The sequence below is a fragment of the Rhinopithecus bieti genome, unplaced genomic scaffold (assembly GCF_001698545.2).
Source record: "Rhinopithecus bieti isolate Rb0 unplaced genomic scaffold, ASM169854v2 scaffold_75975, whole genome shotgun sequence".
NCBI classification, from domain to species: Eukaryota; Metazoa; Chordata; class Mammalia; order Primates; family Cercopithecidae; genus Rhinopithecus; species Rhinopithecus bieti.
This window is the reverse complement of record NW_016828707.1, coordinates 667,551-739,639: the sequence shown is the minus strand read 5'-3', so window position 1 is coordinate 739,639 and position 72,089 is coordinate 667,551. Positions and strand designations below refer to the sequence as shown.

At 46.7% G+C, this 72,089-nt stretch overlaps 1 long non-coding RNA gene and 1 pseudogene across 1 annotated transcript; one reads left to right on the top strand and one right to left on the bottom strand.

The window, feature by feature from the left end:
• Positions 1 to 37,816: 37,816 nt before the first annotated feature.
• On the top strand, positions 37,817 to 63,548 carry LOC108523803 (uncharacterized). The gene is made up of 3 exons (XR_001883896.1): positions 37,817 to 38,123; positions 40,305 to 40,516; positions 61,186 to 63,548. It is a non-coding gene; the product is annotated as an uncharacterized LOC108523803 (long non-coding RNA).
• Positions 63,549 to 70,371: 6,823 nt separating this feature from the next.
• Positions 70,372 to 72,089, bottom strand: part of LOC108523801 (zinc finger protein 532-like) — a 6,063-nt pseudogene continuing 4,345 nt past the window's right edge.

Genomic DNA, 72,089 nt, shown 5'->3' with positions numbered 1-72,089 from the left:
TAAAAGAAGCTGTTTCATATTTTTTTAATGGTAGGCTTCGGGCCAGCATTATCATCTCTACCTTACCAATGTGGAAAAGGCAGATAAGGAAATGCCAAGATGTTAAATGAGTTGTCCAAGATTTTGTAGCCAATGGCGGTAGAGCCAGGATCAGCATCTGGGCCTTGTAAACGCTCTGACTGTGAAGGTGTTACCCATATTGGACTGTGTCAGGGCCTCCATCTCTCCAGAGCAGCTGTTTGCCCCTAGCTGAACCCTGAAGGGGTATCTGCAGAACCAGAGGCAGATGGACCATCAGACTTGGAAGGGACTTTAGAGCTGCCTCTTGTTTTTAATGATACTTAGAAAGATGAGTGACCTTCCTCATGTCCTATATCTAGTTCATGGCAGACTGATCCCAAATATTTGGAACACAGTCAGAACTTTCTGCTTTCCCATATGAACCAGATGGCGTCAACTCAGAGTTCCTCATAAACTTCATTCAAATACAAAAAAGGCAGAACAGAGAAAATTATTACTTTTCCCATCTGGAAGAAGCATGGCAATTAGAATTTCTGGGCCTTCATCCATTTATCATAAAGAGATGATGGGGGAACAATATGATAAATAATAGATATTATCAAACTTTCATTTTAGTATCATGGTTGACTTCTGCTGGAAGTTAATAGCTTGGCATTGCTAAGCACACTCCCTAGAAGCCGTTTTGTTCTTGGCTGATCAATCCAAAAAGGTTCTAAAAGTTTGGAGTGTAGTCTCATCTTAAGTTAGCTAAGATAGGCTGAGGATTAAGGCACAAATCCAACTTTACTTTTCTATTAAAAAATAACACTTTTATTAAAACATTATTACAGATTATAAGGGGCATATTAACTTTGCCACTAACCGGCTATGTGACCTTTGGAGAAGTGACTCACCTTGGTGTTCTCATTGTGTATGTAAAACACCCACCACCCAGGGTGAGCAGAGAATTCAATCAGGTGAGAAAATTTATGCAAAGTGCTTTTAGCAGGCCCAAAACTGATCTGTCTATGATTGCTTCTGGTTACTAGAAGCTAATCTGGGATTCTTGGCTCCTAGGAGGTGGGTCATTCATCTCAGAGCAGATCATCTTTGTCCAGGAAAGAATCCTTTGGGGGTCTCTCTTGGTTTGTCAGTGCAGTATAAGGCAAATGGACCTTCATTTTTAGACAATGGAGTGGAACTTACCATCTTGCATACAAAACCCAGGGACCCAGTCTACTGTCAGGAAAGATGGCGGTCACCTGATTATGATCTGCAGGCAGAGAAAGCATCAGAGACTGAAGGAGAACTTGTGTGACAGTCAGGAGAGTCAGATCGAAGTCTCAATACAGGGATGGAGGGTTCTCCAGATACACAGTACCAATAGGGTGTGTGTGTGTGTGTGTGTGTGTGTGTGTGTGCACATGCAGAGAGAGAGAAATAGCGAGCAAGTGAGAGAGATTTATTTTAAAGCACTAACTCACACAATCACAATTATGGAGGCTGGCAAATCCAAAATTTGCTGGGTGGGCCTGCAGGCTGGAGACCCAGGAAAGAGCCAATGTTGCAGTTTGAATTTGAAGACCATCTACTGTCACAATTCCCTCTTGCTTGGTGGGGAGGTTAATTTCGTGTTTTATTCAGGCCTTCAACTGATTGGATGAAGACCACTCATATTACAGACAGCAATGTGCTTTACTCAAAGTCCACCAACTTAGATGTCAACATCATCCCCAAACACCTTCATAGAAACATTCAGAAAAATGTTTGACCAAATATCTGGGTACTATGGCCCAGCCAAGCTGTTGTATAAAATGAACCATCACAGAGTGTTCACAGGGAAGTTGCTGGTTTGGGCAGAATTTGAGATCTACTCAGAAAATTATTTTGGACCCAGTCACCCTCACAAGTGGTGTGTTTGAGGGAATAATAGCTAAGCAAAAGATATGGGAATGTGAACTGCAAGACTTGTATTGTTGGTGCCTAGAGTGAGGCAGCATAGTAGCCTCCATAAGTAGGTGCGGCCCAGCAGCAGGAACAAGTATGTTAGGCAAGCTTCACAGAGCTTGTCTTCAACAGTGACACCTGTGGCCACGCAAGGCAGTGACAGCAGTAAATAGATCAGACTCCACTTCTCCAAGTGAACCTCAGAGGCAGGAATGACCCCTTCTAGACTAAGCAAGCCTCTAAGTATTTCAAACAATTATGATACAGGTGCAGGGTGAGTTCAGGTGTGTGTAAAGGTGACCTCAGGGAGAAAAGAGCTTCTGCTAGTTGGACACAAAAGCCTTTGGTGATTGACTGGCAAAGTTCAGGGGTGTCCACTGTGCACTGAGTTAGTAAAACAAAGAATACAGGTTGCCACAAAAAAATTAATAAGGGACGACTTCTTCCCCTCACTTTCCAGCATACACAAAAATAGCAGAAGCTTTAGCAGAGTCCCCCATGCTGTAGGTGACAGAGCTTGAGCAGTGGTTTCTTCTTGTTTATCTTCTGGCTTTTCCCAGGAAGCAGCTTAGGTTTGAAGCAGCATTTCACTTTCCATCTCTAAACAAGCACCCATATGTTTACAACTCTGGGAGTTCTCACTCCTCTTTCTGGAGTCAAGGGTGTTCCCTGGGGGGTGAAGGAGGGGGTGTGTGCTTTGGAAGGTCAGGAAGGTGACATTTATCAAGTGTCTGCCATGTGTCAGGACAAGGCTGGCTGGATGTTTAACCTCTATTATATCTTGATATGGTTTCGATGTGTGCCCCACCCAAATCTCATGTCCAATTGTAATCCCCAGTGTTGAAGGTGAGCCCTGGTGGGAGGTGGCCGGATCATGGAGGTAGATTCTTCATGAATGCCTTAGCACCATCCCCTTGGTACTGTTCTCAAGATAGTGAGTGAGTTATCACAAGATCTGGTTATTTAAACGCATGTAGAACATCTTCCCTCTCTCTTCCTCCTGTTCCAGCCACATGAAGACACCTGCTCCTGGTTTGCCTTCCACCATGAGTAAAAGCTCCCTGAGGCCTCCCCAGAAGCAGAATCACCATGCTTCCTGGACAGCCTGCAGAACCATGAGACAGTTAAACCTCTTTTCTTTATAAATTACCCAGTCTCAGGTACTTTTTATAGCAATATGAGAACAGACTAATACATATCTACATATCCTCAAACCACCTGAAGAAGTGGGTCCTGATGCCCTATTTTATATGGGGAAACTGAGGCACAGAGAATTTCAGTAACACATCCATGGTCACCAACCCCACAAGCGTCCATCAGAACTGGGAAAGGAGATGATTCTCTGCACCGAAGCCAACCTGGAAATGTATGAATTCTGTGGATACTTTCTCAGGAAGCATAGGACTGCTCCCATCCCCAGAAAGAACTCCTTGGCATGCAGACAAGAGTCTTTCCACCACAACAATTTGCTTTCAGGATTTCTTCTCTGACGCCAGTGGAAGAATATGGGTAGGATTGTTTTTCATGGCTCAGTGGCCCAGCAATCTACAATTGCAAGATGGTAGGAAAGACTCCTCTTACTTTGTGGTAACCTAGAGCAAATCCTGGGCAAATCTCTCTGAGGACTGGGCTCAGTGGCAGGGAATGGGCTTTTCCCACCTCCCCCTCCTGTACTGTAGACCCTGCAGGTGTAACCTATAACAGATTTCATCACAGAGAATCATGTAAATATAGCAAAACCACTTATGATCCTGTGTTGGAAAGTGAATAACTTACAGTTTGGGAAAGGTTCCTCCTATTAAAATTACCAAGCTGCTTCCTACCCATAATTTTTTTTTAATTTTAAATAATTTTATCTCCAAATAAGAAAATCTTGCAGGCATGAGGCAATACTTGCCTAGGATTTGAGGTTAGATGTTCTTGATGAAAAGTCTGATGTACTCTGTGCAAGACTGGGCAAGTCAGTGAATTTCTCTCAGCCTCAGTTTCCTCATCTCTGAAAGGGACTGTAACGTCTGTGCCTGGTTGCTGTGAGAGCCAATTGCATTTGGGGAGGTGAAAAGTCCATAAATTGTCAAGAGCTGAACTCACGTGAAGTATTACTATTATTCGTAGTTGTAATACATAGATCTTACGATATCATAAGGGAAGTTTTGCCTTTCTGGGGACTGGCTGAGTAGATCACAAAATTCATGGCAAAAGGCCATACGAATTCCTCCATAAAGGGTTCAGAATCAGCACCGGAGGGCACTGGTGAGAACTGAGCTCTTTTTCCCCCTGCGGCTGGGAGCTGGCATGGGTGGGGGCTGGGATGGTTGAGGCTCCTGCCCCCAGTCGCCTGGGGCAGCTTTGCAAATTGGGTGTGATGTCATGTCTTGCCACAGAAGTGGGAGTACTGAGGTCAGGCGCAGGGTCTCTGGAGTCCACCTCCCTGGATTCAAAGCCTGACCCTGCTATTTTCTAGTGTAGAGGTTTTGAGCAGTTGATTTTTACCTCCTGGCTCCTTATCAACAAAATGAGGATATAATGGTAATAATAGAATGCCTCATAGGGTCCCCATGAGGATGAAGAGCTTCAATAAGCACAGTGGGTGGTGTCCATTGTGGCACAGGGGCAGTGTGGAGAGTGCTGGATTTCACGCAGCCCTTTCTCTAAGTGTCCATATCCAGCATGGCTCCTGGCTGCTGCCAGTCACTCCGCAGCTCCTGTCCACTCCCCATCCACAGCTCAGGCCCTTACCTCTGTGACAATCTGGGAAGCCACAGGGCAGAATCCACCCTTCCCCGATCCCCCTGCCTGGGAAGCATCACCCAGTGTACGCAGGCTTGTGTAGCGCTCTTACTTGGGTCAGGGCAATCCCTTGGGATCACAGAGGATTACGTCCTGTTAGGGGTGATACTCAAGACCGGGTTCCACTTGGGTTTTCCCTTGTGTTGCTCAGGGCTTGAGCCTTCTGGGAGGGGACCCCCGCCCCACCCCTGCCTCATTGCCCTGTCTGAGCCCCATCCAGTTCCCTCTCCAAGCCTCTCAATGTGAAACTTTACCCCTCTTTCTGGGAATGGATTCAGGGCGCAGCAAGGGAGTCATCCATGGGTATCCTGAGCTCTGGAGTTGGGAGATGTGTAGCAGCCCTAACCTGGGTGGGCGCTGGTGCTCTTTTCTGCTTAGCCTCTCCTGAGTTCCCTGAGCTCAGCATTGGCGAACATGCCCTACTGTAACCTGAGCTCTCACCTCAATCCCCACCCCACTCCCAGCACCAGTGGCAGGCTGGCAGCCCCTCTTCCTGTGATCCATCTTTCAGAAATGTGTGCCGCTTGGCTTTGGTGATTCCATGGTCTATTTCCATCTTGAGAAAAGATGATTTTCCCTGTCGGTAAGGCTAGGACCCTGCCCTTGGAAACAATGGGGTCTATTATGCCCATGAGGAGCAACTGAGTTAGCAATTGAGTCAGGGACTGTTCTGAGCATGTTACAAAGACCAGAATCTCCCTCTGCTGGTGCTGGCTTGTGGGGAGGTGCAGGCAAATCATGAAATGTGACTCCCATCTTCATGCTTCTTCCTTCTCCTAGGGGCTTGCCTTGGAGAATGGCACCACCGTCTCTGATCAGTTACTCAAGCCTTGAACCCATTGCCACATTTGGGTCTTTCCCCTCCCTCGGAGCCCATATCCTACTGCTCAGTGGTGTCTCGTGTCATCCTTATTTAGTTACTTGACAAGCATTGGCTGAGTCCCTGCTGTGTGCCCTGCACTGCACTGAACATTAAGAGTACAACACAGCCTCTGTGCTCAGGGTTTTGCAATCCCGAAGGATCAAGATGCAAAGATCGTTGAGTCCATCAGCCTTACGCCCTGTATCTCCTGCTATGGGAGCAGAGTGGGAAGTTCACCGAGGCTCACAGAGGCTGTGCACAATCACGTGGCACCAGCAGCAGAGCCCCGTGCCCAGGCACCTGGAAATTGCATCCATCCCTGGACTGTGGTGGGTCCATGGGGCTCAGGGCGGGGATGGGGCTCCTTCCCGGGCTTCACACGGGTGGGCTCAGCCACCCCCGTGGGCTGTTTCAGCTCCAGCATTCTCTGGGCCAAGATTAAACGTTAATTTATAATGGGGTCTGCTGAAGGTATCTTTGGTTGCAGCCGCGAGGCAGATTACTCTGGAATCTCAGTGGAATGAATCAGAGGCCTGCTTTTGGCAGTAAGCATCTGAGGCTTAACCAGGGAAAGATGACAATTTATGCTGCGTCGAAGAAGACGATAACTTTCTTGTTTTACTCCCAGAAGAACAGCATGGGGTAAGGGTCTGAAGATAGAAAACCAAAGCTGTGTCAGCTGGAAAGCTTTTGTTTTTATTTATGAGACTGATTTGTATATGTTAAGGCCAATTGGTAGAAATTGGTCCATTTGCAAATTGGCAGACTGAGAAAAATCTTGATTTAGGACTGAAAGCAACCAAGCTAAGACAATAAAAAAGAATCACTTTCATTAAGTTAAAAAAGCAAACCCTATTCAAACTTTTTTTCCCTTAAATTCTTAACTTCTGTCATTGCAAATGAGTTTGAGATAGTTTACAGAGACACAATATAACAGGATAAAGACAAATAGATTAAGAAATCAAGATGAAGGGAAAATAAAGAAAGGATAATAGAATAAAGCCAGAGAAAAGATAATCAACAGAACTATATATGATACTCTTGGGAGCATTAAAATAATATTTAAAATCTTTTAAATTGAGGTATAATGTGCATATATTAAGTACAAAAGTCTTAAGTGTTTAGCTAGCTCAATGAAGTTTGTGGGCCCAAAATTACCTGAGAGAGGTCTCAATCAACTTAGAAAGTTTATTTTGCCAAGGTTAACAGCCTCAGGAGGTCCTGATGAAAAGTGTCCATGACAGTCGGGGTGTGGCTTGCTTTTATACATTTTAGGGAGACGTAATACATCAATCAATACAGGTAAGATTTACATTGGTTTGATCTGGAAGGAGGGTACAATTTCAAGTGGGATGGGGGGCACTTTCTGGTCATAGGTAGATTTAAAATGTTTCTATTTGGTAATTGGTTGAAAGAGTTATTATCAATAGAAAGGAATGTGTGGGTTACAGTAAGGGGTTGTGAAGGCCAAGGCTTTATCATCCAGCTGAAGCCTCCAAGTAGCAGGCTTCGGAGAGAAAAGATTATAAATGTTTCTTACCAGACTAAGGTCTGTGTTGATGATAATGCTGGAGGGTAGATGAGGCATGTTCGATCCTCTCTTCCATCATGTCCTGAACTCGTTTTTCAGGTTGACTCTGGAATGCCGTTGACCAAGAGGAGGGGTCCGGTCCATTCAGATGGTTGGGGGGAGGCCTTAGAATTTTATTTTTGGTTTACAGGTTTTACATGTGTTGCCACCAGGTGACCACCACCGATAAAGATATAACACCCTTGTAGATTCCGTTAGGCTTCCCCTTCTCATCAGCGCCTCTGAAGAGGTGGCCACTGTTCAAACTTTTCTCACCATATATTAGTTCTGCCTGTTCTTAAGCTTTCATGTAAATCGGATTACACGGTAAATACTCCTTTGTATCTGTCTCCCTTCACTGCTACATCTGTGAGTTTCACTCATGTTGATGTAGGCAGCTGTACTCTCCTCTCCTTCACTGCTGCAGAATACTCTTTATATCTCATGTGATGGACTTATCCATTCTACTGGTGAGGGAAATTTGGGCCATTTCTACTTTTGGCTTTATACATGAAGGTGCTGTGAACATTCTTGGGCATGTGATATGGTTTGGATCTATGTCCCCACCCAAATCTCATGTTCAATTGTAATGCCCCGTGTTAGAGGTGGGGCCTGGTAGAAGGTGATTAGATCACAGGGGCAGAGTTCTCATGAATGGTTTAGCATCATCCCCGCTTGGTATTGTATAGTCCGTAAGTTCTCACTGGGATCTGGTTGTAAAAGTGTGTGGCACCTCCCCTCACCTAATCCCCCGCTTTTCTCCTGCTCTGGTAATGTAAAGTGCTGGCTTCCTTTTCACCTTCCACCATGATTGTAAGTTTCCTGAGGTCTCCCCAGAAGCAGATGCTACCATGTTTCCTGTACAGACTGCAGAACTATGAGCCAATTAAATATCTTTTATTTATAAATTACCCAGTTTCAGATATTTCTTTACAGCATTGTGAGAACAGGCTAATACAGTATGACTCTTGGGGGGACATAAACACTCATTTCTGCTGGGTATATATACCTAGAAGTTGGGTTGCTGAGTCATATTGTATGTATATGTTTAGCTTTAGTAGAAAATGCCAAGCATCTTTCCTAAGTACAAGCATACCTCACTTTAGTGTGCTTTGTGATACAGTAGTTGTACCATTTTAGACTTCTATCAACAGCACACAAGAGTTCCTGTTGCTTCATATTCTTGTCAACACTTGATACTGTCAGTCTTTAATTTCAGCCATTCCCATGGGGGCATGGTTGTTCTAGAAGACTTTTTCCCCCTTTTCAGCAATCATTTCCCCTTCTTTGGATGAAAGCATTGATTTCCAATAGAAGCCATCATTCGCTAGCCCTGAGGAGGATCACATGATCCAGGTCTAAGACAGGGCATCACTTTGCCCTGACATAGTAATTGGTGTGGTGTGAGCCACATAGGTAGATGCCTGAGCTGGTCCAATAAGAGTGAATCTCTGGCCTTTTGCCAGAATTTAGGTGGCTATTCTGTAGCTGTGAGGGGAGAATTGGTCTAAGAACAGAGTTAACATGAGAGAGTGAGCCAAGAAGACAGGAGCAAAGGCAGCTCGCCAAGACTGTTGGACTCCTGACTGTGGTTGTGTCCAGAACTACATCTATCCCTAAAGGCTATATTTTCTCTTTTATGCTTCAGCCAGGTTGAATCAGGTTTTCAATTATTTGTCACCCAAAGAATCCTATTCAATGTCCATCAAGTCCTAAAAGCCCACTTCAGCATTATTCTGAATACAAGAGGCTTCCTTACTTGTGAATCTTTTCTCCACTTTCAGAACCTCTGCAGGGGCTATGCTCTCCCCAGAGAATGCTCTTGCTCTCGCAAGCCTGGATCCTTCCCATTCTTTAGGGAAGAAATGTCCCCTCCTCCAGTATTCTCTAGCAGAGTTCCCTCCTCTTATTTCTGCAAGGTACTTGTGCTGTTCTTTCACAATTTCTCATTTGTTTATTAGTTATTGATGGAATTTTGCCATCTCTCTGTGATTTCCATGAGGTCAGACACAATCTCTATTTTGTTCTCACTGGAAACCTTGTGCCTTGCAGAGTGCCTGGCCCATCAAGGCATGCAATAAATGTTTGTTGAATGAATGAATGAATAATGAATGAATATAACTGTGTCTTAACCTTGGTCTGGGCTCACATCCACCTGGCCTGGAATGACCCAGGTGTCAGGTCAGTTTCCCTGGGCCCATCCCACACATCTGAGTTTGGATTCTCCCAGAAGCAAAACCTGAGACAGACTTGAGAGGAGGGGGGAAGTGAGATAGGGAAGGGGAGCCAGGCAACCAATAATGTGTTAGAAACCAGGTGTGGCTCATGCCTGCAGGGAGCTCTGAGAATAAATGTAGTCAGGCAACCCAAACTTTTTTCACCCAAAGGAGAGGGAGCTGTGGTATTTATACCCCAACTCCCCCATGTCAGTGACTGAGGGCTATTTACTGGGAGGTATGGATTCCTGACACTTCTAGCTTTGCCTGTGGTGGCCAGAGAAAGCCATCAGGCCGGAAAATACAGGGGCAGGCATTGGGAAATGGGGCAGTATGCTTTGCAAGGTGTGGGTGAGGGGATAAAGGTGTGGCCCCCATAGCATCTGAACTACAGCCTTATTGAGGTTCTTCCCATTACCTGCTGTCCTGGGGAAGCTACTCTGAAGGGCAAGGCACCTGCTCTGTACCTAGTCTGAACCTACCACCTCCTTTGTTGCTGTGCGGCTTTACCCAATTCACTTTACCAGGATGGTCAAATCCCTCACCTATGAAATGCAGACAGCAGGCCACACCTGCAGTGTTGCTGGCAGGACTGCAGGCATGGATGGCTTCTCAGCAGCTGGCAAAGGTTCTGGCCATAGCAGTTGTTCACAGCTCAGTTTCCTACCTCTCTGCCCAAGGGCTGTTCTTTCTAGCAGGCTTGCACTGTACTTCTCCTCAAGGACAAGGTGCAAAATAGAAGCTCAGTGTGACAAGTCTGAAGTGAGGGTTGTTTAAAATGCTGGTGGCTCCTGAACATCCCACCTCTAAGCTCTTGTAATTGTGCTTACTGGAGGACATACCTTTCCCACTGATGTGCACTGGGGGCCCATGGCCGGGGATGGCCACTAGCCAAAAGAGGATTAGACCATTTCTGAAAAGTCTTAAGCAAACAAATAAATAACTATCCCCACCACCCCCCTGCCACGCTGGTGGAGAATGCTTTCTCAGTTTAATTTCAAACAGCTCCTCTTTGTGGGCCGAGCAGCCGCAGGCCACATTTTTTGAGGCACAGGACCTTGAATAGACTTCCCTTTGGATCCCAGCAGAAGACTTTGCCTGGGGGACTTTTCCCATTGCCAGGAAGGATAAAATTGCCATGACTTGACCCAGAGCTCAAGCCCTTAACAGTTCTCAAAACCCTTTCTGGTCCAGCTTCTCTTTTGATTTTTGAAATCAGCCCTCCTGTGAGCAAGCCAGAGTGGCCTCATTATATCAACTTTGACAAAGATCGAGGGAAGCCCAGAGAGGGAGAGCTACCCATCTAGCATCACACAGCAAGAGCCAGAGTAGGGACCTTGCCTGTTGGCTCCTGCTGGGGACACTTTCCCCAGCATGGCCCTCTGCACCCCAATATCAAATCCCCCAAGTTCCGGAAGGGAAGCGACGCCAGGCCCTTCCTGCCTTTTAAAGAGACTTCTCTTCTTCTCTCCACCCCCTTCTTCTTTAGTAAGTAGAACCATTAGTTTTTATTGATGGGACTAATGCTTTTCATTTAGGGCCAATTACAATAGGAAGGGAGACGCTTAAGGGTAACTGGGTGATGAAAGGCCCCCATTAGGGAACAAGCTCAGGAGCTGCTGTTTCCCATTTGTAATGCTGGTTCCACATGCGAGTCATATTTAAGCCATAAACGGTGGCGCCCAGGGAGCACTCGTGGATTGCCTTGAGAAACCCAATACTTTTATCAAATCTCCAGATGGCCGTGTCTTTGAGAAACCATTTATTTAATTTATTTTTTCCCCTTAGAGATGCTTAGATTCTCAGAAGCTGGCTCCACCTAACCCCATGGACCTTCCAGTAGCATCTATGCTCCTGCTTGAAATAATTGTCCTCTGGATTTTACTGGCACCCCAGTGGCTGCTTGTAAACTCTTGCTCATTTTTTTTTTCCTTTGCTTTTTGCAATTTTGCTCCGTAGGGGAGAAAATAAAGATGTGCTCAATGCTTTCCTGGTGTTGGGTGCTGGGTTCCACCCTTCACTTACCTTAGATCATTTGGTCTGTGTAGGACCCCACCAGTTGCACCCATTTCACAGATGAGAAAACAGAGGCTCCCAGTAGCCCCTTTGCTTGCCTAAACCAGGAAGTGGCAGAGGAGGGATGCCAACCCAGGGTAGTCTGCCTCCTTTCAGGGCTGCAAATAATTTGCAACCTACACTGAAAATGTCTAATAGCCTGATATATTGTCTATTTACAAAGTATTTTTCCCCCTTTAAACCAGAGACTTGGCAGGGCCCCGTGATTACGTAGTGGTTCCCCAGATGATTATGATGCGGTGTCTGGACTTCGTGGAAAGTTTTGGCATTAGTGGCCGCCTTTTGTTTTTTCTTTTCTTAAGGTTTGTGAAAGTAAACTGGCGCTTGCCCTGAGGGGCCTGGGCAAGTGGGGGCTGGAGCTGCGGCGGCAGGGTTAAGGCAGGCTGCAGGCCCGGGGCGGGGAGGGCGAACATAAACAGAGAAATGAGAGTGTAAACAGCAAATCAGCCTGGGACAGACACTCAAGGGATGGGCAGGAAGGGAATTCTATCTGGGGTTGGTGGAAAATGAAGAAGGAAGTTGGAATCTGCTTTGAATCCTTTGAATCCTGCGGGCAGACTGACTTCAGAAGGGTGGGAAAGTCCAGAGTGCGTGGGGAAGTCTCCTGTTCCTGCTTGAGATGTCATTCCCAGGGTTGGAGAGTACCCAAGCCCAGCCCAGGACCTACAAGGACAAATGCCCTTCTCCACTGACAAACTCCAACTGGGGGCAAGGTGCAGATGAACAATGGAATCAGTGCATTCAGTATGTTCTGCAGCAGATAACGGCAGCCCCACAATAGTGTTCCCATTTCATTTTGCACTGCAAGGCTTTGTAGTACCAGTACTGGTTTCATTTTAGGGATGAGAAAGTTGAGTTCCAGGAGGCTGTCATTAGCTAAAATCTCCTAAATTGTAAGTGGGAGGCTGGGATTCAAACCCCTTTTCAGATTCCAAAATTGGAGATTTTCAGCTCTCATCATGGCACAGAGCCACCCCTCTGGTAGAAGGCAGAGAATGGGGGGAAAGGCACCAAGGAGGGAGGGGACCACACAGCTTGAGGTCAGGAAAGGCTTCCAGGAAGAGGTGATGCTGGAACTGAGCATTGGCAGGTGGAAGGGGCAAGTATTCTAGGCAGACAAATGGACTGGACCAAGGTCTGGAGGCTTCACCCCACTCAGAATGCATGGGGAGCTGACCAGAGTTTGGAGAGGTTGAGGCAATGGAGGCTTTGGTGGTGGAGTGAGGAAGGGAACCCCAAGCAGCCCTGCCTGTCACCAAGCCTGGGTGACATGTGTTTTGTAAGTGAAGTCTGATGGGACAGTGGAGCATGCACATGGGCAGAGGAGCTCCATGCTATGTGTGTGCCCAGTGTTCCTGTGACCCTGTTTGCACAAAGCATCTTTGAGGCCCCAGATGCATGGGATGCATAGGAATTCAGTAGGACTCAAATCAAGTCCAAGGAAAGCAGGTTACATGTGTGGCTGTGGAGGTGAGGGGCGGGGGCAGTAAGAAGAAACTATACTTTCTGTTCCAACCAGGACGTGCTTCAAATGCAGAAAGAAGACAGTGACATTCTAAGCAATGGGAACAACCCATTCTATCCTTGCCTTTTCCTGCTGCTTCCTTGGTACAAGACAACCACCTATGCCGACAATGATGACAAAGAAAGACAAAGAAGGATAGGGAAATCACAGGCTTTTTTTCCACTCGGTACTTCCTTAGTCCTCTGTAAGCTGAAGGTAGAAAGTGGTGGCAGAATGCATGCATATCAAAACGTGAACTAAAAACAGCTGAATTTGCTTCGTGCAGTGTTTCCAGTTCTGGAAAGAAAGACATGCACATTCAGATATGAGATACGCCGTATGAATGTGTGATTTTTGCGATTTCACCTACAAGTTAAATACTCTTATATGTGCATTAAAACTGGCATCGGCCGGGCGCGGTGGCTCAAGCCTGTAATCCCAGCACTTTGGGAGGCCGAGACGGGCGGATCACGAGGTCAGGAGATCGAGACCATCCTGGCTAACATGGTGAAACCCCGTCTCTACTAAAAAAAATACAAAAAACTAGCCGGGCGAGGTGGCGGGCGCCTGTAGTCCCAGCTACTCGGGAGGCTGAGGCAGGAGAATGGCTTGAATCCGGGAGGCGGAGCTTGCAGTGAGCTGAGATCCGGCCACTGCACTCCAGCCCGGGCGACAGAGCGAGACTCCGTCTCAAAAAAAAAAACAAAAAAAAAACCAAAAAAACTGGCATCACACACTATGAAATTGAACCATGAAATTCATGCTAATAATATGAAATTTTAATTTAAAAAACTTACAATGACATTAAATAACAAATTAAAATACACCACAGCAAGTCCAGAGAGACTGCAGAAGAATGAGAAACACTTTACATTTCTGTACATTTGTTTTTTTGTTCTGTTTTCACAACAAGGGGCCCTGAGCTCAGCTCCTGGGGGGCTGTTTGCTTTTTAGGCAATGGCTTTGTCTTCTGGGACAGCAATCTTCACAAGTCCTGACACCTCTCCAGGCCTCAGTCTCCCCACTGTTAAAATGAAAGGAGCAGGAAAATAGATCAGAATTGTGGACAGAGACTAGACTTGGTTAGACAGAATGGGGGTTGGGACCCTGCTCTACCAGCTCATAGCTGTGCATTTGGACGTATGGTTTAATCCCTCAGAACCTTGATTTCTTCATCTGAAAAGTAAGGCCACCCATGCTCACTTTGCAGTGCGACTGTGCACATCGACAGGGTGTGTGCTGACTCTGGGGACAATCTTAAACAAGTTGCCTGACCTCAGCTTCAATGTCTTCATCCAGAAAATAAGGAAAATCATACTCCATAGAGTTGTCATCAGACATTTAGCACCATAGATGGCAAAATACTAAATATTAAGTAAATGATTGGGTGCTATTATTTTAAATTAACTAAAATTATTTGAGACAGAGTATCACTCCCTCACCCAGGCTGGAGTGCTGTGATGCCATGCAGCTCATCACAGCCTTGACTCCCTGGGCTCAAGCAATCTGCAGGCTTCAGCCTCCTGAGTGGCTGGGACTACAGGCCTGTGCCACCATGCTGGCTTTTTTTTTTTTTAAGTAGGGAGAGGGTTTTGTCATGTTGCCCAGGCTGGTCTCAAACTCCTGGGCTCAAGTATTTTGCCCAGTTGGGCCTTCCAAAGTGCTGGGATTATAGGTATGAGCCACCACACAGGGCTTTAAATTAATTTTTAAGATACATAGTAGGTGTACACCCATGGTGACCACCTTCAGTTTTATGTGCCAGATCCCTGCCCACACAACTTCTTGGTGCAGTGCCTATCTGCTCCTAGAAGTTTCCTACCCTCCCATCACGTGGTTTCCAGAGGCAGCCATTTTCCCAGGTGACTCCTCCCCTCTGGCCACTGTTGATTAGTCTGTGGGTGTCCCGTGACCAACCTCCAGAAATGTGAAAAATAAATATCTATTGTTTAAACCATGCAACCTATGGTATTTTGTTACAGCAGCCCAAATTGAGACACCTACCCCTACTATCCACATATAGTCAACTGATTTTCAACAAATGTGTAAAGATAATTCAGTTGCACCAAATGGTGCTGGAAAAACTAGACCTCCAGATGCAAAAATATGAGCCTTAATCTATACTTTGTGTTATATAGAAAATGCAAAATGGATTATAGACATAAACATAAAACTGAAAATGTTAAAACTTCTAGAAGAAGACATCATGGAAAATCTTGGTGGCTTTGCTTTATGCAAAGATTTCTCAGATACAACACCAAAAGCAAAGTGCATAAAGAACAAATTGATGAATTGTACTTTATTAAAATTAACAACTCCTGTTCTTCAAAAGACACTGTTAAGAGATTGAAAAGGCAGAGATTAAGAGAAAGTATTTTTAATCACATATTAGTAAAGGTTTTGTATTCAGAATATATTTTAAAACTCTTTAAAAATGAGAAAATAACTTAAACATTGGGGAAAATATTTGAACAGACACTGCACCAAGGAAAATATTCAGATGGAAAATAAGTGTATTAGAAGATGCTCCCTGCTATTAATCATTAAAGAAATGCAAATTAAAACTGCAATAAGATACCACTATATACCAACTGGAATGGCTAAAATTAAAGAGACAGACCATCCCAAGTGTGGGTGAGGATGAAAAGCAACTGGTGGGTTCTCATACACTGGTGGTAGGAATGTGAAAGGGTACAACAACTCTGGAAAACAGTTGTTTAAAAAGTTAAATGTACACCTACCATATCACCCACTCATTCTACTCCTGTGTATCCCCAAGAGGAATCTGGGCACACAAAGACTTGTACAGGAATGTCCATAGCAGTTTTTTTTTTTTTTTTTTTTTTTTTTTGAGACGGAGTCTCGCTCTGTCGCCCAGGCTGGAGTGCAGTGGCCGGATCTCAGCTCACTGCAAGCTCCACCTCCCGGGTTTACACCATTCTCCTGCCTCAGCCTCCGGAGTAGCTGGGACCACAGGCGCCCGCCACCTCGCCTGGCTAGTTTTTTGTATTTTAGTAGAGACGGGGTTTCACCGTGTTAGCCAGGATGGTCTCGATCTCCTGACCTCGTGATCCACCCGTCTCGGTCTCCCAAAGTGCTGGGATTACAGGCTTGAGCCACCGCGCCCGGCCAGCAGTTTTTTAAATAATAGTGAGAAACTAGAAACAACCTAAATATCCACCAATGGCAGAATGCATAAACAAATTGTGGTACGTCCATACAATGGAATACTTAACAACTAAAAAGAATGAACAACTGATACATACAACAACATGAATAACACTCAAAAGCATTATTGCTAAGGGTTGAATATCTGTCCCCTCCAAAACTCATGTTGAAGCTTAATCCCAGTGTGGCAGCATTGAGAGATAGGGTCTTTAGGAAGTGATTGGGTTCATTTATGGACCCATTGGGATTAGCCCATTTATGAATTAATGGATTAATGCATTAATGGATTAATAGGTTATCATGGGACTGGGACCAGTGGCTTCATAAGAAGAGGAAGAGAGACCTGAGCCAGCACACTCATCCCCCTTGTCATGCAGTGCCCTGCACTGCCTTGGGACTCTGCAGAGAGTTCCTGCCAGCAAGAAGGCCCTCACCAGACGAGGTTCCTGGACTTTGGACTTCTCAGTCACTATAACTGTAAGAAATAAATTCTTCTTCTTTATAAGTTACCCAGTTTCAGGTATTCTGTTATGGGCAACAGAGAACAAACTAAGACACTTATGCTGAATGAAATAAACCAGATTAAAGAGTACACATGTATGATTTCATTGATGCAAAATTCTGGAAAATGCATACTAATCTGCAGTGACAAAAAGCAAGTCAATGTTTCCTTGAGTAGGGGGTGGGGAGGACAGGAAGAAAAGAGTACAAATAGGCCTACAGAAAGTTGGGAATCACGAATTTGTTTACTCTCTTGATTGTGATAATTCGCAGATACAGAAATATGTCAATTGTATACAATTGTACACTAAAATATGTGCAGTTTATTATATGTCAATTATACCTCAATAAAGATATAAAGGCAAAATTGAAGCAATGTTAAGCACAGTAAATGTCAATGATTGTTAACATTTTTCCTGATATGATAACTGAAGCCCAGAGAGAGATGTGACTTCATTTCACATTTATGCTATTCATTCACTCATTCATCCTTTTATGCACTTTTTTCCCCCTACAAATATTTCTTGTGCACATACTATGTCCTCAGCCCTGGTTTAGGAGCCTGAGATGCAAAGACGAATGGAAAGGCATCCCTTTCCCCTCTGGACCTCACAGTGGTCACAAGTTAATGATCCTAAATGAGAGGCAGTCTTCAGCATTTCTGGGCCTCAGTGGCCTTGCATGGGACACACAAAGATTGCATTAGTTGCTGAGAATCCTAGAGACCTATTGGTCCTCAGATCCAGATCTCACACTTCCCCTGAGCTGCTTGGTATCTACAGAGGCTGACTCCCACAGGCTGCAACTCCCAGGTTCCTTATCAGCTTAATGGAAGGTTCAACTAATGGAAGGTTCTCGAAGGACACTCAAGGGAAGATTTGGGGAGAAGAAGTGGTGCAGTATCTCTCCCCTTGTTCTCTGCCTCACTGCTTCTCCAGAAGCAACCACACCTCCTGCATGGCTCAGCTGCCATCCTGGCATACAGCCCAGCCCACTAGTCCTGGCTCCACTAGCACCATCTCCCTTTGCCTCTGCAACATAGGGGTGCCAGTGCCTCCTGCTGTCGCAATCTCTGTATAACTACACACATTTGCTACCTTGTTAAGTCTGAAAGTGGCTTCTGCTTTCCTGGTTAAACCCTGACTGGCGAAAATCTCTTCTAAGGTTTCTTCCAGATTAAAAAAAAAATTAACAATTTAATACTAGAATTTCAAGCATGGTGTCAGGCAGGGAGAGAGATATTTGGGGGTTGGGAGGGCCTCCTAGAGGCCTCTGCAGGCTCATCACACAGACAGCTGCATTCCTTCATGGCAGAACCCCTGAGATAGCGTGCCTGGGGCCTGAATCCGGCCCCGTATCTGAAGTTCAGGGAAGCATTCGGCAGGAAGCTTAGATGTGTTTCCATCCAGAGTTCAACGCAGATCAAAGTGGTGTGGCCACACCATGCCCTGTCACTTCGATTAAAGTGATCCCAAAGTGCTTTGGAGGGACGTATTGGGTTCAACCAGACTCTGCCATCCAACATCAGTCATCCAGCATCAGCTAGGAATTTCAAGTGGAACAGCTGCCGTGTCTCTGTACACGTGTGTCTCTGTGCACTCATGTGTGTGTCCTCAAGTCTAGGAATCCTGTTGATACTGTGTAACTCTTCTGAAACAGAGATGCCCAGATCTGAATGTACGCAGAATGGTTTTTTCTTTTCTTTCAAGGAAAGCTGTTACTAAATCCATGATGCTTCTTATAACTGATGGTGCCTTAGAATTGAGGAAATAGAGGCTGCTCTCCTCAAGAATACAACTTTGGTTAATGTGCTCCCAGGAGGCATCTCCTTGGCTTTTAATATCCAAATTTTATAGACTATCTATATCTCATAGTACTTCATTTTGAGGGACCAGTGTTTACATTTAAAAATTACATTTATGTCTAAATAACTCAACATAACATTTTCCCTAAATAAAATCATGAGTGAGAAAAGTCTCCAATTACATCCCAAATAAAATCCGCAGACTATCAGAATCATATATACACATGTCAACCAAAGGAGTATGTATTTCAGATGATGTTGGCACTGAAAGAGGCCTTCTATCTTCTGCCCGGTGTGAGCCATCTGTGCTGTCATGTGCTTGTCCACAGTGATATCAAAGTGCGCCCTTGCTTTTGCCTGGTGTTAAACAATATGTCCCCTCAAGAGTTGAATATTATGGCAAGGAAAGTGGTTATGGTGGAAAGAAAGATGCTATCCAACAAGAAGTATATCAGCCAGCTATTGTGTAACAAATCACCCCCAAAGCTCAGTGACTTAAAGTACCAATCATGCATCTTCAGGGTGGAGGTTGGCTGAGTGAGGCTGGGTGCAGCTGGATGTTCTAGGATAGAGTTGGCATTTACTAGGAGGGGAAGACACTGGAAATAACAGGTTTGTGGGTACAGGGAGCCTCAGTGGTTGGGTCAAGGGCATGTTCAGTTCGAGAGAATGAATAGACATCCAGATAAAAGTGTTAAGCAGAAAGTTGGAGAATTGAGCCTGGGCCTCAGGGGAGAGAACAGGCCTTGAGATTCAAGTTTGGGGAGCATCTGCTGATATTTAAAGCCATCAGATAGGGTGAAGTCAGCAAGGGTGTGAATATGGACAAGAAGAGAAGATCCCCGAGCGTATCCAAGACAAGGAGGATCCAGTGCAGTGTGGATATGGGAATTCACAGAGCATCACTCCACTCCTAAGAGACTGAGGGCAATGAGAAGCAGGAATCATGGCACCTCGACTGGCCTCCGAGTGGTGGCCCAAGGGCTGTAAAACAGCCCAGCCCAGCTATGTGTTTTGTCAAACTTCATAGTGTTTTTCCAAAGAAGCTGAATTAGCGACCGACATTCAAAAATGGAACAAATTCCCCAAAAGGTCTAGATGTTCAGCTTCTGTTGACAGATTTGAAGCTCTGAGCATACTGGGCGTGTATTCCTACCTGACAACACTCAGTCAGAGCGGAGATGTAGTTGTCGTGGAGACAGGCCTGGGCGCCTCAGTTCCCGCAGCCCCACCACTCCCTATTGCCTTAGACCCACTGCACTTGGCTCATTTGTGTTTCCTGCCTAACCCCTGTGGGCCCTTAAGTGTATAAGTCTCTGGCTTAGTCTATGGAAGTTCTCTGCATATCCACACATCATGTCCCCAGGATTCCTGACCTCAGAGAAGATTTGGGGCTTCTTGAATCCGCTCCATAGCCATGGAGCCCATGGGGTGGTCAAAGCCTCCTGGATACCTCACAACAAATCTTTGGAGCATTGGAGCATGAGTTTGCCATTGAGGAGCTAGACTGCAAGGCTGTGTAAAACATTTTATGTGAGAAGTGAGGAGCTTTCCTTCTTGGCTGTAGTTGGGCTGTGTCAGAGCCAAGTCCAGAGTTCACGTTATGGACTAAACTCACCCAGAGGCCTTTAGGAAATGAAGGAGCAAAGTGAGACGGAAGGAGATGGGCATTTCTCTGCAGCACTCAGGCCCCTTGCAGGCCCTGCCAGCCTTCCCCTGGGACATTTGCCTTTTCTGGCACATCAGAGTCTTGAATGACCACAGCATGAAAATGGCAAAGCAGACATTTTTCTCAAACTCCGTCCTCAAGACCCAGAGGAATGTTAAATGGCTCCGGGTTGGGGTACTTGCCATAATTTGCAGCACTAAATCCAAAACAGATTTGAGCAGCCACAGCCACAGAGCCACAGTGCTGGGTCCCAGGTCCGGAATGTCGGTGGGAGCAGAAATTGCCCAGCTTGTGCTGGAAGAATGAGGAGCACTGGTGGGAGAATGGAGTGGAGGCGGCACAGCCTTCTGAGCACCAGATGCAAGGTGGCCGAGTCACAGCACTGCAGTCATGAACAAATCACTTGGCTTTTCTGGACCTCACTTTTCTCATCTCTGAAATGGGAGAGGGGTTGCAGTTGATGATGCCAATGAATTACAATGGCTCAAGGAAGTGGTGTTGAGAGGATTCCCACCTTGGCCCTCAGCAGCCCTATGGAACACTGGGGAGTAGTGTTTAGGGGACTTGGCACCAGACTGGATGAGAGTGGTTCCTGCCTCTACCACTTATGGGTTGTGTGGCTTTGGGAAAGTAACTTCACCTCTCTGTGCCTCAATTTTCTCCTCTGCAGAATGGAGTTGATATGGTGGGTAGCCCCCACTATATAGGTTGGCAGTGAAGATTGATAATAACGTTAAGATCATGGATGCTTGCCATGGTCCAGGCTCTGTTCTAAGTGCTCTGCAATTTGTGGAGTTAAAACCTGTTGTGGGCTCAGGACAGCCATGACACGCCTCCTGTGTTGGATGCAAGCTGGCCATTGTCCTGGGTTGAACAGTGTCCCCCCAGAATTCATGTCCATCTGGAGCCTCAGAATGGGATCTTATTTGGAAATAGGGTCTTTGCAAGATGTAATTAGTTAAGATAAAGTCATACTGGATTAGAGTATATCCTAATTGCAATGACTACTATGCCTAGAAGAAGCCATGGGAAGACAGAGGCAGAGATTGGCGGGATGCTGCCACAAGCTTAGGAATGCTGGGAAACCCCAGGAGATGGAAGTGGCAAGGAAGGATCCTCCCCCGGAAACTTCGGAGAGAGCATGGCCCTGCTGACACCTTTATGTCAGGTGCTGGCCCCTACAATTGTCAGAGAATAAGTTTTGATGGTTTAAAGCCACCCAGTTAGTGGTGTTTTGTTACCACAGCCCTAGGAGCCATGTTTATTACTTTATGGATAAAGAGAGGGATAGTCAAAGATGGAGTGGAGGTGGGGTGAAGTGAACACGAATGCAGAACTTAACAATTTGCCAGGTATTTGGAAGCTTAAAAAAAAGTAGAAGGGAAAGAGGAAGGAAAGTGCTACTTTTTGAGTATCTCTCAAGGATTAGGCAAGATGTGATTCTATTCCTATTATCCATAAGAAAATCAGGGCTCAGGAAGATGGAGCAACTCACTCCTGATCACAAATCCAAGGAAAGGAGGCTGAGTTTCAAACCCTGCATTGGTGACTCCGTTGCCCTTGTACTGTCTACCACCCCTCATTCCCTTCTGCTCTGCTAGAATGCAGCCTTCACAAAGACCAGGCCAGGTTTGAATTCCCCATGACTGGTACAGAGTGAGAAAGCTGTAAATATTGGCTAATGAATGAATGAATGTCCAGGGTTCCCTAATAGTACTGGAATTCTAGGTCTCTAATTTTTCTGCTTCTCAGTTCTGAATTTTATTCTGACTTCAGTCTTATGATTATGACCCCTGGGAAACAGGAAGGGGATTTTTTTCCCAAATATAATTGTGCCCCCAAAGTTGTGACCCCACTGGCTGCAGCCCCTGAGATCTCCCTGTGTAGAGAAGAGGAGTGAAGTTGGGTGCAGACTGCTGCACCTTTGGGATCTGCTGCAGTGTCCACGCCATGGCCACGCTCCCCCAAGTGGCTCCTAGACAGTGACCTCTCAGAAAGGGGCTAGGAAAGCTGGTCATTTCTACCTAATGCCTCCCTGCTCTTGTTTTCAACTTTTTTTTTTTTTTTTTTTCTGTTTAGATGTAGAACCCTTTAAACAAATTTCAAATAGATTCTTATATAGGGTTCTGGTAAAATAAAAACTACATGAATGGCATTTTATTAGTCTACAATAACATTTACTTATAAAAGTGTACAATGAGGGCAATGGAGTGGTAATGAACGCAAACGTTTAAAATAAGGAGTTATGTCTGAGACAGTCTCTATTAACCTCCAAAGCTAATTTATTTCCATTTCTGAAGTTTGTTTGGATTCACTGTATTGCAAGTACAGTAATGCTCATTCACAAAAATAAATATATGCAAATGGTGACATCCTTCAAACATCTTGTCTCACTGTCTCAGGTAATGCATTAATTAAATACAGATGAAAGGAGGGGGTTTTTTAGGTGTTTCTTTTTCTTAAGTCTGAATGAAATCTAGTTAACCTGGCAGTCCAAGTTATAACAGATTTGTGGTGGCCCCCAGTGTGTTAAAATATGTCTCCATCCATTGGATTGTGTGTTATTTTTTATTCCATTTTTAGAAGGGTTAACAATGCTATTAAAACATTGAAATATGAAACAAACATCTGAGAAATTCTTAAAGAGCAATTTAAAATCACTGGCTGAGATTTTATGAGGATCCTTCCCAGCTCAGACATGCTGTGGTAAGGGGACTCTGTTATTTATTACCACAATAATGCTGCATAATAACATAACCCTCAGTGGCTTAAAAGAAAAAAGCATTTTTTTCTCTCATAAGTGGCTGTTGATTTAGGCTGGGCTCAGCTGGGCGGTTCTTCTGGTCTTGGCTAGGGTCACTTTCATTTTTGGTGACTGGTGGTAGGCTGGCTAATCTAGAAGAGCGCTTGCTGGGGCAGCTGGGGAGATGGGCTGCTCCACGTGTGTCCTCATTCAGCAGGCCAGCCCAGGCATGCTCTTGCAGCCAAGGCTGAGAATAAGAGCAGATGGGAAACACATCAGCACTCTTTCACGTTTGTGCTTATGTCACATTCACTCCCATCTTTTTGGCCAAAGCAAGGTGCAAAGATGAACTCAGACCTAGGGGTAGGGAGATAGACTCAGTTTCTTCAGTCAGAGGAACTGCAAAGTCATGTGGCAAAGAATGTGGGAAGAGGTAGAGCATCAGGGCCATCAGTGTAGCCCTATGCCACACTACCCTCCCCAAGTTCTTGCCTTGACTCAGTGCAATAAGGAAGTTCAACCAATCCCTATTGGGTATATTAGGTATATTAGTTTGGGGATAGTGGGTATAATAGTTTGCAGGGGTTTCCAAAATGAAATATCACAGACTGGGTGGTGGCTTAAACAATAGAAATTAATTTTCTCATAATTTTGGAGGCTGAAATTCCAAGAACAAGGTGTCAGTAGCTTGGGTTTCTTCTGTGGCCTCCCTAGGTGGCTTGTAGACAGTGTCTTCTCCCTGTGTCTTCACATACTAATCCCTCTGTGTGTGTTTGTCTATCAGTCTTCTCTTCTTATAAGGACCCCAGTCATATTGGATTAGGGCCCACCTAATGACCTTATTTTCACTTAATCACCTCTTCAAAGGCTCTGTCTCCAAATATGGCAATATTCTGAGGTATGGGGATTAGGACTTTGACATATGAACTTTGGATTGGACACAATTCAGCCCATAACAGTTGGAAGAAACTTTTCTCTTCTCACCACCCCTTATAGGTAAGATTGGACTATGGGCTGGGGTTTTTACACCATGCAAAAAGCAGGCTCTGCTGCCTCTCTCTCTGTCTCCTGCTCTCTGAGAATGCTTGTCCTTGACCACAGTGAATTCATTCTGCACTTCCTGTCTCCAGAAAGGGGGCCTCTCATACAGCCTTCCCAGCCAGTAGAAGAGGAAGTTTTCTCCAGCTTCATAGTCCATACTTGCTGGATAAGACTCAAGTGCAAGGGAAGGAGTGAGCCCCATTAGACCCTTGAGGCAAAGCTATTGTCCTCCAACCCAGCTTACCAGGGGTAATGCACTTTGGGTCACAAAGTTCATGCCACAAGCAGAAATTAGCCCAGTTCTTTGTGTATCTTCCACCTGGGAGGTGGGAAGCATAACTGATAGCCTACTCTAATCTGCAACATTTCCAAGACTGTCACAATGAAGCCCCTGGGCATGTCTCAGGCACCCCCAAGTCAATGAAGCTAACATGCACTTTTCTGAGCCCTGGTTCCTCTCCTGTGCTGACAGCTGTGTGATCAGGAGCCCTGACTGAACACCATGCCAAGCTCTCTCTGGTTCCTGACACTGCCAGAGCCAGGGAAGGGCAATGTTGGCAGAAACCATGGGAAATACAGGGATGGAGGCCATTTTTGGTAATAGATGGGATCTTCTTCTCTTAATACAGCTGCAACATAATGGAATGGCAAGAGGAAAATTAGATGGTGGCTGGAATTCTTCCAGACCTCTTAGTGTCATTTTAAGGCTAAGGTGAAAAGTGGAGAAATCCATGAGATGACCACAAGGGCTCTGGATGGTCTTGACCGTCCAATGTGGCTCTTTGCACTCTCTGTCTCCCTAAATGCCTGGCTTAATATTGACTGTGTAAAAACCTAATATATCACTTTAGCAAATTTGTTGGAGCAATGTTTATGAATGGGATGGATGGGGGGTGGGAAGCAGAAAGTTGGAACAGGAAGATTTAATTGACTTATTTACATTCTATTATTTTAAACTTCTGCCTCACATTAAAAGGATTTGAGGCCAGGCATGATGGCTCATGCCTCTAATCCCAGCACTTTGGGAGGCTGGGCAGGAGGATTGCCTGAGGCTTGTAGTTCAAGACCAGCCTGGCAACATAGTAAGACCCCATCTCTAAAAAGATAAAAATATAAGATTAGCCAGGCATGGTGGCATCCACCTGTAGTCCCAGCCACTTGGGAGGCTGAGGCAGGAGGATTGCTTGAGCCTAGGAACTCAAGGCTTCAGTAAACTGTGATTGCACCACCACATTCCAGCCTGGGTGATGGAGCAAGACCTCAACTCTTAACAATAAGATTTGAAACATCACGTTAAGATGTATTTAATGCCATAAGAATGGAAACAAAATCAAGGGCATTTAGTGCAATAGGAAAACAAAGGTAAGAAAATAAGAGTGAGCCAAAGTGAAGTTCGGTCTTTGGAGGGAAGCATACCATAGGTAGTGTGTATTTGCCATAGCCATGCTGAGAGGTGGTCTCTGTGGTTCCTTGTGGCCAAAGCAGAAGGTAAAAATGATCAAATGCAAGATTCACAGAGACTCTAAGACAAAAACATTTGCTCAAACATTTGAAAACGTTTGCTCAAATGAAGCTCAACTGCTCCCGGTACAGAGACCTGTGAAGAAATTTTTCCTGTAAGTCCTCAGAAAGCAAGCCTCTCCAGCTGAGCTCCACAGGGTTGGAGATTCAGGCCTGTCCCGCACATTGCATGAAACCAACTGAAGCAAGAGGAAGGCATGGAGCAGAGAAGCAGAGAGAGGCAAAGGAAGGGGCTGTCTCTGCATCATCAATCACACAGATACAGAGTCTACCCTGTCCTGGGGGTCACTGTGGCTTAAGCATGGCTTCCAGACCATTTTCTTTCAAGGTTGGGCAAATATTTGAGGCAAAGGTAGAGGTGGGTGGCCAAGCCTACCCTGGCCCCACTAGGGAGGAAGGGGCAGATTAGGGGGGTCTCTGGGTCTCTGGAGCCTCCTAGGTGGGGAATTCCCATGAACCCCCTGACACCAGGCAGGCAGAAACAATGGGGTCTGTGAGTCTGGGGTTTTGTTTCTTGGGGGAAGAGGTGAGTTTGTTCTAAGTCTGGGGTTAGTTGTTTACTGAATATTAAGTGTCCAAAAAGGCAGGCTGTGGAGTCACTTCCTCTCCTTGGTGAGCACAGAACAGGAGTCCCCCCTTATCTGGGGGGGATATGTCAGAAGACCCCCCGTGGATTCCTGAAACTGTGGGTAGTACAGAACCCTACGTATACTATACACAAATTTCTGATTTTTCTTCCTAATTTCACAGGTAGAAGATTCATTCTTTAAAAGATCTTGGCAACCTCAGCACATAATTTTTTCTCTTTCCTTATAAAGTCTGGAACTTCATCTTTTTGCTTGGAGGAAACACTTTATGTGCTCTTTGGCACATCTGAATGGCCAGCATCACCACCCCGTGCTTCGGAGCCACTGTGAATAAAGCGGCTGTAGATCTGATAACTGAGGCAGCTACCAAGTGACTAACAGCATAGTGTAGACAGCACGGATACCTGAAGGCTGCAAATTTCATCCAAGGAGCAATTTAAAACTTATGAATTGAATTATTTATTTCCGGAATTCTTCATTTAATATTTTCAAACCCCTGTTGACCATGGGTAACTGAAACCGCGAAAGGGAAAGGCAGTTAAGAGAGGACTAATGTACTTGCAGCCCACACTTTCCACTCGTCCCCTCCTCCCCCGCCTCCCTCCACCGCCGGCAGAACCCCGTGGTGCTTCCCCACCTTGTCCCGTGGAGTCACATTACTGGTTCTGGCCAATGGATTAGGAGTGGAAGAAAGCCACGCCCCTTCCCAAGCCACACCCATCCTGGTCAGGTGTGACCCACCTACTGTGCTCTGCTTTGGACCAGATGGCCCAGTAACCTGAATGCCTGGAGTTGACCAGAGACACACCTGCTTTCTAACTCACCACATCACCGCTTGAAAGGGCTGCTTGGAGAGCCACCAGGCCAACCGACTTTGTGTCTTTAAGATTGAACACTTAGTTTATTACTGCCACAGATACAGTGGGGTCCAAGGCAGACAGGATAGTAAATCTTAGCACACTCCATTGCTGTGGGGACTAAATGAGAGGGCTCCAGCATGCTCTGGAGCCTGTCGGCTTGGGTTTGAATCTCAGCTTTGCCCCCTACTAGTGCTGTTACTTTGGGCAAGGAATGGCACCTCAGTTGCTCCACCTGTAAATGGGGTAATCATAGCCCCTGCCCAGAGGGCTGCTGAGAAGATCTCATGAGACAGGAGAGGTAGGCACGCAGCGCCTGCCGAGCACTTCAGTTCACACGTGTATGTAAAATGCTGGGCACAACTGCTAGTTCCCTGCTCCCAGTCCAACATCCCCACTTCTCCAGCCTTCCCCACCTTGTTAATCTCATTCTGCATGGAGGGGAAGAGCCAAAGATGAACAATAAACAAAGCTAGCCCAAGGGGGTGTTCAGTCCTAAGTGCCCTCATAAGCTGCACTGATGTACTGTGTGACCTTGAGTAAGTCACACAACATCTCTGCGTGGCAGTCTTCTCAGCTGTGGAATGATGGCTGTGCCAGAGTGTGTGTTGTGAACTTGGCTCCCTTCTGCGGGATGGGTACTCCATTTTCCAGAACTCCCTCCCCTATATTGTCCTGTAGAGTTGCCCAGTAGGAAAGCTCTTAGTGGGATGTGGAAGGTGAAAGGGAAGCTGAGGCCATTGATCCCAGAAGATCATGTTGGCCACACTTGGTGGCAGACTCCGAGGTGTGTGGTGGGCTTCTGCGCGTCCTTACTGCCCTGCTCTGTGCGTCTAGCTCATCTTCCCAAGTGATAGTCCTGCTAGCGAACATCAGCCCAAGCCTGCCACTAGGAGCTTGGTTGCGGGCAGCTTGGAAGGTGGCAGCTCCCAGAGGAGCCAGGTTCTCCAGGCGTCTGACCCTCGGGTGCCCTTCTCCTGATGCATGCCGCTTCTTGGATTTTCCTGCAAACCTTGGCCTGTCCAAGGTTTGCAGGAAACCTTGGACAGGCCAAGTGGTTGTCCGGCACTAGCCGGACCTGTGTGGCAAGGCTCTGAGTGATATCTCTCTCAGGTCCTCAGGCTGCTCCTCCAGACCTCCCCTTCCAGGCGGCCCTCATCTGTGTACAGGCTAATTTCTGTACGAAATTCTCTCTTTCCCTAAGACTCCTGCAGCTCTGCTGAACCCTGAGTGCAAGGGTGACCTCTGGCCCCAGGGCATCATGGAGACAGCCAGGGGAGGGTTGAATCCCTCCTTGCCAACCTTGCCGCCCTTGCCGGTGTTCCTGCTACAGGGCCGGGGGTGGGGGTGCCCCTTTAGCCCTGTGGCATGCCTTTCTCATGTCATCACAAATTCTTTACAAAGATTTACAAAGATAAATATTGAATGGTTGCTTAGCGGTCCACTGACTAGATGACCCTGAGTTGATTTAACTAGTTCCCCATGGTTGGACTTTTCTGTTATTTCCAATCCTCTACTATAATTAACACCATGGTGGAAGTTTTTGTTCCTGATTTTTATTCAAATATCTGGTTCTTTCCATATGATAGGTTTCTAGAAGTGGAATTCCCAAATCAAAATTATTTGAGACTCGTTGTATGGACAGTCGAATTTGCTGCTAGAAATGAGCCTTTATTACAGGGCTGCAGACATGGGGCCCAGGGAGGGGCAAGCTGCCTGGACTCATAAAACAAGTCCGGGCAGTGTGGGCAGGAAGGCAGCTGGCGCCTGCCAGGGAGAGAACCCAGGATTTTGCTGGGGGGCTTGGGTGATGATAGAGCCTGGGGTGGGGTGGGATGCAGCCAGGGGAGATTGCAGGGAGCTGACAGGGCCTTATGCTGTGGGGACTAAAGACTCTCGGGCATCATCTGAGCCAGTCATTTTCAACATTCTCTTTGGCTCCAGAATCAGGTGTGTGTGTGGGTGTGTGCAGATCAGTTCATTTCCTCAAAAGATGGGTAGACAAGCAGACTTGTGCAAAGACTCATCTTAGGGTTATCCACACCAGAGAAGGCTTGGAAATCACCACTACCATAGCTCTGGTGACTGGGGTGGGACCTGAAGCCCCTCTCACTCCTGCCCTGGCCACAAGGTCCCCTCGACCCCACCTGGAATGGTCATGGTGCACCCCTGCCTCTGCTCCCCTGAGCTGGCTCAGAACCCTTTCCTGGCTGGGCCCTCCACAGTGCAAGCCTTGAAAGGCCCGGAGAGAGGGGACAGACACCAACAGACATTCCGACCAGCTCAGCACATCCTGCTTCAGGCTGACTTCCCCATCTCCATTAAAATAGCCTCGGCCTAAAGACAAACAAGTATCCTGAATTTATGGTCCTGTTAGCACGACAGCAGCTCAGCCAGGCGTTCCTTCTGGGCCACGCTCTGCAGAGGGCTCCCTGTAGGTCTCCCCTCCTATTGGAGAAATGTCCCACCCAGACTTGCTCTCCCTTCCCCCAGTTAACTTTGGGGGTCTCGGCTCACTCCCAAGGGCTTGTTCTGTGTGCACCAATCGAACAGCAGTCTCTCACTCAGTGTGCGGGTTAGGGAGAGGAGAAAAACAACCAAAGCCACTTGGGCGGAAAAAACCAGGACACGATTGATTCCCAAAGGCCGTATTTTATTTGCACTGTTTCCTTCAAGTCTGTGGCCCAGGCAGGCAAGGAGTAATATATTAGCTCCGTTGGTTTAACTGGACAGCAGCATGAGCTTGTAATAAGGATGTGGTAATACACCACGAGAATCTGTAGGCTCATAAAACTTGACCTTATAAATCTCCAAGTGTATCAATTCCATACAGCAGCCACTCCCTGCAGTGGAAGCCACATACTTATAAAGTGGCCGTTGATAACAGAAGAGTTTACTCCCACCCCACCTCCCCTCTTTAAAACTCCCCAAGACAGACTAATCAGGGCACATTCATAATTCCTCCTGAAACAGGAATGCCACATCAAAACACACAAGACTCAAACTGGTCTCTAGGATCAGGGAGTAGGGGCCCAAGAGATTAAGCAAGCTCATTAACAACTGGGATAAAATGTTCCCTAGGCAACTTCCTGTCTCTTCCCTCTGCCTGTCTTCAGCCTCTTTGGGTGTGAGGGCAGTGTTGCTACTGCTATAAGGCCCTCTAGATCAGGATTTGGAAAATGTTTTCTGTAAAGGGACAGACACTAGATATTTTAGGCTTCTTGGGCCATTCGGTTTCTGGTGTCTGTCATAACTGCCAACTCTGCTGTTGTCAGATGAGAACAAGCATAGACAATGTGTAAACTAGTGGGTGTGGTTCTGTGCCAATAAAACTTTATTTACAAAAGTAAGTAGGCAGGATTTGGCCCTCGGGTTGGCGTTTGCTAACCTCTGCTCTAAATGGTACATCCTCATCCTTAACATCCTCATCACTGGCAACTTGCCCTCCGAGTGATAAGGGGGCCAGCCTGCAGGATTCAGGTCAGCAGCTGGGATTCCCAGCAAGGGCTCCTGACACCCAGAGGTGTGTCAGACTGTTTTCCACACCTCATCTTATTTGACTTGGAGAAGGAGGTGTCATTGCCTCCTCCTATCCCACAGATAAGAAAACTGAGATCCAGAGAGGTTAAGTGGTTTTCCCAAAGTCATAAAACTAGCATGAGTCACGACATGATTCGAGCTGGTAGCTCTGGGCTCACGTGCTCAGGAGAAGGGCAGGGAAGTAGCAGTGACCATATGTGAGGCACTACAGTGACATCACTTCTTTAGCCCCAGAACAACGTTCTTGGCATATTGTGTCTGGTTTTCTCAAATCCCTGCAAGCTCTCAGGTCTCCCATCGTCAACCTTCCTCCTGGTTGTCACCACATCCCCACACTTAGGTTTTATGCATCTGTCGTAACTGCTCTTTTGGAGTTGACGGGTCCTCTCTCCTAGCTGTGTAGACTTGAGCAGTTACTAAACCTCTCTGACCCTCATCTGTAAAAGGACGTAGAAGAGCCGTACTGCAAGATCGTTAACAAGGATTAAGCAAAACACATGGGAAAGTTCCTGGGAAACACTAAAACGCTGAGTAAATGTTAGTTTATCTAATTTTCTTAAAGAGTCTGGGCAGATGACTTGACAGACCTCTTTTCTGAATTAAAAGGCTCTGTGTTGGCATCTCTTTTCTGCAGTCCCTTGTCTTGGCACGATGCCTCTGCAGGTGGACCTCAATGTGAACCTTATTATAGTCCCCAGCTCTTAGCTGAAAGTGGACGTGAGCTTTGCTCGCCCCGCTGGCCCCAAAGGGAAGGACTTTGAACCCATTTCGAACAGACAGGCCAGTGCAGGGGGCAGCTCCCTGCCGGCCCTTCAGAGGAGGCTCCCAGCAGCATGGGGTTCTATTTAGGGAAGCTGTTTCCCTGTCTGGGCAGATGGCCTGCAGGAACGGGGGCTTGGCTGATCTGGTTTCAACTAATTCTACTAAATGAAAAGTTCTGTAGAGCAGATTCCTTCACAAGCCCCTGTCCACATGGTGATTTAATCGAGTAAAATTAAAACATTGCTGCTTTCTGTCCAAATTGCTGCTTTCTGCGGTGGCCTTGTAGATAACTTGGCAGGGGAGGAGGGGAAGGATGGATCTGGGATGGGGGTGCTGGATACTCCTGGAGACAGGGGCAGGGCTGACAGGGTGAAAAGCAGGTGACAGGGAGAGGACCCTGATGAATTTAAGATTAGGATGGCAGAGCTCATGGGATGCTTCAGACCATCCAGTTCACCCCCGGTGGTGCAGATGGGGAAACTGAGGCACAGATGGGTCACTGAGGCCCGGAGGGGCAGTGATGTGACCAAGATAATCCAGGGACCTGAGAACGTGCAGCAATTTGAGCAAATCAGACACAAGGAGCATTTCTGCTCCTGGAGCCATCGCTGTCTTGGGAGCCTCAGGAGGTCCATGTGGCATCCTCACATGCTGGGGAAACAGGATTTGTTTCATCCTGATTATTCATCAAGGAGCTTGGGTTCTTCCCCTGCTAACTCCTGCTCGGCAGCTCTGCCTAGGGCTGTTTAGGGGATCTGTGTTCCCAGTAAGTCCACCAGAGGCACTGTGCATTGTTGAGTTTTGGCTTTTAAATTTCTGCGTCAAGAACTAGAACTCTCTTACACTGAAACCTCACAACTTACCAGGCCGAAAAGAGCAGAGCTGAATTGGTAGACCCCAACCTCTGCCCCCCTTGGCCTCCCTCTTTGCCTTCCCCTAGAGGTGACCCTTAAGGGATGTCCCCAGGCTCCTCCAGCTCTTTGGGGCACTGTGGGAAACTCACTGAATTTGGAAAAATTTGGACTTGGGATTTGCTCACCCCTTGCTATCATACCAGAGGAGCCATGTAAAGATATGTTGCCTTAAATTCTCTCATCCCACAGTATTCCTATGCAATCGGAATGCCTTTGATGGACATGCACTTTACAGTTTGCCCTTCACTTTTACCCATCATCTAATTTCCTGCTTCCCACATTCCTGTGAGATACCCAGGCCAGCTTTAGGGCTGCTCCCATTTCGTGGATGAGGAAACTGAGGCTCGGAAGGGTGACCTGAGGGCCTGCAAGCTCAGATTCCCACGTGGTTTTACTATCATCTGTGCAGCTATGCCTAGCTGGGGACAGAGTGGCTTGTGATGGCCCTCAGCAGGGGATAAGTGAGGAGGTGTGGGGTCAGTAAAGGGTCAGTCCTAGACAAAGCTGCAAATAGAGAAGATTCAGGTTTCTGTGCCCCTCCCCTATTCAGAGCCATGCCCCTCATCTAAACCCCATTTTTACCATGTTGTTCCCAGTGTTAGTTGATCTCGAGGCTGCTGGCTGTTAGGAAGGGCTTAGCAAGACTCCAGGCGGGACTCACTGCCAGCAGAAGGCCAGCGACTCCCACCTGCCGTGGGGAAGTGGCTTTGCCTCTGAGGGCAGAGGCCAGCCTGGGGTCGCCTCCTGGCCGCTTTCATTCTACTGGTTGCCATGAAAATGTGGAAGAGAGCAGGCAGCCCCAACCCTCTGCAGGTGCCTGCACTTCCGGGAGTCATTCTGTAGGTACTGTCTGTGCCCCCTTCTGCCAGGGCTTTCAGGAGAACCTGCCAAGTCAAATGATCCAGTGGATCCACTTCCACCATCAGTGTTTTGACCTTACTCATTGTCATCAGAGTGTGGCCTGGATGGATGTCAATCTTCTCATCCCACCCTAGATTTCACTCTAGCATCCAGCAACCTTCTATGCTTCTTTATAGGAGTCAGGGTCTCTTTCTATTGCTATGTTTAATAGGAGCCAGGACTGTGGTACACATGGAGAGGGGATCTCAGCATGGGCCGAGCTGGCATCCACTGCTCATGGGCAAAGATTTCTGGGCACACCTGGCTGCTTGCAGAGGAACATACCCAGGTTGAATCTGGACAGCTGAGGGTCTGCTGAGGAGGAACACAATCTTAGCAAACAGGGGTTGGGATGCACTGTCTGCTTCTGCATGCATGGCCGTTGGAGAAAACCACCTAGTGACTAAGCCCAGTCATTAGAGGACAGTGACCCAGGGCTCAGGTGACAACTCACTCAAATCCATCCCTTGGACAGACCCACATGTGGCTCTAGAAGGAAGACAGCCTCTAGAAAGAAAAATGGCAGCACTTGCCTTGTGCCCAGTAGGACCTGAACAGCACAGACAGGAACCCTATAGCAGTGTAACCCAAGGAGGGGCAAGGACACTATTCCCCAGCTCTTACAATGGGGCATAGTCTGCCTTAGCACCCTGAGAACTTGGTGGATGAGCTGGAGTCACCATGGACACAGAGATGCCAAGCAAATGTGGGGAAGTGAATTTCAGCAACACCTGGAAGGAAAGGACTTAACCTCAGATCTCCCCTGCAGGCTCTTGACAGTGCTGGAGGCTTCCTTTCAAGCCTGAGGGTGGGGGTGGGAATCTCAGGGGACATCTTGAACTGGGCAGGGGTGAGGAGCTAGTGACATGCTACGGTTAGTAAGGGTGTGAGTCCTTCACCCCATAGGATCAAGACTTGGGGAAATCATGTCTCTAGATCATTGAGACTTGGAGGAAATCAGGTTTGCATTGGAGCATGATGGCTAATCCATACAACAACCCTACAAAATCACAGGTGAGGATCCTGAGCTTCTCCATTTGGGGCAGGACTCACTGGGACATCTTGATACCTCGCAGTGTTAGCACGACATGCACCATACATGCTCTGAGAAGCAGCGCAAGGCAGCAGTGCAGGTGTTTGCAGGATTGAATCTCAGCAGCCACTTGTTACTGTGGGACCTTGAGCAAGTTCCTTGACCTCTCTGAGCATCAGTAGCCTTCTCCACAACACAGAAGGTTGATATCTAATGTCTCAAACCCAGCACAGCAATAAACAAATGCAAAGTGTCAAATGGAACCTTGGAAAAGTAGAGTGCAGCCTGGGAGGCCAGGCTTTTTCTCACACTCATAAGGACAGGACTGGATTTGGCCTGTCGGAAAGAATAGTGGGACTTTCTGTTCTTTTCTTGCATAACCTTCAGGGCCTGGTTAATGAATCTGGACAAAGTGTCACTTAAAAGGCACACTGGTCCTTTGTTGCCAGAAGAGTTCGATTCAAGTCTCTCTGCTGGGCCAAAGCAAGCCATATTTATGCCTTTGGCTCAGACATGGAAGAAACAGAAAATTGATTATGTTCCTGTTGATTTCATCAAACCCATCATATTCCTGGTGTCCTCTGACTGTCCACAATGAAGCAGTGAGATCTCAGCCCTTCCCAGACCATGGGGATGGTGGAATCTGGGAAGCTGGCATCTTCAACAGCTGCTCTCAAATTGGCTGGGCTGTGAGATGAATCCCATCTCCATAAGAAGACGTGCAAGGATGCTTCTCTCTTCCGGACCCCCTTCGTGCATCTGGACCAGTGAGTCACACAGTGTTAATTCTCACAGGTCGTCACTTCTTCCGGATTCATTGAATGCTAAGCAAGTGTAAATGGAGTCAAGATTTCATTCTGCAAATGCCTTAAATATTCAATCGCTCATTTCAGAACCGCTCACCTCACGCCCGCCCATGATTTGAAACAGGTTTCTCAGTCGCCTGCTCCCAAAAAACCCTACAGGTGCCCTGGCTGATCTCTGCAACTTTGGAAGGCTTAGGTGCTTTCCAAGGCCTCCCTGAGCTGCCGTTGTGGTATGAAGAAGCTGGAGGAGGTTGGTTTTAGAAGAAAACAACCCAGTGGTCCAGCTCTGCCACTTTTAAGTTCTGCTTCATGCTGGAAAACCTTTCCCTTCTGTCAAATTTCAAGCACTAGATTTCCTCAACATACTTTCGAAGGCTCGTGTTTTATCCGTTTTTAATTAACTCATTTTGAAGCTTTCATACTTGCCCCCAAAATATTTTCTTGGCATTTCATGGCCATTGTTTTCCTTGGGAAGGCCGCCGGTGCTGTGGAGGAGGGTCACCGAGCAACATGGCTTGGCATTTGGACACGCTTTTGTTCCCTTCTCCCCGCCAGGCCTCTCTGGGGCTCTTGCATTTACTGTTAAAATATTACAGAGGCCCACACCCGAACGGTCATAATCCCTGGTGCTAGACTGTCTCTAATTGATTTAATTATTCATAATTGCTCAGCTGGGCTTACACATACTTGTGCGTGATTATGGTGAACAGGCCAGTCTGTAGAGGATGATGTATCCCTTCCTGATTAGCGGGTAGATCTGGAGCCTCTGGGGGTCTCACATGGCCTTGCGGACACTTGGACAGCACCCTCAGAAAGTTGGGATGGAGCCCCTTAGCTTATTGGCTTTAGAATGGTGCCACCCTTGAGTGTTTGCTTAAAATGTTTGGGAAATTAGAATTCTTGGTGCCAATGGAATTTAAAGACAAAAGACAGACAAACATTGGCAAAGGGTAGGGAAGGGCAGGGGGAGTTGGGTTCAAAGGAAAAGAAAGTAGGAAAGCAAGACATGGAGTCAATGCAAACAGACACCTGTCAACTAGATAGACCCTCAGCTCATCCCTCATGGGGATGACTGTCTGTCCATGCACCTATAGGACCACAAATCCAGCCCTAACATGTACCTAAGATACTTTGGGAAAAAAAGAACCTGCTGATATCTGGGGGCATGCAGGGAGGTGAACAGGATGCAGAAGCAAATTCCATCCCAACAAGATGAGATATCATCAGCCTGAGGGTCCTCTAATTGTCCCCATACGAGTCTTCTTAATTAATTCAAGACAAGTAAATGATACGAGGCCTCATAGGCTTCACGGGGCAGCTTCCTGGTGACTAATATTTGAAGCGATAAAAGGAGCCATAGCATTCCTGCTTCTTAATGGTCTCCAGTCATCCCTACCCTCGACCCAGACCCACACAGCCCCAGCCTCCTCCGGCTTGGGTCAGAAAATAGCATGGACCAACTTTGGGATGCTTCTGGCTTTCCGGTCATTTACAAAGTGCATTGGCATCTTTTCTCTTGTCTGAGCCTTGTGTCAAGTCTGGTAAAAAACAAGAGATTTGGCAGGGCAGGGAATATGATTCCCATGATACAGGGAAGGGAACTGAGGTTCTGGAAGTAAAGTGAGTTGGTGGAGCCACACTGTGGGAAGAGAAGTGAGAACTGGATTCTAGGCCTGGGGACACGCTTTCCTTTCATCTGTTCCCTCTCTCCAAGTAGAGGCTTGTGAAGAACTCACCAGAATATCTCATTCTGGGTTCTGTGTTCCTAGGAAATGATGGTGGCCAAAGAAGTCAGGTAACCCACAGATCCCAGAAACAGCCTCTCCGAACTGCAGAGCAGAGTGAAGGAGGCAGTGTCCAGATGACAGAGTGCTTTCATGCTCACTTTATCCTAATGGCCTTTTAAATGACCCTGCAAGGCATGCATTCACCCAGATCAGAGCTCAATAAATACTTGCAGTGTGAGTAAATGAGCCCCAGGTTATAACTGGGGAAATTGAGGCCAGGAGAAACCAGGTAACATCATAAAGAAGAGCCAGAACCCCATGGCCAGTCATCTGACACTCCCTCCACCCCAGCACCCCTCAAGGGCCTCTGCAGGCAGCAGTTTAATCCGAAGCAAATCCTAAAATAGTCCTCAAGAAGATGAGCCCATCCCAGCTCTAATTCATCCTCCAGGTGCCTCAAAAGTTCTTTTCTAACAAAAACACAGAAATGATTTTTACAATCCAACCAACCACCAGCTCCATGAACCTTGAGAGAGACGGGAAGGCTGTCGCAACCTCTGTGAACTGAAATGTATTATCAGAAGGATGTAATTACAAGTATTTATGTACACTGATTCTGAACCAGAGAATCCCGGGATGGCACTGGAGCCAAAACGAGAGAAAAAAAAAAAAAAGAGAGAGAGAGAGAGAGAGAGAGAGAGAGAGAGAGAGAGAGAGAGAGAGAGAGAGAAAGGCTTAAAAACTCCTGACAATGAGCAATTCTTCATGGAACAAAACTATTACAATAGCCAGCCTTTGATCTTGCCCGTCTCCTGTTGCCAATTGTATTTTGTCACCATTGGACTGTCACCCGCGAAGGAGCACTTTTGAATTAAGCAGTCTACAGCAATTTAGTCTGCACCGGCTTTGAAGTGCCAACATCAGTCAGGCCAGGACTAACTTTTTTCATTAAAATTTTCAACTTCTCTAAGGGAGCTTTTGCCTTTTTTTTTTTTTTTTTTTTTTTTTTTTAAGCCTGCCGGGGCATTTAGATAAGTTGAGCCTCCAACCCATGGCCCCAAGACATCAAAAGGAGCTGGGTCCAGTAATGCTGGAGGCAGCCATCACTAAGCCCTAATGGAGTGCTTCATTAAGATCGCTTCAAAGGCCCCCGTTTACAGACTCGGAGATTGACTAATTTACACATTGTGGGAAAATTGCTACCAGCTCTGCCCACACCCCAGCAGGGGGAGAGACGCCCTCTTTCTTTGAAAGGCAAGAACTGCAAACGGCCCCTCTAATTGCAGACTGGCCTTTTCAAGGGAAATACCCAAGCCCTGCCCTAAATTTTGCATTCGGCTGCCTTAGCACTCTGCGTCCTCACACCGACCCTGGGGTCCTGTTTGTCCAGAGGCAGCGTGGCACCAACCCAGCTGTGTGTGCTTTGGAGCTGGATACTCCTAAACACGTTTGGGTTTGAACCCCAGCTCTGATCCTGCCAGCAAGGAGCCTTAGAGCAAGTGCCTTAACCTTCTGGGCCTCAGTTTCCCTCATCTGAAAATGGGTGTGATCAAGTCACCTCCCAGGGATGTTTTCGAGGATAGAGGTAAGGACGGCAGGAGCAGCTCAATGTGCTGGCTACTTTTACCTTAGCGTAAACATATAAGAGAGTGAAAAGGCATCCCTGAAACTGAAGCCATGTTTTCACAAGCTGTCTTTATGGCTCATTGATTATTTGAGACGTTGGCACACAGATTGGGGCATGAAGTCCACAGACAGGTGCAGGTCAGACCCATGGCTGTTTTAAGAACTGTGTCACATGGCCTCAATGGCAGCACATAACAGCATCAATTCATGTATTAATAGTTTTCCTTTGTCATAAAAGCAAGTTGGGAAGGGCGTAATGAGGCGAGCTCTCTTTGGGATGCTGTCACGTGGATTCACCCATGGGTCTGAAACCAGGTCTGGCTATGGAAGGTTGGTCACCAGAGGCCCTGTGGGAAAAGCACCAAGCCCCAGGTGCAGTCACCCTCCCAGCCTGGCTCTGTCCCCAACGTGCTGAGCAACACCAACCATGCCTCCTGTCCTCTCTGATCAGCAGGGTTCTCCTGGGACTGAGAGGGCAAGGCCTGGGTATGCCCAAAGCCTCCTCCCCAGCCTATCGCCTCGGGGTCTTCACCTGGCTTGTGGCCTCAGCGTCTCTAGGACCTTGTGAGAGATGCACGCTCACAGGCTGCCCTGGTCTCCTGAATGGGAATCTGCATTTGGAATGGTCCCTGGTGATTCGGGTGCACAGTAACGTGGAGGAGCTCTGCCCCCAACACTTCTTTGGCCCAGGAAAATACAGTGATGGTTGTTTCCTCAGGGGATCCAGCCCGGTGACTTTGGCCTGGGAAGTTGTGATTTTTGAGACTAACAGCCTGGCCAGCCCCTTGCCTACCACCCAACTGGGACTCATTGTGTTTACATCAGTGTCACGCAGCTTTACTCTCTAGGGTCACATGGGATCCCAAGTGAGGTAAAGGAAACCTCTGCATCATTCATTGAGCACCTACTGTGTTCAGGCATCCTGCTGGGCACAGCGTACCAGGTAAGTAACTGAGATTGTGAATCATTTGGTCTTTTGGTTGAGTCAGTGGAGCAAGAGATTGAGTGACTTGCCCAGGGTCACACAGCAGGTGAGTGGCCTCCTTCCAAGGGGCCCCTGCACCACACACCCCCTCCAGGCTGCACAGAGGAAGCCCAAGGTGTCCGTTTCTGGAGGTACCCCCTGGAGAGGCTGGTTAGATGGGGACCCAAGGGGAGGCCAGAACTGCCACATCCTCCGGTATTGTCCCCTCCCCCTCTACTTTCTATTTGCCCATCTTCCTAATTAGAGAAAAAAATTCTACACTCACTTCCTCTATTCAACCTTTCACTTAAAAAAAAAAAAAAAAAATGCAACTCCCACCCCCTTGGTTCCCAGCCTCGAAGGGAAGCCGCCCTGGCCAGGGGCAAGCATCGCAGCAAACCACTTAGCAAACCGCAAATTTCAGAGGCCTCGTCACATCTGCGTTTTATCAGCTTTTTCCGGATAGTATTACCCTGAGCAATTGTCTGCAGATCGACCGACAGCTGAGACGTTCAAGTGCTGAATTACGGGGAAAGGGCCGGAGATAAAGCCGAGCACATGTATCCCATCAAAGTAATGAAAGCCGCCTGCCGCCAGGCCGCCCTGCTGCCTCCTTCCTAGCCACCCTGCCGCCCCGCAGGAAGGCTGATTAACCCTTGCGAGGCAGGGGAAGAAGAGCAAGGGTCATCCAATACTCAGGCTAATCAGGGTCCCAAGAATGGGAGGGGGGCGAGGGGGGTGGGCCGGAAAGAACAGCCATCGCAGAGGGCCACTCTGACCTCAGGATTAGACCTGCTGCATTTCCTGTCACAGGATTTGGTGGGACGGCAAAAAGGCGAATGAATAAGAACTTGGTGCCCACAAGGTCCCAGGGACACTGCCTGGGTATTAAACATTCCTAGAGGAGTGAGGGCAGGCCATTTCCTCTGAGCAAGGCTTGCCTTACTGTGAACGGATGCCATGTTTGCAAGAGTTGGTAATAATATTTGCTGAGCACTTACTATGGACTGGGCACCTTTGTTCCCCTTGCTTCCTGGCCCACCCCATGGTGTGCTATACCTGGAGCTCATTGCATTGAACTCCAGTGTTTCCTAGTGAGGGGTGGACACCAGGATGTCCCCAGTCCTCTGCTCCCATGACCAGTGCTACTTGGGTATCTGTGTTCTGCCCTTCTAGGGGCCTATGTAACAACTCCCCGGCATCCATACCTCCACAGCCCAGAGTGGGGTCTCAGGGATGTGGGCTGTACCTAGGCCTAACTTCTGTCCGGACTGACCAGCACGCCTTCAGAAAGACTCTCGGGTTTACAGTACACGAGAGTGCACAGCTCTCCCAGACATTCCAGGCAATGTTACTTCATCCACTTATGGAAATTTGCCTTTTTCATAGTAAGTCTAAAGCGACGCCGCTGCTTTAACAACTACCAGTCATTTTTGCTGAGTTTGAACATCTCATTATCCTTGCTAACCATTTAGACCTCTCTTCTGCCTTTCACAACCTGTGGTTATTTTTCTATCAGATCTTTGATGTTTTTCTTATTGTTTGGTAAGAGTTCCGTGTATATTCCAAGTAGTCACTATTCATCAGTTTGACTCTTTGCAGCATCAGCCCGTGCATCCTCTGTCTGCTGCTGTGGCCAGGCGGTGCCTCGGGTGGACGGGAATCCTTAGTTTTCACGCAGTCCAATTCTTCGTATTTATCTCCTTCTGTCTTGTGCTCTTAGGGTCTTTGGAGTAGAATCATTCCTTTTTAGGCACAAAGATATCCCCTTATGCTTTTTTGATTGGCTTTATTATTTTAACATTCACATTTGGGCCTTTAATCCATCTGGAGCCCACCTTTTGAAAGGCTTAAGGAAGAGATTATCCATTTTTATTGAAGTAAGACAGCTCTGTCTGATGCAGCGTGCTGTTGGCTGAACTGGACCTTTGATTTCCCAGCAGGGACCTCAGCTTGCTCTGGGGCCCTGTCCTTCACCCCAGGTTCCCCAGCAATGTCTTGGGGAGGGGAACATCACTTAAAGTCTCATTTTCCAGCCACCTTCTCCACTTCCATAAACTGCTGCATAGGTTTGGACATCTTCTCTCTGTTTTGTATTCAACCACAACACACACAAAATAAAGGAGGCCAAGATGACAGAAGATGGTCCTGCAATTGGGACCCCTCCCACCCACCTTCACCCCAGCCTTGCAGCCTTGTGTACATCCTTGCCAGGGATCTTTGCCAGTGCAGATCCCTCTGCTGTGAGGGCTTTTCTTTCTTCAGTCCTTCCCATCTGATTGGCCATCTCTCCCCTCAAGAGTCAGCTCATTTGTTCACCAATCTGTGTGATCTGTGCACTAAAGAATAATGGGTATGCTGTTTTCTGGAAGGTTTTCTGGAGAAAAGCAACACAGATGGACGTCTGCAAACCTCATGCAACAAAAGACGCTATTTCCAAGATTTGGAGTAGCTCACAAAAGTCAAGAGAAGTTGAACTATCAGACCGCAGGAAGACAGGAATTGGGTAGCTCTGGGCTTCTACAGAGCAGGAAGTAAGGGGAGGTCAGAAAAACTTGGTGTCAACTCTTATCCCGCCTGGCGTTGCTCTCTCATGCCTGAAGTTCTCAGCAGGGAGCACAAAATTAATTCAGCTTGGGTCACATGCTCAAGAAGGGTCAGATACCATGACTGACCCTCCGCCAACACCGCTTGCGACAGGAAGGAGCTGGCTCCTGGAGGAAAGCACCTCGCAAGGCTTCTGGCAGCCCAGACACGGGTCATCCCTGATGGGCTCTTTATCCCAGATGTGGCCTTGATGAGTACCGGGCCCCTAGGTGGGTCCCACGGTGCCTGCTCAAGGACCTCACAGCCCAGTGGAGGAGGCTAGTTAAGTAGAAAGTGCTCGAAACAAGGTAGAGTGCTGTGACAGAGGGGGCACAAGGATGGGACCCCTAACTCCAGGCAGAGCATCAGAGAAGGCTTCCTGTAGGAAGCAGGGCTGTGCTGGGCATTCACAGAGCTGCAGGAGCTGGTTGAATGGAGAAGCGGGGGAGGGTGTTCTGAGCAGAGGGTGAGCAAAACATGCAGTGAGAAATAGACAAGCAGTTGACGTGGGAATGCCTTTCCTCCTGAGTAACAGAGGGGTCCTGGAATGTTCCATGTGGCCTCAGGGTCTCTGGGGCCCCACTCAGGGTTGGGTTAGAGAAGCCTGAATGCTGGATGAAGGAGACTTCCTATGTTTCTGATCTGACTTGAGAGCTTTTTGATGGCTGGGAGGGCTGGGTACTCTTTCTTAAGACATTGACACAACAGCCCCAAAGAACTGACTCGATCATCAGGGCCAGACCCCTCATCTCGGAGTAGATGAGAAACTCCAGACGAAGGGGAATCTATCTGAATGACTCATCTTTTCTTCCCCTGGGACTCCAGAAAGCATCTGCACTATTCCATTTCTGTAGCAAAATATCTCCATCCTCTTCTCTCTGCCACTTCCACAGAGCTCATTTGAGACACACTAATCTAAAACAACCGGATCATGATACAGAGGGGAAAACTGAGGCCCAGAGAGAGGAAATCCTGGCCGCAGTTTGTTCCTTGAGTCTCCTTGTTGAGCTTATAGAGGGTCAAGGCTGTGGGGTCAATTCTTGTGCTAAAAAAAAAAAAAAAGTCACATCCTACCTTCATTTGAAAACCATGTTGTTATCCATTCACAATCACTAGGCTGGCTAATTTAAAAAATGGAAAATAAATGTTGGTGAGAATGTGGAGAAATCGGGAACCCTTGGGTATTGTTGGTGGGAATGTAAAATGGTGCATCCACTGTAAAAAACAGTTTGGTGATTTCCTAAAAAGTTACACATAAAGCTACCATATGACCCAGCAATTCCACTCCTATGTATATTCCCAAGAGAAAGGAAAAGCGATGTCAACATGAAAACTTGTACATGAATGTCCATAGCAATGCTACTCTCCATTGCCAAGAGGTAGAAACAGATGTCCATCACTGATGAAAGGATAAATAAAATGTAGTCTGTTAAGGCAATGCATTATCATTCAGACATAAAAAAGAATGAGGATCTACAGTGTGGGTGAACCTTGAAGACACTGTGCTAAGGGAAAGAAGGCATACACAAATGGGCAAACACTGTATAATTCCATTCATATGAAATGTCCAGAATTTGTCCAAGAAAATCCATAGTGGAAGAGAGCTGATGAGTGGTTTACAGGGACTTGGGAGAGGGAAGAAGGAAAGTGACTGGGGAATAGGTATGGGATTTCCCTTTGGGGTGATGGAAATGTGCTGGAACTAGATAGTGGTGATGGCTGCATAGCATGTGAGTGTAACGTACTAAATGCCATTGAATTGTGCATTTTAGAATGGTTACTTTTATGCTAGGTGAGTTTTACCTCAATAAAAATTAGAACCAGGCTGGGTGCTTATACCTGTAATCCCAGCACCTTGGTCGGCTGAGGCAGGAGCATCATTTCAGCCCAGGAGTTCAAGACCAGCCTGGGCAACATAGGCAGACCTTGTCTCTACAAAAATAAAAAAAAATTAGCCAGGTGTGGTGGGCATACCTGTGGTCCCAGCTACTTGGGAGGCTGAGGTGGGAGGACCAGTTGGGCCCAGGGGGGTCAAGGCTGCAGTGATTCTTGATCGCACCTCTGCACTCCAGCCTGGGCATCACAGCAAAACCCCAGCAACCCCAGTGTCTACATAAATACATAAAACCATGTTGTTTATGTCTGAGGGACTTTTGAATGCCATTCTTACACTGTGTCGATTGAGGATGACGTGAAGTTGCAGCAGAACACTTACCGGTGTGGGCCCTGTTCCGAGCCCTTACAGCTCCTCTAGTTCTCACGGCAGCCCTGTCACAAAGCTATCCTCATTATTACCATTTTACAGATGGGGAAACTGAGGCCCTGAATGATAAAGCAGACAGCCCTATGTCATCAAGGAAGGGTGGAGCTGTGATTTGAATCCAGGTAATTTGGCTCCAGAGCCCATGCACTAAAGCGTCGCAGTGAGACCCTGACTTCGAGTAAGAACCCAAACCGCTCTCAGCCCTGATGGTGCAGTGTGGATCAGAGGATCAAGGGGCGGTGAGGATGGATACCCGGGCCTTGAAGGTGCTCCACCAGGATCGGAGCCACCCTCCCTCAAAAGTGCTTTGCTTGGGCTTGGTGGGCCTTGAAACAACAATTTGAGGCTTCCTATCCATCCCCATGGGTTCCCTGGGTAATCATGATTAATGCCAGGACTAGGAGCTAGGTGCACTCAGGGCCCTGCTCACAGTGACTGGCCCTGTGATCACCCACCCCGGCCCCTCATTACCGGCCCCTGCTGCATAGTGGGCAGCCTGTGGATTCCCTAATGAATTCTATCAGCCTAGTGTGCAGGAGATGGACAGATAGAGAGGCCAAATCCCAAAGTGGATTTATAAGCGGAAATTCAGGGATAAATGCGGGGTTGGGGTAGGTGAGGGGAGTTGACCACATCCACTGCTAAATCTCAGATTGCAAGAGGAGCTTAATTCGTAAGGCTATGTGCTGGAAAAGTCTGCATTAGCCACTTTGGCGTGAGTATATCTCTAAAACCACTAATGAAATTGTACTTTGGTCAATCAACATTTCTGGGGCCAGTGGCATGGGTAATTACTGGGCTTGCGTTGTACTTTTAGACAGGGAAGCCAATGTGGTCCCTGGAACACGCAGTTTTCTTCAACGCCGAACGTTTGTTTTTCCATCTTGTGGGTAGTGAGCCTTTCTTGAGCCAAAATATATGTAGCTCACCCATAAAACTTGTATTTTGTAGGAAAGGGAGGATAAAAGCTCCATTGACCCAGCATCCATCTCCTGCCACACTCTGCCTGAGGCAGGCTGACGTGGATTATTGCTTGAATCTGGGAAGTGGTTATTCTTGCAGGTGGGAAACTGAGGCTTTGGGAGATGGGGTACCGTGTGCAGGGTCACAGAGCAAGTTGGGATGAAACAAAAAAAACCCGATCCAGTTCTGTGAGCCTGAAAAGTGAGTTCTCTCTGCTTCACTGATAGCTCCTGGCAAGTGCTGTGGATCCTCGGGGAGCTGGAGGGCTGAGACTGTCTCAGAAAGCCGGCTTTGGACTGGATGGGGTGTAGGGAGTGAGTGGCAGGAGCTAAGTACAAGGCAGGATGGGGCCCAAATGCCTTGCTCAGTGTCTGAAGTGCCCATCAACCTGTTTCCCTCTCCTGGCCACCTGGGAGAGGACTCTGGAGTTTCTTGGATTCTGGAGGTCAAACCATCAGGCATGCACTTCCAATAAGGCCTTACACCTGCACATTAGTTGAAACTCCAAAAGCTGTACAGAGCTTTGGAGGACACATCCTGGCATGGCCATTTACAAGCTGTGTGACTTTGGGGCAAGTTGCTCAGCTTTCTTCTCCTACAAACTTAAACCCTGATCTCAGTCTATTGTCAGCCTAGGAATAGCTGCAATAACAAAATAAGCAAAAGAAAATAAATCACTATTGGAATGGAGGGAAAAGAATACATCTCAGCCATGTACCAGCTGTGTGCCCTTAGTCAAGTTACTTCGCCTCTCTGCACTCAGTTTCCTTACCTGTAAAATGGGCATATTTTACCTACTTCGAAGGTATTGCCTGTCATTAAATAACACATTTAATTACATTAAATGAGTGCTCATTAAAGCACTTAGCAAAGCTCCTTGCATATGATGTTCAAAAAACTGGCTGTTTTATTGACATCATCATCATCATCATTATCACTGTAATTACCACCATCATCACTGCCACGATTCCCACTACCATCACAGTTAGCATCAGCATTATCATTTTCATTACCATCCTTATTACTGTCATTGTCATCACCATCACCATCACAGCCATGATCATCACTAACATTACCATCATAACCATCACCATCCTCACCATTACCACCACCATCAACATCATAATCATTAGCATCACCGCCATCATCACCAGCATCACTACTGTAACTATCACCATCACCATCATCACCATTGCCACCACCATCATCATCAAAATCATTAGCATCACCATCATCATCACCACCACCATCATTACCAACATCACTGTTGTAACTATCACCATCATCATCATTACCACTGCCATGATCATCACAATCATTACCATTACTATCATCATTATCACAATAGTTACCATCATCATCATTGCCACCACCATCATCATCAAAATCATTAGCATCACCATCATCATCACCACCACCATCATTACCAACATCACTGTTGTAACTATCACCATCATCATCATTACCACTGCCATGATCGTCAAAATCATTACCATTACTATCATCATTATCACAATAGTTACCATCATCATCATTGCCATGGTTTCCACTATCATCATAATTAGCATTAGCATTATCATTTTCATTACCATCCCTACCATTGTCATTATCATCACCATCATTGCCATTACCAACACCATCATCATCACCACCATCATCACCAACATCACCATCATAACTGTAACCATAACCATCATTGTCACAATCACCACCATTACCACCACCGTTGTCATCACCATAATTTTTATTATTGACATCATCGATTGTCATGATCATCATGACAATCAGCATCATCTTCATCATTATCGATTGTCATGATCATCATCATCATGTCATGATCATGATCATCATGACATCAGCATCATCTTCATCATTATCATCCCTTTCGTCATCACCACCACCATCGTCACCACCACCATTATTACCATCAGATGGACTGATGGTGTTTCCATGGGACAGACCAGTCATGGTAAGTCTGTGTGATGGTTTAGGACTTGAAGCTGATTTTTTGTGGCTTGTGGTAGTTAAAAATACTATCCTGGCATTCTCTCCACTGTTTATTGTTTTAGAAAATCTATTAGAAAATTGCTTTCTTCCCAGTATGGTTCTCAAATAGCCAGCATCAGGATTTTCCACTGGCATCTTGGAATGTTCTCATCAGAAATCTCCTGAAAGGCATGATCGTTGAAGCTGGGAGATTTGCCCAAGGGCTGTCTGGGAACAGAGCTCCTAATGCCAATATTATTTGCTCATGCCTAGCTCTTTCCAGCAAACAGAGGCCTTTCAAACTATTAATATATAAACCAACAGCACAAGCACTTTGAAAGGAGAAGGGTATGGGGGCAGGGTGCATTCATCTACGCAAGCTGCCGTGACAAAATACCAAGGACTAGGTGGCTTAAACAACAGAAATTTATTATCTCACAGTTCTGGAGGTTGGGAAGTTTGAGATCAGGTGTCAGCAAATTTGGTTTCTGGTGAGGGTTCTCTTCCTGGCTTGTAGATGGCTGTCATCTCACTGTGTCCTTTCCTCTGTGCTTTCATAGTGTTGTGGGGGGTCGGGGATGGGAGGGTGGACAGGGCAGGGGAGAGAGAAAGGGAGAGAGAGAGAAACCTGGTGTCTCTCTCTCTTCTTACAAGGACACCAGTTCTATTGGATTAAGGTCCCACCCTTGTGACCTCACCTATCATTTATTACCTCCATAAAGGCCCCATCTCTAAATATAGTCTCATTAGGGTTGAGGATTCAACAGGTGAATTGGCAGCCAGGGGACACAAATAAGTCCATTAGAGGGGGAAAGGGCATATTTATGAAGCATGTGCCATGTGCCAGGCATTGAACCAGGCACTTTCATAGATACCATTTCATTTGAGTCTCAAGAGGACTCTGTGAGGCAGGCAGTATTATCTCCATTTTATGAATGAGGAAACTGAGACCTGGTGAGTGTAAGCAAATTGTTCAATACCACACAGCTAGTAGGACCTGGGATTCTAGTTCAGGTCTATCTGACTTCAAATACCACCCTTTTTTAATATCAATTATTCTCAACGAATGCTCCGTGGACCCCTGGACGTTCTCTGAGGTCTTTGAGGTAAAATCTTGTGTTCATAGTAATATTAATTCAGTATCCTAATGTTAATATTAATACTAATACTACTAACACTAAGTTATATTTTACTCTGTTGACTTATCACTGATGATACAAATCCAACAGTGGGCAAAACTGCTAAGGCTTAACTGGAATCAAAAAGCTGGCCCCAAACTATACCATACTATACTATACTATACTATACTATACTATACTATACTATACTATACTAATAGTTATGGTATTGTTCACCATCATGCAGTCAGCAAAACATAAACACATAATCTTGAATGAAGCAATAAAATTCCTTAAGGATTGTCAAATCTCAATCTTTGAGAGCGTCTTTTTAGCATTCTGTGTGACAAAATGGGAAGCCTGCATAAAGCACTTCCGCTGCAGATAGAAGAAACACAGTTCGTTATGCAATCGTTTGAGTGGTAAAAGAAACTCACTGCCTTCTTAGTGGAGCACCCTTTTTATTTAAAAGAATGATTGACAGGCTAACCATGGTTATTCGGACTTGTGTTTCTGGCAGACACTTTCTGAGAATGAACAAAGTGAGCCTGTCGCTTCAAGGTGAACAGCTAATAGTATTTATTGCCAGAGAGATTTGAGCTTTTTTTTTTTTTTTTTGAGACAGAGTCTCACTCTGTTACATAGGCTGGAGTGCAATGGCGCGATTTCAGTTCACTGCAACCTCTGCCTCCCGGGTTCAAGCGATTCTCCTGCCTCAGTCTCCTGAGTAGCTGGGACTACAGACACACACCACCACACCCAGCTAATTTTTGTGTTTTTACTAGAGACGGGGTTTCACCATGTTGGCCAGGATGGTCTTGATCTCTTGACCTCGTGATCCACCCACCTCAGCCTCCCAAAGTGCTGGGATTACAGGCATGAGCCACCATGCCAGGCTGAGATTTGAACTTCTAACAAAACTTAGAGTTTTAGAAAACTTGTATCCATCATTGTGAGCTTGCTCTCCAAATGTAAAGACTTTTTTGATGATAGTATTAGCGAATGTGCTTTCTTTTGATATTGTAAAATTGATTGTGTCAACATTTGGCAGTTCTTGTAAGTCGGTGAACCAGCATTTTCCAATGACTAATGCATGATGTTTCAGAATCTCACATAGTCAGAAGATACATCCAAAGTACAAGACAGACTAGTGGATTTTAATGTGACAAAGAACAAAATGTTCACTGATGTGTTTTCAGATTCCACATTAAAAAACTATACTACTGCTTGTCAAGTTTTATGTAGTATCAAGAAATTATCTGAAAAGCCTATAAATATATTTGTCCTGCATCCAACAACATATCTGTGAGGCTGGATTTTCTTTATATACTTCAACCAAACAACCTCACAACAGATTGCAGAAGTAGATAGGAGAATTCAACACTTCTATTAAACCAGAAGATAAAAAATTTGCAACAAATAAGACAATGCCACTCTTCTCACTCATTTTTTTTTAAAAAACAGGTTATTTGTGTTAGCACATACAAGGTTTGTTATTATTGTTTTTAAATGAATTAATAAATATTTTAGAATAGTTTTGGTTTTAATATCTAAATGCTGGTAGATTCAGAACATAAGCAAAAGCTGTTTAGGGATCCTCAGTAATTTTTAACAGTACGAAGGAGGTCGAGTGCGGTGGCTCATACCGGTATCTCAGCACTTTGGGAGGCTGAGGCTGGCGGATCACTTGAGGTTGGGAGTTCAAGACCAGCCTGGCCAACATGGTGAAACCCCATTTCTACTAAAAATACAAAAATTAGTCGGGCATGGTGGCAGGTGCCTGTGATCTCACCTACTCAGGAAGCTGAGGCGGGAGAATCACTTGAACCTGGGAGGTGAAGGTTGCAGTGAGACAATATTGCACCGCTGCACTCTAGCCTGGACAACAGAGTGAGACACCATCTAAAAAAAAAAAAATGTACAAAGGGGTCCTGAGATAAAAAAGTTTGAGAACCACTGGTTAGTCCATCTTGCAGGCGAGGAAATCAAAGCTGGGGAGAGGATGGCAATGTGGCTGAGGTCGCCATGATGGAAAATCACTCAACATGGTGGGAGGGCTGGTGATGTTCCTCCCAGACTCCCCAGCAGCTGGAAGATGGAACTTTGCTGTCGGCCCTCTTTGGTTTTTTTTTTTTTTTTTTTCTGAAGAAAACTGAACCTGGACTTGGGCTGGAGTCATCCAAACTCACGCCTCTTTCCAGGGTCAGCTCCACCCAGGGCCTGCCCAACTGGGCATCAAGACCTGGCCTTTTGTCCCAAACCAGGAAGGCTTTGAAGGGTCATCCCTGATACAAAGCCCTGGGGAACCTGCACTGCAGTTCCATGCCTTCCTCCGCTCAGCCTGCTCCCTCTGCGTCTGCCCCATAGGTATGGAGCCTCAGAACACGCCCTAAGAACCGTCCTGCCCACTTCCTGGGGGACCCACTGTGACAGCTGATGGGAATGCACACTGGGCACCTCAGACCCCAATCCCAGGCTCTTCCACTGCAGGAAGGTCTCAGGACATCAGCAGAGGGTTTGGGTGACACTGAAAACATTTGTCCCATCCCTGATTCGCAAGCCACCACAAAGTCAGCTCCTGATGCTCCATTGTTTGATCAGCGGGGCGAGGGAAGCTGCACAGTATTCAGGATCCTTCATACTGGTGGGTCATTTGAAGAAAAGACAGTCCAGTAAAGTGCTGCCTAAAGGGAACTGATTCATTACCCAACTTTTCTCTGTGTACCTACTGTGTGCTAAGCATCTTGCCAGATCCCAAGGAGCTCTGTCGCCTTCCTGAGAGGAGCCAGGGGATGGGGGAGAGAAACCTACAGCTACCATTCTCTGCTGCTCAGTCCAGCGTTCTTTTCCTGAGAACTCACAGTCTAGAGTTTGGGGTGTGGCTTCAGAAGCCAACACTCTGGGCCTCGAACACCCCTCTGCTACTCTCTGCCTCAGTTTCCTCATCTATGAACTGAGATAGTGATGTACCTACCTCCTAAGGTTACCTTGAGGAACTGAGAACACATAGCAAAGCTTTTGCCGATTACTAGAGCTATTACTAGAACTTCTCCATTCAGCCCCAGTCCAGACCCTGCATGGGGTCGTCTGTAAAAGGATGGGGAAACGTATTCTGCCGTGAGGGACCAGCATTAGCCAGGGTCTAGGGTTGGAGAGCGTGTGGCTCTATTAGTCTACCAATGTTCCTTGAGCATCTGCTCTGTGCCGGGTCACACACCAGGCGGGAGGAAGGAGACTTGACGCCAGCTTCACAGTGCTGACAGAGTTATGCTGGACGTGGCATCAAGCAAAGCACTACAGCAGTCACTGTGCAGCCACCACCGTGGCTATTTGGAGAGTGGAGAGGAGGGCAGGGACTGGCTGGGACTGAACTTAGGCCTATGTGGGGCTTTGATGGGGTGTGGAGGGACAGGGGTGGGGAGGGCCCAGATCAACTACAGTCAGCACTGAATTCAGATTGAGGAATGCAGACCTGATCCTCTGCTGGCGCTAAGCAGCCTTCATTAGGTTCACAGCTCTCCTCTGCCTAAGTTTGAGAGACTTCAGGGTCAAGGACAGAGCACCTACAACTCAGAAAAGCAGTTTTGAGCCTATAATTCTGGCACTTTCTACCTCCATTCAAAGTGCATGAGAGATGAGAACTGAGCTCTCTAAATGTGCTTGTGTATAAGAGGGGAGTGGTTATCTGATCAGAACCTCGGTCTCTCAGAGGTAGGAGAAGCCTGTGCAGCCATTCCTGGATGCATGAATCCACCCTAGGACTTTCCAGACACAGGTTCATGCAGCCCTGCTTGCACACCTCAAGCGACAGTGAGCTCATTACCTTACTAGCTGGGAAGCTCTCTCCATTCTCCTGTTGAGGCGAAGGCCTTCCCTTTGCTGAAGGTCTTCCTCTTCTATCTCTTGCTTTTATTGCGACCGATTTCCCTTCCAGGCTTGCTTCTGGTTGTCTTTCTCCCTATCTTTTGCCCTTTCACTCTTCTGCTTCCTTCCTTCCTGTGTTCCCCAGGCCTCCCGCTCCCATGCTCTCCCTGCCTCAAACCCCTGGAGTCCCATTCACTCACCGTTACCTGAGCATCTCCTGCATGTCGCAGGAACAGAGGGGTTAACTGGGTCAGTTCTTGCTGTCGTGGTGCAGTGGGGCCCTGCCCGCGTGGTGGATGAGGTGTGAGGGGTGAGGGAGAAACCATTTGTAAATAAATCTCTTCTAGCCAGAAGACTGGAAAATCACAGAATGGAATGAACATGGAATTCAAACCCAGATCTGCCCGAGTGGGAACAGATCCCATTTCTCCTGCCCCTGTCTATGTACACCAGTGACTTTACTTTTCTGAGCCTCAGTTTCCTCATCTGGAAAGTAGGTAGATTATGATCTACTTCTCTGGCCTGTTGTGAGGATAAAATAAAATCTGGTGTGTGAACCCCTGGCACACAGTGGGTACACAGCCCTCCTGTTGGGGTCCTCCTGTCCAAATCAGCAGGGCCTCAGAGCAGCTCCCAAATTCCAGCGCCTGGCAAGTGGCTGGCAGGTCAGATTAGGGACATATGTTAGCAACTTTCCAGTCAGCAGAGGTCGGCCAAGCAATTGACTCCACCAGACTCTGGGCTTCCCTTAACCAATTTGGACACAAGGAACAGCCACAGCACAGGCCTTGGCATTCCTCCTGTAACCCCAGCTCCCACGTGCCTAGGGAGGAGTCATGGCCTCCAATGGTGTGGCCATGCTAACCAAAGAGGGCCAGTGTACGCTGGGCAGCTGCTCCTAGGGGTGAGCCCATGATACGGCTTGAAGGCCAGTGTGGCTGAGCCCGGTCCTTCATGCCTGGCTGCCTAGGGCCTGGGGCCTCTCCCCTCCACCTGAAAGGCTGGGCCTGGGCTCTGGTGTCAGACGCACCTAGATTCAAACTCCCTGCTGCCATTTTCTAGTTATGGTCCTCTGGGCAAGTCACCTCTCTGACCTCAGTTTTCTCTTCGGTAAAATGGGAGTAAAACGATGCCCACTCCACCGAATCACTGTGAGGGTGAAATGGGAGAAAGGATACTTGGCACTGCACAGGTGGTCATTTGGGAACTGCTGTTTATTAAGGTGAGTTTTCCCACTAAGGTCAATGCCAGGAACAGACCTGAAGAGAATCTGGTCGCTCATATCTACAGGAAATGATAAAAAATGGAGCAGGACCTAAAACCATGCCCAGGGGGTAACAGTGAATAGCTGGCAAGGCTTGGTCTGGGGAGGTCCTGGCAGGAGTGAGGGGCTCACCACATAGCTGTTGACTAAAGGAATGAGAAGTCACTCAGGAGAACTTGATCTCTGCCTTCAACTACAGGTGAGAAGGAAAAGCCAGCTTCATCTCTGAGGGGCTAACAGGCAGATCAAGATGAGAAAGATGTGAGGAGGTAGGGCTCAGGGTAAGGAAGTCTCTTCCTGCAGCCAGGGCAGTCCAAAGATAGAGAAAGAAGCTTCCGTGAAAGTGAGCTCCCCATCACTGGAGGTGTATAAATCTCGTTGGAAGAACTGTAGGCAGACGTGTTATAAAGGGATTGCTGCACTGGGTGGAAACTTTATCTCTGAGATGTCCAAGGTACTTTCCAACCCTGAGAGCCTATGATTCCAGGAGAAGTTTTCTCTTCCAACTCCAAGATTAATGAAGGTAGCCTAATGCTGTTGCCAACAACCTCGTCACTCATTGCTTCATGCTGTGGAAGTGTATTTCTTGGCCAAGTAACAGCTCCATGCAGGTACTTACCAGCGGCCTTCCTCCAGGCAGTGACTCAGGCATCAAGGCTCCTTCCACCTGTGGTTCCACCATCCCTCGAGTCTCTGAGTTCTTAGATGGATGCTGTGCATACGGCTAGACAATGTGGGAAAAGAAAAAGTGGAGGATCACACGGAAGATTTTCACGGACCAACCTCAGAAATGGTGCACTTAATGTCTCCCCATAGTCCATTGGCCAGAACTGCAAGGGAGGCTGGAAAACGCAGTCCAGCTGGGTGCCCAGGGGAAGAGGAAGCGGGCATGGTGAGAAGTTAGTCACTACCTTAGGAGCTGGGGCTCTCATCTGTGCATTCATCCTTCATTTATCCATCCAGTGAGTGCTCAGTGAGCACCTACTGTGGGCCAAGCCTGTGCCCTGGGATATAAACATGAATTGGACAGTCCTCTCTCTGGGAGTCCACACCTAGGTTCGCAGCCCAGGCACATCCACCAGCTATTGCCTGCAGTTTGGCAGTGACAACCATGATCTAAAGACGGGATAACTGATGACCTCCATCCTAGCACCACCATATGATACGGAAATGATCTCTCAGGGCCCATGTCCTCATCTGTAAAGCAGGAAGAACACCACCAAGCTCAAAGGATGACGCAATATAAGCAAGGCGTGGGAAGCCCTCTGCAAATGGGAGTTAATATCCCCTATGTCCACATCCTCCAATATCAGTCCTCTCTGAGTGTTTTGGGTTGGATCAGGAGATGCTGTGTGCCACAGTAGAACAGTGATGGCCTTCCACACACCCCGCAGGGTGAGGAGTGAACGTGGTTTGGTCAGGGATACAGGAGGTTTTTGCCCTTAAATCCTTGGCAGGTTGGTAGTGACCCTTCTGTCCTCACAAAGAGTGGCCTGAACAGAGGTGCCCAGTCCCAGCTCCACTCACTTTAAGGACTGGGGAGGGAAGAGTCTGAAGGGAAAAGTACCTGGAGCCAATGTGTGTATTCCTCCATCCCTCAGTGCATCAGCCTCACTACAAAGAATAATCCAGGGCAGTTTCTCTTTTATCTCAGAGCCTAATCTCAAAGGGTTGCATTACACAGCCCCGGGAGAGTTTTCCCAGAATGGAAAAACTTAATATCAGAGAGGTTTAGCAAGTTTCCTGCTGTCACAGAGCTGAGTGGAAGAGCAGGGATCGCCACCCAAGCTGGCCTGCTTAACGACATCTTTAGGGACATGAGTGTCAAACTCCCAGGGGAAACTCTGGTTCTAGCTCAGCCATTTTTGCCTCCTGTGTAAGCACTACTTACTTTCTTTGAAAACAGAGATGATGGGAATGTCTTCCCATCTGCAGTTTCCTATTGCCAAACTGCAGGCAATAGCTGGTGGATGTGCCTGGGCTGCGAACCTAGGTGTGGACTCAGTGAGAAATATTTTGTGTAAAATCTTGGCCCCAGGTCCAGCACATAGCAGAGACCAAACTGAAAGGTGGCACGGTAAGGTAGTTAGGAGCATGGACACTGAGAGTCAGCCTCCGCCACTTAGTAACCGTGACACCTTATGCAAATGCATCTTCTTTGTGCTTCAGTTTGCTCATCTGTTAAATGGAGATGATGAAATACCTGGTAAGTATCATGTAGGCATAGGTTTATTCTCATCTGTACATTGATGTGGTTGATTCCTATTAGTTTGTTAAGCTACCTACTCTGCAAATAGATAAGATCAAGGTGTCTTAAGCTAGAGTTTTGCATTTTTACTTTATAGTGCCTGGAAAAAAAAGTTCAGCAATCTCAGCTCTGGGAAGGATGTTTGAGCAGAGAGAAGACTGAGTCTAGGAATTCAACTTCCTCCACTTTACTGATGAGGAAACAGAGGTCCAGAAAAGGAAAGGGGTTTACCCAGGAGCTTGCGACTCACTCAGTGCTAACCGTTTAGGCTTTGCCCACCTCTTTCTGTTTTAGAAAATGATGCCAAGCCTTGCTTAATGTGTGTGATGGAAACCTGCAGAGGCTCCAATGAAGCAGTCCTGGGCCATGATGGGGAAGCCTTGTCTCTCCAACATTAGCCTGGGTTTTGCATTTATTCTCAATGTGAGTCTCCTTTCTTCTTCTTTCTGTCTTATGCCCTGCACATCCCCTCTCAGGCTAAGGTAAACAAGTTGGAGAATTTTAGAATTGTAGCCATATAGACCCTCAGGCAGCAAGAGGTTCTAGACTCCACATTTCAATCCTACAAACATTTATTATATTAGGTGCCAGACCCCGAACTAAGGGGATTTAGTGGTAAATAAAACAGACATGGTTTCTGAGCTCACAGTCATGCTGGGAGACAGACGCTAAACAAATAACCACAAACAGGTCTGGGCTGGGTGATCTTGAGCAAGTTTCCCCTCAAGCCTCAGTTTCTCCATCTATAAAATAAGATGAATAACCCCTACATCCCAGAGTTGACCCGAGGATGAAATGAAGTAGGTAGAGACAGGGGCCACCACATTAGTAGACATTCTAAAACGTGGAATTCTTTCCTGCTCTCCCTGATTGTGGAAGGAAAGACCGCACTTGGATTTCTAAGGCTTCTCGAGTAGCTGAAGAAGAGGGTGATACAAATAAACAGGACGGCATGCTCTGTGCCAGGCCGGGCCGGGGCTCTCTCAGCATGGCAATTCCACTAGGTCTGAGAAGTTGAAAGCAAAGATTATTAGCTGAAAATGCACCATTGAGCCTGTTCGTTCTCCAGATAATCCAGTTTATGTATCTGATAAAATGGGATCAAAATGAGAAACACATTTCCAAAAGGAGTTGGAAACAGCATTGTCCTTCCTCCAGAGCATTTTACAGCCACAAAATCATGGTGATTCACGAATGTTTCACGTGATCGATCCTCAAGCAGTAGCGAGGGCAGCACTGCAGTTACCCAGGCCAGGGGTGGACTCCGGCTTCACCACATGGAAGCTCCGCAGCCGAGTGGGCGAGTCACAGCTTCTGTGAGCCCTGGTTTTCTCATCTATGAAAATGGAAATAAATCATGTCTGCTGAACAATGTTACTGGCGTGTAATTGAAACTCAAAGGGAACCGCAGAATGTAAGTTTATGAGAGGGAAAAATTGATCTATTTCATTGTGCAGTGTTAAAACAGTACTTAGAGCGTACTAGGTGCTCATTAAAACATTCATTGAATTAACAGTACACAGCAGTGCTCAGCAAATACTTGTTGAATGGACAATTTACTAAATATAGGCATATAAGTATGTCTTTCTAGCCTCACAGCATTTCCTGGATATCCTTGTTTGTTTGTGGAATTTTTGTTGTTGTTGTTGTTGTTGTTTTGTTTGTTTGTTTGTTTTGTTTTTTTTTTTGTAGATGAGACATTGGGACTCAGAGAGGTGAAGTAATGTATCCTGGCCCATGCACCTAATTAGGGGCTGCCTCTTACCTTTGAACCCAGTTGTGTTTGATCCCATATGCCTTATATTTTCCAGTGCATCTAGAAGTTTCTTGGAAGTTGTATCAATTAGGAATGCTTTCCACAGAATCTTAAGCTATAAAGCACAACAGTAACTTAAGCGATAAAGATGGACTCCTCTTCCATGAGAAGTGGGAGGTGGCAGTTCAGGACTGGGGCAACAGCTGAGCATTGGCATCATGGAACCAGGCTATTTCCAGCTTCCTCTTCTGTCATCCTCCACCAGTTGGCTTTTTGTCCTAATGGTTGTTGCTTTATGGTCACAAATGGCTGCTACAGCTCCAGGCATCACAACCAAGTTCAAAGGCAGGAGGCAGGAAGGAAGGAGGGGGTGGTGCATTTCCTGAAGTGCTTTCTTCTTATATCAGCAAAGGAAAAAGGGAACCAGAGGCAGTTGTCTCAGAAGACTTCCCCTTAAGCCTTGCTTGTTAGATTGGCCACATGGCCAACCCTGGGCTGCAAGGGCGGCTGGAGAAGTGGGCCTGCAGCAAAGACTGACGGGATGGCCAGAGTTGCCCAGGCCAATCATGATTGTTCCACCGGGGACAGGCTCACTGCTGCTCTGAACAAAATTAGGGCCGGATGGTGAGGGGAAGGGAAAGGGAGTTGCTCCCTTCGAGTTTCAATTACACGCCAGTAACATTGCTCAGCAGATATGATTATTTCCATTTTCATAGATGAGGAAACCAGGGCTCACAGAAGCTGTGACTCGCCCACACAGCTGCCCAGCTTGCGCGTGGTAGAGCCGGAGTCCACCCCTGGCCTGGGTAACAGCAGTGCTGCACTCGCTGCTCTTTGGGGGTCGATCACATGAAACATTCATGAATCACAATGATTTTGCAGCTGTAAGGGAAGGGCAAGGGGGTGTGGAAACCCACACAGACCTGGAAAAGACTTGGCCACACCTTCATTTAACAAGCTAGGAGTCCAAATCCAGTATGACTGCCCAAGGACAAGATCTGAAGGAGATCTAGCTTTGTACTGATTTTTGGAAGCAATCTCAGTGAGCAGGGTTCCTGGAAGGTGCCCCACACGAGAGTGTTGATTTTCTCTGCATGCCGACACAGCATTCCGCAGCCATGCCGGGAGGGAGAGTCCCCTCATTCAGTCTGCTTTCAGTTCTTCAGATCACATCTTGGAGAAGTGATTAGTAAGTACAATGCATGATCCTTGATGATTGCTGGGATTTGCAAAGAAAAAGAATCTAAAGAGCATGATTGGGTTAATTGGGAGGAAATTTGAATGTAGATTAATAAGCACATGATAGAATTGAATCAATGTTAAATTTCCTGAGTGTGAGAATCATTGCTGTGTTTATGTACAAGAATGCCCTTGTTCTAGGAGATATGTGCTGAAGTATTTAGGAGACAATTCATGTTTGTCTCACACTTGTCTACAAATGGTTCACAAAAAATATATATGCATGTGTGCACACGTGTGCGCACACACACACACCAGTCCCCCTTTATCCATGGTTTCACTCTCGTGGTTTCCATTAGCCTCAGTCAACCGTGGTCTGAAAATATGAAATGGAAAATTCCAGAAATAAACAATTGAGAAATTTAAAATTTTGCAATATTCTGAGTGGCCATGATGAAATCTCATGCTGTCCCACACCATCCTGCCAGGACATGAATCATCCCTTTGTCCAGTTGGTCCACGTTGGAGACACTACGTACTGTTAGTCACCGAGATCATCTGCTCCTGACATCCAGCCATCAATATCATCCTGTCTCTATGATACAGGATCACCCAAAGCAGGTGTTCCTTCTTCCAAAGCATCATCAGAAGGTGACAGCAGCCTAATCTCCCTTCATCTTATCATGCAGGCGTGTTACCAACTCATATTGTCTCAAGAAGAAGGGGGAGAGCAATACAAGATGATACTTTGAGAGAGGGAGAAAGCATTCACATAACTTTTATTATAGTAGATTGTTATAACTGTTCTATCTTATTATTAGTTGTTAAACTCTTAGTGCACCTAATTTATAAATTAAACCTTATCTTAGATATGTATAGGAATAAAACATAGTATATATAGGATTCGGTACTATCTGAGGTTTCAGGTAGCCACTGGGGGTCTTAGGACATATCCCCTGTGGATTAGGGAGCACTGCTGTACACAGCCGTGCACATATCTGTATATATAGATATACATATAAATACATATACACATATACATACACATTCAAAGAGAGAGAGAAGAGGGTGAGACAGAGAAAAAAGCAAATATCAGCATTAATACCCAATGCATCTAGACTCTAAAGAAAAGTCATATAAATGTTCCCTGTGTTATTCATGCAACTCTTTAGTAGGTTTGAAAATTTTCAAAATAAAACGTTGGAAAAATAATAAATTAAAACTTTTAAAAGTGAGAACGCTTAAAGAAAATATCAAGTAAACACACAATGTGTTAGCGGGCATTAAACCGAGCCCTGCTGTGGGGCGTCTTGGTGGCCAGTAGATCCCGCATTCCAGTGTCAGTCGGCCCCAGGCCTGAGTTCCTCCTATGCCAGATGGGGATGAGGTTGGTCACGGCCTCACAGGTGTGTGGTGAGCATTGTATGAATGACGTGCGTAGAGTCCTCAGCACCAAGCCTGCCCCAGAAGCCAGGTTTCAAAGAAGGGTGACTGTGATGTGCGTCCCTGTAAGTACTACTGGGCCTGGCACATGGGAGGCAGGAAATTTGATGTAACCTGTGGGAGACCCGAACCTGGTGACTTCACCTGTCTGAGTCCCTCCAGAAGGGGATAGCTGGGGATTAAAGGCACGAAAAGACCCCCCAACTTACCCCCCACCGACCCCCCCCCCACACACTCTCATATCTCCTCTTCAGAGAGATCCTCTCCATCGGCTTAGGAGTTGGGGTTGGGCGAGACAGCTGGCCTCTGTGCACTGGGATGGAGCTAATTCCATTTTCCAGTCCCTGTGTCCCAGCACTGGGGTCCCCCCTCCTCCGGGGCGGTGGCCATCGCCTGGCAGCTCAGAGGAACCTGGAGCTCCTCTTTCCCGGCCCTCTAGGGCAGGCCTGACAATCCCCACTGCTGCAGGGAGGCTCTGCCATCCGTGTGCTAATCCCATTACCCACAAATGAAGATGTAATCACAGCCCTTTCAAAGGGCTCCCAAGGCAGATCCCTCTTTGGAAAGAGAAAAGCAAGTGCAATTGTCCGAGCCACTGACTTCTGAAGCTCCCGCTGGGAGGAGGGGATGCAGAAGTTATTTGGGGCCAGCAGCCTCTCAGCTGGGAAGGGACTGAAATGGCGGTCAGGGCGGAGACAGCCGGAGTGTGGGTGATGAGTTAGGACCAGGTGGTGGGGTGGGGTGTGCAAGGGACTGAGGCTCCCCAGCTCCCACACTGACCTTACTGCGACCTCACTAGAGCTACAAGCCTATGCCCTGGGATATAAACATGAATAGGACACAGTCACCTCTCTGGGAGTCCAGACCTAGGTGCACACCCAGGCACATCCACCATACCTCTGTTAGCACCATGAAGCTGGGGCCAAGTCTCCTTCCTCCCACCTGGTGTGTGACCCAGCACAAAGCAGACACTCGAGGAACATTGATAGACTAATGGAGCCACACACTTTCCAACCCTAGGCCTTGGCAAATGCTGGTCCCTCACTGCAGAAGATGCCTCCCCATCCTTCTACAGACGACTGAGATCTCCCCCTTGCAGGGTCTGGACTTGGGCTGGATGGAGAAGTTCTAATCTTTACTGTGACCTCAGTTAGAGATACAGAATTTCAGGGCCTCCCATTGTGCATCTTTCAAATGGGTGCAAAGGTCTTATCTGATACGTTGTTGAGCAGCTGTGTGTGGAGGTAAAATATAAATGGTGACACAGGTACAGATGTGAGGGCCCTGTTGATGTCAACGTCACATTATATGAACAGTAGTAAACTTTCCTCAACACTGACTACATGCCCAGCACTTTTGTACTACTACTTTCATTCCCATTTTACAGATGAGGAAACTGAGGCACAGAGTGGTTAAGTGACTTGTTCAAGATCACAGGGCTGGAGAGTGGTGACTAGTTTTAATGGCTAGGAAAAGCAGGAACAAAAGCTACCATCTGCTTGGAACCATTGTTACTTTTGAACAGAAACTCTGGTATTTGGCAGACAGCAATGAATTCATCTACTTTTGCACAGGAGTAGGGTTATCTTGCCCTTTGACTGTGCCCTTGTAGGCCAGCAGGAGTTCTGAGATTCAAGGCGGATGAAGGGAGTGAACCATGACGTGGAGTGGAAAATGTGTCCTTGGGGCTATGTCCTCCGTGCCTTGGGCCTGGGCTCCACGTGGCCCTCACTGCCTTCTAATAATCATTGCTGACTATGTGTGAAGTGCCTTGTGCTAGGCACTGTCCTGTGTGAAATCAGTGGCATGCTGGGAAATGTTTGACAAACAGCTCTTGGAGAGAGAACTCCAATCCACAGCATTTCCCTTCATGGTGTAAATAATCCCACTTCCCACCATGGTGGATCTCAAAGCTATCAACATGAGGTCACTGACAGGGAATTGGGAGAGGTTGCATACAACTGGGTCTCCTGTGTGGTTCCAATGCACTGATCTTAAGAACTCACAGCACCCTGATTGGGGGACAGCACTTTTATTACGCCAGTTTTGTAGATTAAGGCATTAAGACATGGAGAGGTTAAGACAAGCACTTCCCAAGATCACTTGTCAAGTAAATTCTGATGCTGAACCCTTGTCTCTGGGAACCCAGATGAACATGCTGCCTTCTGAGCAGAGGCCTGTGTCTAGCTCCTCTCTTCCTGATCTTCTCAGAGCTAAGTCTACCCCCAGTTAAACTCTACTCTCCTTAAGGGCAAGGATCCCAGCACAAAGCATGAGCACCAGACACAGACAAAGCAACAAGGAAATATTTGGAGAATTGAATTGAATGCTTTGATTTCAGTTGGATCAACGAACTCGTCCAAGGTCACACAGAGGGGCAATAATAGAACCCATGACTGGAACCCATTACTGGAACTCATGACTTTTGGCTTTGGATATGAACCTTAAGTAGCACCTTCAGTGTCAATTCTGAGATTATTGTCACATCCAAGCATGGACATGAAGATTTCTGTTATTCCTGGGAGGGGGCAGAGGGGCCGTGGCTTCATACTTTGCATTTTTGATGCACCTTTGCCCCCTTTCTTTTGTAGTGAAAAGCATGACCCAGCACCTTGTATGTGTTGGAGGCTGAGCAAGACCAAGGGTACCTGGAGGGAGGAGGTCTGAGATTTATGGGCTACTTGATCATTTTCGAAGTTTTTTTCATTTGCTGTGGACTGAATATTTGTGTCCTCTCAAAATGTATATATTGAAGCCCTAATCCCCAGTGGGATGGTATTTGGAGGTGGGGCCCATGGGAGCTAGTTAAAGTTAGATGATGTCATGGAGATGGGACCCCCATGATAGATTTTGCTCTTACAAAAGGAGAAAAAGACAGGATAGGTTTCTCTCCACTGAATGAGGATGCAACAAGAAGATAGTCTGCAAACCAGAAGAGCACCCTTACCAGACACCAAATCTGCTAGTACCCTGATCTTGGACTTCCCAGTGTCCAGAGCTGTGAGAAATGTTTGTTGGTTTGTTGTCTCAGCCACCCAGTCTATGGTATTTTGTTATAGCGCCCAAATAGACTAAGACACATGATGTCAGTGTTTCCTAAACTAGCAATGCACTGGGGGCAACCAGTGCAACATGGTTGGTGATATGTGAATGAACCTTTTAAAATGTTAATACTTTTGCATTTATTTTAATATGTGTTAAAATATTTCTAGTGTATTATATCAGAAATAGTTTTCACTGCAAACAACAAAACAAAAAATAAAGAAAACAGCAACAAAAACCAGTGGCTTCAACAGGAAGTTTATTTCTCCTCTGCTGTAAGTCAGGGGCTGGCATGGCATGGGATATGGTTTGGGTCTGTGTCCCCACCCAAATCTCATCTCAAATTGTAATCTTCAGTGTTGTAGGAGGGGCCTGGTGGAAGATGACTGGATCATGGGGGTGGTTTCTCCCATGCTGTTGTTGTGATAGTGAGTTCCCACATGATCTGATGGTTTAAAAGTGACACTTCCCCCTTCTCTCTCCCTCTTGCTGCTGTGGTAAGACATGCCTTGCTTCCCCTTCCCCTTCTGCCATGATTGTAAGTTTCCTGAGGCCTCCCAGTTATGCTTCCTGTTAAGCCTGTGGAACTGTAAGTCAATTAAACCTCTTTTCTTCATAAATTACCCATCCTCAGGTAGTTCTTTATAGCAGTGTAAAAACAGACTACTACAAAAAATTGGTACCAGAAATGGGGCACTGCTATAAAGATACCTGAAAATGTGGAATTGACTTTAGAACTGGGTAATGGGCAGAGGTTGGGACAGTTTGGAGGGCTCAGAAGAAGACAGGAAGATGTGGGAAAGTTTGGAACTTCCTAGAGACTTGTTAAATGGTTTTGACCAAAATGTTGATAGTGACAGAGATAATGAAGTCTAGGCTGAGGTGGTCTCAGACAGAGATGAGGAACTTATTGGGAACTGGAGTAAAGGTCACTTCTGCTATGCTTTAGCAAAGAGACTGGGAGCATTTTGCCCCTGCCCTAGAGATCTGTGGAACTCTAGAGAGATGATTTAGGGCATCTGGTGGAAGAAATTTCTAGGCAGCACAACATTCAAGAGGTAACCTTTTTCTAAAAGTATATACTCATATGCTTTCACAAAGATAATCTGATATTGGAACTTATGTTTAAAAGGGAAGCAGAGCATAAAAGTTTGGAAAATTTGAGGCTTGACCATGTGCTAGAAAAGAAAAACCAACTTTCTGGGGAGAAATTCGAGCCACTGGCTGCAGAAATTTTCATAAGTAAAGAGAAGCCTAATGTTAATAGCCAAGACAATGAGAAAAATGTCTCCAGAGCATTTCAGAGACCTTCATGGCAGCCTCTTCCATCAAACACCTAGAGGCCTAGGAGGAAAAAATGGCATCCTGGGCCAAGCCCAGGGCCCCACTGTTCTATACAGCCTCAGGACACTGTGCCCTTTTTCCCAGCTGCTCCAGCTCCAGCCATGGCTAAAAGGAGCCAAGGTACAGCTTCGGCTATTGTTTCAGAGGGTACAAGCCCTAAGCCTTGGTGGCTTTCATGTGGTGTTGGCCCTGCAGGTGCACAGAATGCAAGAGTTAAGGTTTGAGAGCCTCTTCCTAGATTTCAGAAGATGTATGGAAACAACTAGATGCCCAGGCAGAAGTCTGCTGCAGGGGTGGAGCCCTCATGGAGAACTTCTACTAGGACAGTGCAGAGGGGGAAATGTGGGATTGGAGCCCCCACACAGACTCACCACTAGTGCACTGCCTAGTGGAGCTGTGAGAAGAGGGTCATGATCCTTCAGACCCCAGAATGGTAGATTCACTGACAGCTTGCACCATGCATCTGGAAAAACCACAGGCACTAAATGCCAACCTGTGAAAGCAGCCTCAGGGTCTGTACTCCACAAAGCCACAGAAGTGGAGCTGCCCAAGGCCTTGTGAGCCCACCCCTTGCATCAGCATGCCGTGGATGTGAGACATGGAGTTAAAGGAGATCATTTCAGAGCTTTAAGATTTAATGACTGCCTTGCTGAGTTTCTGACTTGCATGGGGCCTGTAGTCCCTTTGTTTTGGCCAATTTCTCCCATTTGGAACTGGAAGATTTACCCAATTCCTGTAACCCCATTGCATCTTGGAAGTAACTGACTTACTTTTTATTTTACAGGCTCATAGGTGGAAAAGACTTGCCTTGTCTCAGATGAGACTTTGGACTTGGACTTTTGGGTTAATGCTGAAATGAGTTAACACTTTGGGGGACTGTTGGGAAGGCATGATTGTGTTTTGAAATGTGAAAAGAACATGAGATTTGGGAGGGGACGGGGACAGCAGTAGAATGACATGATTTGGAGCTGCATTTCCACCCAAATCTCATCTCAAATTGTAATCTCTATGTGTTGAGGGAGGGCCTGGTGGGAGGTGATTCAATTATGGGGGTGGTTTCCCCCATGCTGTTTTCACAATGGTGAGTGAGTTCTCATGGGATCTGGTGGTTTAAAAGTGGCACTTCGTCCTTCACTGTCTCTCTCTCCTGCCGCATGGTAAGACATGCCTTACTTCACCTTTGCCTTCTGCTATGATTGTAACTTTCCTGAAGCCTCCTAGTCATGTTTCCTGTTTAGCCTGCAGAACTGTGAGTCAATTAAACTTCTTTTCTTCACAAATTTCACAGTCTCAGGTAGTTCTTTATAGCCAGATGAAAACAGACTACTACAGCATGCCACAAGATCAAGGACCATCTCTTTCTATTTTGTTGCTCTGCTATGCAGGGCTTCCACTCTCAAGGTCACCTCATGGTCTAATTTGGCTGCTGCTGCTCTGGCTATCATGCCCATATTCCAGACAGCAGCAAGGAGAACAGGAAAGGAGAAAGATACATTCCTCTCTTTTAACTCACACTTACATCCCACTGGTGAGGACATGCTATAAAACCACACTTAGTGAGATGGATATGGTGGCTCATGACTGTAATTCAAACACTTTGGGAGGCCAAGGCTGGAGGATCACTTGAGGCCAGGAGTTTGAGACCAACCTGGGAAACATAGCAAGACCACATCTCTAAAACATTTACAAAACAAAAAACCCACACTTTTCCTTCTAAGAGAAGCCAGGACAGGGAACCTTTATTCCAAGCTACTCTGTGGCCAGCAAAGAAATAAGAAGTTCTTCCACAGGGAAGAAGGGGAGAGCGATTATTGTGGAAAGACTGAGGTCTTTTCCACACACATCCAAACTGTGATTTCATTGATATTATTGCTTGGGATGAGATTAGAGTATTTAAAAGTTGAGGCCATTGAAAGAGAATGATTAAGGACATTAAGTCCAGGTAACAGGTGGGTGTGGTAACCATCGCGAAGGCAGGAAGAAGTGTTGAGCGTCTGCATTACTCCAGGATCTGGAGTTGGTACCATTAGCACAGCTTCCTTCCTCCTGCAAAGGAGGCAAGCCCAGGCTTAGAGAGGCTGGGCAGCCGGCCCTGCTGCCTCTAAGGCCAGAGGTCACACCCTCGTCTCTTCCCAGGATTGCAGCAGCCACTGACCCAGGGCTCTCCCAACAGTACGGCTTCTTTCTGGCCCACCCTCCACCACAGAGGCTGCAAAGATGGAGTCCTCCCTTTCCAGCTTCCCTCGCAGCTTGGGGTGTCCCAGGGACCTGATGTAAGCATTAAAGCATAAAACAAGGTAGGGAACTTGGGACTGTCATTGATATTGATTTTGACTCTGGATTCTCATTGATTTCAGAACCACACATGTCCTCAGAAACTAGCCACAGGCTGCCCGGCCGCCTGAAAAGAAACTCATCCAGCAAATTCAACCTTGAATTATAAAAAGGAAAAAGTGCCAAGTGCAGTACTTGACACGTAGTAGGTACTTAGCATTAATTTATGCTTATAAATATTCCACACCAGGGCATTCCAAGTGTATTCATTCTTTCCTTAAATGCATTTAATGCATGGAAAGACTTAGACTAGTGCCAGGCATAGAAAGTACTCCCTAAGCGTTAGCCACTATTCTTATGATTATCATGGCATTGTTGGGATTGTCATCATTCATTCATTCAACAAGCATCTCTCGCACCCCCATGTGTGCCGTGCACGGCCTTGGCACTGTGGAGTCGGCAATAAAAAAGGCAGAGTCTCTGCCCTGCTGGGAGCCCAGCCCCTAAGTGATTCATCCCACACTTAATGAGCTTGAGTTGTGATTCATGCCAGGGGCCCTGAAAGCATGAAGCAGGGCCACTGAGCTTACCCGGGGCTTCCCTGGGGAGCAGCTGTCATGAGTTGAGTCCTAAGGAACCAGCTGGAGTCTGCCCAGCTAAGAGTGGAGAAGAGCTCACAGAGCTCCAGAGGCTCATCCAGGGCTGCTCAGCAAACCAGGCATGAAGGCCAAAGACCCTCTGTACTGGCGGCCTTAACCAGCTTGTCGGGCCTCGGCTCCCAGGCCCAGAGTTTGGGACAGGGCCAGGCCGGCTCAGAGCAGGCCAGGCCTTGGCAGATACTTGTGTGCTGAAGGCAGGGTAGCGCTGCCTGGCTGCCTCCCTGACCTCCCAGGGCATCTCCTTTGTGTGGCAGTACTGTCCCCCATGCCGAGCCCCTTGGGATCCAGTTTCTGTGGAGGCCAGGCTTGCAAAACCCAGGGTATTGTCCTGTAACAGCAGGCTCTGGGGTGGGTTCAATGAAAATCCAGCCCTGCATGGATTCTAACCTGAAAAGAATTATGTTACATCAATAGATGGTGCCCATAATGTGCCAGCATCCAGGGCTCTTAATTGACTCGGGCTTAATTAATGATTGGGAGAACATCCACGGACAGCCCGAGGCTCCAAAGGGAGGGGCAGGGGATAGATTAATAACATAAAGGACTGGATGGAGACACTCCGTTCAACTGCTGCTAGACCCTGTGTGGACCTGGCTTTGGCGTGTGACAGTACAAAGTGGGATGGGAAAATATTTGATGAGAAAATGCCTCATCTTACGCCGAGAGGACCTGCTCCTTCCCTGCTGCTCAAATCAGAAGTTACAGCTTGAGACACATCTGCGCCTGCCTTCTCATCACATTCAGTGAAGACACCCACTCTAAGAATCCTAGGACAAAGTGACCCCGAGGACTGGACCCGTCTTATCCTTGATAGTTTGGAGACTCGTTGGTTTTTGTTCCCAAGGAATTCTGCACATTTTCTTGGAGTCCTTTCTGTGGTTTCTAAGATAATTTAATGCAAGTTCTGTGAACATGTCTTTGGAATTTTATTAGCATGCCATGAGGGTTAGTTAAGAATTCCATAGAAGCTGGGGGACTCTTCCAAGTAAGAATTCCATGCTGTTTCTGTGAGAATTCATTAAGGATCACATGGCAACTCTGAGAGATTTTCATGAAAATTCATTGAGAACTCCATAGGTCTTCTATGAACATTCCCTCAGACTTGTGGAAAAATTCTACGAGAAGGAAGCACAGATGACATGAACATTTTAGGAGCAACCGAAGGAAGTGCAGCAGGACTTACGGGCGGGCTTATAAAAGATTCCACGAGGCTACTTTGCAAAAATTCCATCCAAATGTTTCAAGAATTCCGTAGGAGTTCTTTGGAAGCGTGTCAGAGCCTTAAGCACATCCACGGCAGAATTTTCTGCAGGAATCGCCACTGCCTTAGCACTACGTCCACATGTGTCAGAACCCCGGCTCCAAATCACTGATCAGGGAGGCTCCCTTGAAAGAGACTCCTACTTTCTTTTCTTTCGTAGTTTCATTTTAAAATTTCTTTTACTAAAATGAAAATCAGTTTGTTAGAAACATACTCTCTCTGGATACCTGCTGAGGGTTAGAACACAATGAATAACTGACTATGGAAACATACCACAAGGAAATGGAAGAGTTAGGACTACTCTGAAGAGGAAAGAGTCTTCAAATCTTTCCCTATGAATCCTGTGAAGAATGTGTGCTGATTGACAACATTTCTCACATGGTCTGGTGTCAGGGGCAAGAACATGGGAGTGGCGGCCAGGAGTCCCTGGTTCTAGTTCCAAGTCTGCCATGAGTTAATGGCATAAGCTTGGGCCAGTCTCTGGGTCTCAATTTCCCCTTTTGTAAAATGAGAATTTTTTTTTTCAAGGGCCAAATGTCCCATGTTTATTTACATATGAAATGTGTTTCATACAGTTATGATGGATGGAGTGCTTAACACCCGACAGCAGCAAGACCTTTCGAGGAACTGAACGTTGACTACAATATATCATGCAAGTATCTATATATACACAAAAGAATTCCTTTTCTTAAAAAAAAAAAAGTACAAAACATGTTCAGGGATAAATACAAGGTATAAAATGCAAAAGAAAACACAAAACAAAACCAAAAAATAGAACTCTCTCAGAGAACTATAAACAGAAGGGACAGAAGAGTATCTCTGCTGCATTTTAATAAAGCAGAATTACCGGCATTAAATATACTCTTGAAATGGCTGAACTAAACCCGGGTGGCTCAGCGCTTAAGGTAACGGCCAATTGCAATACACAGGCAGTTGCATTGATAAGTCGGTGGTTGAGGTTGTCCATCCTGACTCTAAGCACCAGAACGTTTGGCAGTAGCATCCAGAACAGGAAACACTAACTCTTTTGACAGTAAAGGGTTAAGTCTACTGATTTTTTTTCTGTCAAGAGCCAGAGAAATGCTTGATATTCTTAGTTGTGTTTCTGTAATAGTTAATAAATTACATGACAAAAATATGACTATATAAATCTATTGGTCTAACTACGTATTTGTAACTTTTATAGTAGTCCAGCCCTTTCATTATTTTCCCTCCCTGTGCTCTTAAAGCCAGCCTTGCAGATCTGCCCAGAAAACTAGTCCCATTTTTTTCTTTTGAATAGTTTTCCCCATTCCTCAAAATGGAATTGAGGAAATCAGCATTCCTTATTAGATTCCTGGCTTCAGTTTTTATTCACGGCTGGGAAAGGAGTGACCTTCAAGGCTGCTTTAAACACCCTTCGGTGTGGCCTGAAGGCAAAGGCACGCCCCTACTGGAGTGCAGTTGTCTCAAATGTGAACTCACTCCCTCAGGGCAGACACATTGAGGAAGTGCTAAGACACTTAAAAGTTCCTAGTGTTTTTGAGACCCACAATTACTTACAATTTATGTAGTGAATTCTAAAAATTAAAAACACTAAAAAAGGCATTATTTTAGCCTGTAATTTGTTAACCCATTCAAAATCCAAACATACAAAATAGTTTATTTGAATTCAGGAACTGCCCCTGTTACTAAGAACACTGTTTTAAAGAAACGGTACAAAAAGAAAAATTCTAACCCAAAGCAACTCAGATGGTTTTCCACTAAATACTGACATAAACATGTAACAAATAGTATAAAAAGTTATTCATTTAAATATATACAAACTCTTTTAAACTCAAATACTGTTTTAATACTTACCGAGGATATATACCACGAGCTGAAGGAAGGTACGTTGAAAGAGACTATGTTGCAACATATACCGTTAACTCTATTATACTGCAAACTTTTTGTAACAAAAATGTCTTTTTTATTCCAATGTGGACAGGGATTTTTCCCCATGGAGCATCTGTGGCTATTTCTCAGCTGAGCTCATCCTTTTGGATTTGATGAAGGCCATGCCGTGTGTCCGCATGTTGACTATTTAAGGCAGCTTCAGTTTCAAAGGTTTTTGAGCACACTTTGCACTTTCTGTCTGACATGGTGCCATCGGGGGATTCTTCCTCATGGCTGGGTTTGTTCTCCTGTTAGTTATCATCCCCAGCCCCATTTTGCTTGGACACTGGCTGAGGTTCCCTTAACCTGTGTACTATGAAGAAGTGCCTGGACAGAGAGATGTGACACGTGTAGCAGAGACTACACTTCCGGCACTGGTAGGAAGAACCATCCGATTTGTGCTGAGAGATGTGTTCATGGAACTGCAGCAGGTTTTCAGTGGAGAAGCTGTTTGGACTAATGGAGGCAAGATGGTGCACTTCCGGGTTCTTCATCACCAACTTTTCCCGCGTCCACGAAAATGCAGCCGGCGCCCAGGAAGGTGCAGACCAACCGGGCATGCGCCAGGTGACATCAATCCGAAGAGACCAAGATTTACCTGGTCGCACCTACCGAACGCCCCCCGACACGCCCGTGCCCGGCCTATTGCCCTTCCACTCCTAGAAAAGCCGCTCCCGGCAGACGCCCCGTGGGGACTGTAGGAACTCCGTCCGAGGGCTCCACCGCGCGACTCTCTTGGCCTCCTTTGCCGGAGGCTGACAGACCTCTCCCTACCCACCTACTTCCCTGAAGCTGGGTGACCAAAGAATAAATTTGCAGTTTTGCTCCTACCCTTGCCTACTCACTGGTTCTTTTGTGCCCACTCTGGTGGTCTTAGAAAAAACAAATCAGAAGCCACACAGGGCACACTTGTGGACCTTAAAAACATAGATTTTCAGCTTTTTTGGTGGTTGAATGATTGCTCCTCTGGGAGGCCTGAACTCCAGAACCAGCTTTTTCAGCTTCCACTTGGGACTGGGGACCTTGGTGTCTTCTTTTATTTCTGCTTCCTCTTCATTGGTGGCGTCTCATTTCTTTCAGGTCAGGGTCCTTGATGCCATGCTTCAGCTGGACGTGCTTCTTCCGCATCAACCGGTTGGCAAAGGTACGTCTGGAGTCTGGGCAGTGTGAGCAGACATACACCTTTCCTGATGCCTTTGTGCGTTGATCCGGTTGTGCCGGCACAGGCTGTGGAGATGAGCTGAAAGGCTTGTCACACTGGTGGCAGGGGTGCTTCTTCACTTGCTTCCCATGCTCCTTCCTCACGTGGGATATGTACACATCTCTCTGCGTGAACAGGCGGTCACACTCCCAACACGTCCACCCAGGACTGGCCACTTTCTTGGTTTCCATCGAATTTTCACAAGAGATGGAGATTTTTTTTCCAATTTCTCTTTCCCAGTCATGGATTTCGTGTCCTCTTTGTTCTGATTTGCTGAATTTTGAGTTGCAGGCTTAATGCTCAAAGGCAAGTTTAAACCCAAATTTGGAGGCCCTTCAATACTTTTCAATGTGCCATGCATAGACTTGATATGGTCCATCATAAGTTGCTTCTATGCATATAAAAGAGAACAGTCTGGACACTTGAAAACAGATGACTTCTGGTTTTCAATGTGTTGGTCAAAGTGGCGATACAGCAGGGTTTGCAGGGTGAACACAGTGTCGCACATGGAACACTTACATATTATTTTGGTTCTCCTATCTTGATGCCACGATGCTGAAGGTAGGCGTGGGAATGTGTGCTTGGGGCAGACTTAA